Raw genomic sequence first — 60948 nt, 5'->3', positions numbered from 1 at the left:
TGAATTTAGGGATTAATGCCAGAATTATTCGCTATCTCTTTGCGGCAAGATAAAGATATTTTTTTATTTGTTTAATAAATGGCGAGTAACAAATTATGGAAACTTTTAACGAGTTGAGGTTTTAAGTTGTATTTAAAATTAAAAATTTAATATGGTAAAATCTCAAACTTACTTATTAAATTAAAGATTTCCACTCTTTTCCAAATAATTACACTATATTATAATGGAAAATATAAAATAAACATATATTTCATCCAATAATTAAATTTTAAAATTAATGAAATGATTTAGAATTAAATTTTAGAGCCAATTCATGATGAGGGAAGAAAAATTAAATTGTTGTGAGAGATTCGGAAGGTTGTATATGTGACGAGAATAAGGTAATTCCTTTCAATCTTCTTCATAGATATTAAGAGTATACATAATATTTATATTGCAGTAGTAATAAAAAGATATATAATATATGGCTAAAAGATATACAATATATATTTAGATATTTCTAAAAATAATATCCCATAATAATATCCTAACAATATGAAATTATAAGATCACATCTTATATAAATTAGAGGGCGGAAAATGAAGATATCTACAACAACCACACTTTTATTGCTCATGCTCTTTCTTCTTACACCCGGTAACTATATATATATATATATATACATATATTTTTTTTATTACTCATTTATTCAGCAGTTTCATAAATAATGTTTAAGTTTTTTTTTTTTTTTTTTGTATTTTAACTTGTTATTTTCGATAGAAACTATGTGAAGTAATGGTGAATAAGATTCTAGGTGAGGTAGAGGAGGTTATGGCCATGTTTGAATGCATAAGTAATAACGATTGCATGGACAAATGCCCAAATTGTCAAGCATTGTGCACTTGCATCACTCGTCAATGTGTTTGCTTCGATCAAAAGGAATCCATCTTCCCACCCCATCTTCAAACAAAGTCTTAGATTTATTACCTCTTGTAATTGAATTTTAATTTCAAAATAAAAACTAATAATAAATATTTTTCTACTATTTTTCCTTCCTTAATCTTTTTAAAATCAATTCTCTTTGTTAACTTTCCTTTTTTTCCAATTCAGTCCTATTCCATTGAAATATTGAAAATCAACTTGTCTCCCATAAATAATAATTCACCAATCTCTATAAAAAAATTAAGATAAACAGATTTGAGAGACAAAAGACCAGTAGGTGAGCCATTCCAACCAAGGACATCCTTCGATTCATGGAATAAGGATACTAGTGTAGCCATATGGGAAGGGAGATCAAAACTTGTCACCTCAAAAGATCCTCATCACGAGTCAAGGACCCTTAATGAGGTTCCTAATAGAACCAAGACCATTACTAGTTATCCCACCAAATATTTTAAGTGTCGAAACCATTTGAAACGAACCATATAATGCCTTTGGAAAGGAGGTTTAGGATGCTTTTCAGAGCACTCTAAGTAAGAGAGGACTGGGAAGCTAGCAGCGTTTTGAAGGTATTTCAAATGTAAAAAAGCAATTGATATATTTCTTGGGTTATGAATAAGCCGAGAAGGAGTAAAAGAATTAAGGTTGCTACCATTTGTTGCGAAGTGACCATCCATGCAATGGCAAACCCTGAACACAAGTCTGCAAGCTCATCAAATGCACGAGCTCTACAAAACTACGAGCTCATCAAGACTGTGAGCTCAACAAGACTGCGAGCTCACCAAATATTCAAGCTCATCCAGGGTTCAATGTCGTGACACACCCTGCAGTTTCGAAATTTTGGGAAACTATCTTCCCTGTCGCGACACGAAAGAGTGGTGTCACGACGTCAATATGATTTTTGTAATTCCTTACCATTGGACATGGTGTTGTGACATGGGGTGACCGTGTTGCAACCTTGACTCAGTTTTCCCAACTTTCCAATTCTTAAAATGGTTCAAGGGCTTGTTAACTCTGTTTTCGATCTTCCTGTAATATTTATTGGCTAGTGAAATATACAATGTTGTATAGTTAGTTAGAGCTTACATGAAAATGTTAGGTCTTGTTGTCGGACTCATCCGCCATCTCAGTTAGTATGCATTTAGGCGCTCCTTGTAAATTATTTATGTCTGCATTAGTCCAACATCCATCGTGCCATTCTATTCGTTTACGGTTATCTTTCTCTCTGAATTTACCTTTTCGGCCTTCCCTAACTACTGACATTTCTTTTTGCAGATCATAACTATTAATTACTTGTAAGATTACATAACCATGCAACCACATTAATTTCTACTTGACGTCTTTACTCCGTATGAAGGTTGAGAATCGTGATTCATATTTGTTGTTCATTATGTATTTGTTCATCTCATCTATCAGGAATAACTTTGCAAGGATATTCTCTAAAGTCTTGATTAGCAAAGAATTATGTACTACACTACTTGGATTCCAACTCCGAGAGCTTTCGAATTTTTCCACTTGTTAACAGATAACTCTCTTAAGTGGTTCTTGTAGTAATTGAACATTTCATGGTTTCTATAGCTCGATCTCCAAGATTATCAATTGTCCAGCACGATTGATGCCTGTTAGGTGGTCATAAGTCCTATCAAGATATATTTTTTTGGTTCTTGTCAGCATATGGAAAATTCCTAGATCATTGAATTTTTGAGGTGTTTGGTTGTCAAGTTTATCAACTAGAATCGCCGGTTCATTCTTGCTTTTCTCTATAAGCTCTTGAATTTTTGGGGTTTCTTCCACTAGGTTGGCCATGAATATCATTGTCTCCGTTTGTAGGTCCGTATTATACTACTCTAACATTCTGGCCATGTCGGAAGAACCTAAAGTTGTTAGGAAGATAATTTCCATGCCTGCCTAATTCTTCCATCCACTCTCTATTTCCTCAACCGGTTTCATAGCTTCCCTTGTTGCCATTTCATTCGATTCATCTTGATACTTTTCTGTTTGTTGGGATAAATGATAATCCAAGAGTTCATTTTCCTCACAAGTGATTATCATTGAATTCTTCTCCTTGATCAATCCTTGGCTTAATTCATCTTGGTAACGTCCTGAGTGTACACTATTGTTGTTGCTATCATCTTGGGAAGGGGTTGAGGCTTCATATCGAAATTGACTCAATTCAAGCATCAATAATCATTGGTTCTCCTGTATCTCCCAGTTCTCATAGACCATTTTCTTCATAAATATCAGTGTCATAATCTAAGTCTTTGTCTAACCACATATAATCAAAATTATCCATAGTCTCGTTGACTGATCTCCTATAAGTACTATGGAGATAGTTTGTATTAAGAATGTTGATAACTCTTGAAAAGAGTTATAACCCATACTTTTAGACTTATTTAATTGCTTGTACTTAAGTAAAATTAGCTTCATTTTAGGTAATTGCATAATCATTTTTTGTCAATTGAGCACTTCATTTAGTAGCTTGATATGGTGATTACTTTATTGCGTCTCTACTTTTAATTGCTTACGGAAAGATCTTGTTGTAGCTGAATGGTAGGTTTAAAGAAAAAGGATTGTAAAGGATGGAGCTTACCGAGGCATTATGAGAAGTTGCCATGGCAATGCTGGCAAAGAAAATGACAACCACCTAGTCAACAATGAGAGCACTCAACAGCTGGTCCCCCCACATGCACATGTAATGGAAAATATTCACCTCAAAATTAGGAAAAAACAATCATTGGTTGGCGGGTTCTAACATAGAGGAGGACCTAAGTATAAAAGACAAGAGAAAGGACGAGGAAAAGAGAGACGAAAAAGGAAAAAAAAAAGAAAATAATTGGCGGCCACACTTGAGGTCTGCTATTAATGAGAGTTGAAGGTACCACTGAATGTAAATTTTTGAGCTTCGACAGAGATCTCATTGCAGCAAGGAGGGCAAATTGAGCTACTAGGAGCATCGGTGAAGCCAAGCAACAAAATGCTGAGTGGAAAATTTGTGTTTCGAACCTAGATTTCTTTCTCTACATTTGGTTTCCATTCTTCGATTCTAAACTATTAGTTGGGATGTTGACGATACGAACAAACTTGGATTTGTGTAGTCTAGCCATGAGCTAACTTCATATGGCTGAAGATTGCTTTAGATGATGTTTAAAATTTGACTACTATTTTTGGATTAATAAGGTTCACTTTGCTATTTTATTCAATGGTTGTATTTGTTTAAATGTTTGTTATGGTATTGATAAATGCTCGTTAAGCCTTAAAACAGCTTAATACCGACAGGGTTAGGCTACTTGGATCAAAATTGGGTAATATAAGTGAGTGTTGAGTGAAGCACTCGTGTAAACTCTAGACATATAGTCTTACCTTATACGATTTAGAGGGTTATGCTTAGTAGTGGTTGTTACTCCTAAGCCTATAGTCTTATAGTGCCTTATAGGTGAATAACCTTAAGTTTTGCTTTCGACAAAGGTAAACTACATTAGTACCTAATCGAATAGTAAGTTTGCTATAATTTTTCCATGACATTGTTCACAAGTTAGAACCGATCCCTTAGTAATCCCAACCTTTATGATCAATATTTCAATCTTGCTAAAGTTTTTAGTACTATTGTTTGAAGTGTTGCAATTGCAATCTCTGCTAATATACTTCATTACTCTTATTTCTAACTTGTTAATCCCATTTTAATTTTATTTAAATATTATTTAATACAATTATCTTTTCTATTCAATTGTGGTAACTTAGACAAAGAACACTTATCCAATCCTCGTAAGAACGATACTCACTCATCACTTTATTACTTGATTCGACATGTATACTTGCACAATTTAAACATCATATTCACACGAGACAAATGTGCACTAGGGTCCTCCTAAAAAACAAATAAAATCAGTGACGTTAATTAGTCAAACAAAATAATTTGAGAATCGTATCTATAACCTAAAAATTTCTTAATTAGTCTTACTGAAGTGCAAAAATTAAAATTAAACTAGTGACGATGTCTCCTAGGCAACAGTGCCAACAACTTGATCGCCTCTGGATGTCCAGAATGCGAATATTACAACAAAAGATATATAGAAGTGAGGTGGTATCCGTAAGTATAGAGGTCAGGTTGTAATATAATTACAACGGAGTAGGTGAGTACTCTGAGGATCATACCCAAAAGAGGCTAGAACTAGATCAATTTCAACCTAAACACCAAAAGATCTAATTAGTACTTGAAATAGTTTATATTATTCAAATATAAATAAAAGGGACTTGGGGGGTTTTTATAATAATAAAAACATAACAAATAAATAAGTATCAAGAAATTGAAAAGTTGAATTAATCAAATCTAATTATGGGTGATTAGCTCACTTCGATAATCTTCATCAACTACCGCTTCGAGTTCCTCATCAGTCAACTAGTCGATCTCCTAATAGGATCTTCTGATATGCCCATTAGAATAATGAATCATTAAGGACTACTTATCTTCTGACCTCACAGTCCATACCGGTTTGGTGTTAAGGTGTTTACGGATAGGCCATACCAATTTTGGGTTAATTTCCATATTGATAACTTATTAGGGTTGTCAAGCCTAGGGTTTAGGTTCTTCCTTTCCCAAACAGTTGGTCCATTGAGTAACCCTACAAAACAGTTAATAAATCATACCTCCACTCGCTAATCCCCCATGAGGGATTAGTTCCTCATGGCTTCCTTAAACAATGTAGAATCGATATAAAGTGTAAACATGATAAATGAATCGAAAGTATAGAGTTTAAAAAAAAGCCTGATTTGTATTATGAATGAAAGTGAATCCACAAGGTTTGATTGTATCCACCAATTAGATCTCCTGAAATAAAACAAAGAACAAACTGAAAATAAATCTAAAACCTAAGGAAAGAAAAACTTAAACTAAAATTAAAAGAGAGATTCTAAGCTAAGTAATTGGTGTCTATAACCTGTGACAAATGAACCTATTTATAGATTTGAGGTTGCTATCATCCTTAACCTTAGGTTAGCTGATGTTCCTGAGCTTTAAGCTTGATTATGTGGACCAAAACGCCCCTTAGCTCGTATTAATTTCTGTCTAGATTCGATGTCGCAACATCAAAGTTAGTATACTCTTTTTAAGGGACTTTTTAGAGGTACGTCGTGACATCCTTAGGCTGTGTCGCGAAATTGAAGGCAATTTTAGAATTTCTCCATTTTGCTCCCTATGTTGCGACATGGATCCCTCCATGTTGCAACATAGTGGCCAGTATTGGTTTAGCACGCCTTCTAATGGTCTCCTGCACACTTACAAAGTTCATTAGCTCATCCTTAGTCCTCATTCGGCCCCTAAGGTTAATAAAAGACTCAATTTGCATATTTTATTGAATTTAGTTAAACTTACTAAAACATAATTAAATCTTAAGGATAATGCTTATTTTCAAGCTCCTACAGTGCGAAAATTAGTTTAATCTAATACACTGAATTACAACAAATCAAATGCACAACATATTTGTAGATAAAAACCGCTATTGGGTTGTGGATGCACAACATATTTGCAGATAAAAACTGCAACTGGGTTGTGAATGTACAATATATTTGTAGATAAAAACTGCAACTGGGTTGTGAATGTACAACATATTTACAGATAAACTGCCACTGGGTTGTGGATGCACAACATATTTACAAATAAAATTGTCACTGGTTGTGGTTACAAAACATATTTGCAGATAAACTGCCACTCTTCCTCCGTCAATATCGTCCTACCCCATGCAATGCAATATGTCATATTTGTAATAGAACAATTCAACACTAGCAGTGGACATGCTTAACATGTATTCAATTGAACACTAGCAGTGGATATGCTTAACATGTATTCAATTGAACACTAGTAGTAGACATGTTTATCATGTGCTCAATAGGGTGGTAACAATAATAACACTAATAGTTTATCAATATCACTTTGACAGAAGGCATGTAATATCCATTTATCATGCGATGCAACAATAGCACTTTAGTCATAAAATCACATATTCCAGAAATAACACAATATCAGGGATTTATTTGAGCAAATAAAAACTCTAAAAACAATTCAGGGAATATACAAAGGACTAAACTACACCCATCATAAATATTTGGGCAAAATTATAAAACAGGGATCACACGGTCGTGTGGTCAGGCCGTGTGAGGGTTTCGTGGCCGTGCAGAAGGGCTACACGATCGTGTGGCAGGCCGTGTGGAAGATTATTAGAAGTGTGTAAATAGGATACCCTAACATAACAGTGGCACATGGTCGTGTGGTCCACACACCTGTGTGGGAGATCGTGTGACCCTAAACCTGCACATGATTTTCCCCAATTCACTTGGTAAATAATATACACCTTTCACCAGGGATTCGATTGATGTTCCTCACGCCCGATTCTGATCCAATTCACCTAAATTCGATGCTTCAAATGACATTTACATACGAATTAATGGGTGTTTCAATATTTGACAATATTAACAAAAGATTTGGCAAGAACCGTAAAAGATTGATTAATCGAACATAAGATTAGCGTCGGATAGAAATATTACCAAAATTCGGGATCTAAACATCGAAAACGAGATATACTTATCAATTCTTGGCAAAGGTAGGGATGCCATTGATGGCAATTACAAAACCGATAGAAAGAACGATTGAATGGAGGATGATTTGATTTGGGAAAGCAAAATAATTATCAATAATTAGGATGAAAATATGGTGTAAAGAAAAGGGAAAGAAAATAAAAAGAGAAGAAATAGATTGATGGCTGCAAATTCTACTAAAATTTGAAAAGGGGCAATATGAAAATCTAATTAGGAAAAAAAGAGAAAAGGACGGTGAAATTCTAATTCTATTGGAATTTTGAGGAAAGGCAAGAGATGAATTCTAATTAGGAAAGAATTGGTTAAATTCCTAAGGTCTGTAAACCCTAGGGTGGCACATGCAATTTTTCCAAGTTTGGGGTATATTTTTTTACGAAATTATGAAATAAAAAAGGGAAATAAGGGTTGAACTTGAAACCTTATGATAGATGCTCTAACTTTTAACCATTGAACCTCAAGCTCATTTCTTGTTTAATTTATATTCTTGACCGTATATATATATTTCGGGGTGTGACTTTACTCTAGGTTGCCGAAAATAATAAAATAAAAGGGAGCTCAAACCTAAGATCTTTAGGGATAGCTACACTACTTAACCACTAGGTCAAATACTCAAATTTGTTTAAACTCTTACAAAATTTATTCTTAAAATGAGGCATGACACTTGCTAGGGTTTGTAGCAAAATTGCACAAAATAAAACTAATGTGAGGGAAGGATTCGATCTTAGATTTCCAAGACAAATTCACTAACACTTAACCATTAGACCAATAACTTATTTATTTTTAAACGCACAAAGATAACCATTATAAATTAAGGCGTGACCACTCTCGATTTCACAAACTTGACCAAATGTGGTGCCCAAACCTGGTCAGGACAGATCGACCCGAATCTAGAGCATTACATTAGTCAATTACGTGACCTTCGTACAACCACCAATCACACTACACAAATTCATATACATGCATATTCATCAATCATATAGTTCAAGGTAAACATACAACTCTAAAAAAAAATGCTTTTGTAGCACTATTCTTGATCAAACCAACATCAGGGGTGAAATCGTCAATTAACATACGACAAAAGTAACATCTGTTAATCAACAATTAAATCATATGTATAGTATAAAATAATTTAATAAGGACAATAATTGAAGGAAAATACCAGAACTGATAAGTAAAACTCATTTAATTTTTAAATCAAAGTTTAAGGACTAAATCATAATTTTAGTAAAAATTTAGTAAATCATTTTGTAAAATCAAGAGTAAAATGATGAAATTATCCATATAATATTTAATCATGCAAATTTTCAAGTCATTTCATAGCATTTAAGGACTCCAAGTGCATAGCATAAAAATCATGACTCAATTGCAAAGATAACAAAATATGCCTAAAACCTACATATGACACATTGTCACCTATCCACACATACTATTTCGTGTTTTATTTCCAATTTTCCTATTTTAACATATAATATAACATACATAGATCATACAAATCATGCTCAATTACACTAAAACATACTTTAACACTCTAACAAGTTAGCTATACTAGCATGCAAACCTAAAGTCACAATTCATATTACTCAACATGTCAAATTTGAATCTCATACATTACCATTTGGTCATTTTAAGTTTGTCTCAATATTTAGCAAGTCATTCAAGCATCTATAACAATAATTCACTAAGCTCGTGCATATCATCCACCATGCAACCAAAACCTAACAATTATGTGTTTTCAAACTTAAATTCAATCAATCGATCAACCACAAACTCAATTCTTCTAATCCCATTTTTGGAATGTGACACTTGCATATGATTGAATTTGAACATGGCCATTTATATCAATAAAACATTAATTTTACCATTAAACTAAAATTTATTTTAATATAATATTTACATTTTAATTGTATTATGCATAATTTATTACCTCAACCAATGGAATATATATACTATATATAAATATTTTGACTAAGTTGGTGTCACCCATAACAAGACCCAACTTAGTTATTAAATTACAAAATGCCTCTATTTTAACAAAGCAATAAATATTAATTTAAACTATTTTTGTCTTTTATATAAAATGTAAAAAAAAAACTTGTGCTTATGATAAGATTTGAACCCAAAATACCAAATATAATCTCTCCCAATTTGTCATTTCAACTAAAATAACATGTAGTTTTTATGTGAATTCTTAATAAATATATTAGATAATTATTTTCACCCACATCGTGGGTATGCTATAATCTTATTGATAATGTTGTCAATTGAGTTAGTGTCACAAACATGATGGTCGATTCCGCACTAATTCCAATCATACCAATCGGTGCACACCGCTCTAGTGCTAAACCAAAACACCAAACACCCTTTTCCGCACCTGTGAAAATTTCGATCCATATCGATTGCGCCAGCTCTTTCTGGTCAATTTTGGTCACATTGGCCGAAACATAGTGCACCGTTCGGTACATGAATAATATTAAAAAAATATAAAATTTTTAATTGTTTACTATTATGCTAAAGACTTAATTGAAACATGACTAATCTAAAAAGGTTACATCGGAATGTAATGTTTAAGAAAGTTTTTTTTAGACATACTTTCACATTTAAAATATAAAAAATAAAATATAATTAAGAAAAACTCACTCACCCAATTATCAAAGAAAAATATTTGTTTACCTTTCAACTTCTTTTATAATTTTTTGTGAAAAAAGGAAAGGAATTAAATCCTTAAATTTTCATATTGAATGATGAATTTTATTATTAATTTTGGATTTATTTGAATGATAGATTTTTATTTGTTGAGTTTATTAATGAGTAATTTATATAATTGATGAATATTTTATATTTAAATTATTTAATTTAATTAATTTGATATTTATAAATATATTTATATATTTGTATTAAATAATTTTTAAAAATATTGGTAAATTCAAAATGATACAAGGTACAAGCATGTACCAATTTCAGTAAAAAAGATGCATTCACCGTGCAATAGTGACTACCTTGGTCACAAATCTACTCATAACAATTCAAGAAAAATAATAATGATTTAATAAATAATTAAAATACATTTAACATTCTTAATATAATTTATTTTCCTATTTAAATTTTATATTTAAATTAATTTTTATTATAATTTCAAACATATTGCATGTGTTAATGTTAATTTGAAATTTCACATCTCAATATTTATCATATTTTATTTATGAAGGCATTCATATGTTCTAAATACATAATTTCCACACGCATGCATGAGTAATATAATTTTAATATTAATAATATTGTTAATTGAGTTGATGTCATAAATTAACTCAACACTAATTTAAGATCGATACATTCATTTAATATTCTTAATCTAATGTATTTATGTGTTTTACAATTAATATCATGTGTTGTAATCAATTAATTTCAAATCATGTTACCTTTAAATACATGTTAAAAATCGTTGTTTCTATAAGAATGTGGTAGTTTAAATAAAATCAGTGAATTCAATTATCGAAAACATAACTGAATTTACATATTTAAACCCACTCCTTTCAACTGACTTCAAAAAAACCAAACAACTCGAATTCACTAAACTCATTTTCGCAATTTCTTTTAGTCACCACAATTTTAACCCAGTTTTGCTCACCCTAGAGGTCACAATTTATAAATGGTAACTCAATCTCCTAACTCAAAAAATAATAATAATAATAATAATAATAATAATAATAATAATAATAAAACAGCGATTCGCAGCTCTGCTTAAGCCAGAAGCATAGACATAAAATTCATGACAACCGTAGATTCATGTCTCGAAACATTATTCAGTTCAAACATCACATTCTAAGTTTACCAACTGTACCTGCTACGCAATAATTGCTTGTTTCAAGATGCCAAATCGGATTAATAACTGCAAATGAGACATAAACTCTTTAAGAGCTTAGTTTCCTACCTTGTAACTTCAAACTCCCTTGTCATCATGCCTTGAGTGCCGCAATGCATTCAATTTCAATCTTGGCATCCAATGGCAATGCAGCTACCTGATATGTTGAACGAGCCGGTGCCGGTGAAGGAAAGTCTGCAACACAAACCATTTTTAGTGATTGAATTAAAATGTAGTTTCTACAATGATGTCTAGTATGGAAATCTTTTAATCGACATTTTTTATAAGCCATGACTTTCTACAACAGGATTCATCAATCAACAAGTACACTCCACACATAACTCTTGGATTTTATTTCGATGCAATGCTCAGATTAATACGCATGGCCTAGAACAAGCTGGTTGATTGTAAAGCCAGCTGTACCATGTGAGCATTCATGGGTTAAGTCTACGGCACTTTATTAACTAAAATTTGAATACCGAGCTATATAACGATGACCCTGCTTTCTTTCATCAGTTTTGTCTATGATTATGGGGTTTAATACAAATTCGCAAAGCCATATACAAAGCAATGTTTTGAACATAAAACAGACTATTATACTCACATTTAGCATAGATCTCATTTACTTTCTTGAAGTCTTTCAAGTCAGCTAGCCTGCATCAAGAAAACCCAAGAAATAATAAATATCTCATTCATATCAGATAATCAACCCTTATCATCATAAGAAACAAAAACGTAAGAGGAAATTAAAAAAGAATTACATAATTGTCGTCTTAACCACAGAGGAATAGTCAGCACCACTAGCTTTCAGTATTTCTCCCATATTTTTCAGTACCTACAGATTTGCATAGAAAACTTCAATTACCAACATGTCTACAATTGAAATTCCAGAACATGAAGCAGCACATTGACAAAATCATTAGTCCGCATAATAGTGCATTACCTGCTCGGTCTGATCCTCTACACTGTCTGAGATGAACTTTCCAGTCTAGAATAAAAAATCAACACACGATCAGTACCATGGGCATATAACTGACATCTAGGACCTATGTTACCCAAACTTTTCATTTTCCCTAAAACACCCAAATCCAATACATATTAGGACATGGATATGAGGGTATGATTCTCCAAATATGTGTCTAAATGTGTTAAGACACATCAGTATCCAACATTTATTATGAGTCCGGGTAACATAACCCAAGAATAAAATCTTGACATGTAAAGAAAGTTCAGTGAAGACATCACGAACCTCTGGAATAAGGCCGAGAACACCAGAGACAAAGAGAAGATTATTGGCCTTGATGGCCTGAGAATATGGTCCCAATGCTGCTGGAGCTTTGTTAGTTGCCACAGCCTCCTTAATCCCTACAATCAAGTCATAATCACAAACCTTAGATGCATCAAACGAAACCTATGTTGCTCCAACTCTTCATTGTTTGACACATATCTAGAAATGGATATGAAAATAAGGAACCTCCAAATAACACTAACATCCAACTCTTCATTGGGTATAGAATCGAATCATAGCATCTGCAAACCCTTCACCATCGTTCCCCATCCTTAGGCTACTAAATATTTGACTTCCAAGCACAGTGAAGGTCATAAAATTGTAATAAATCAAATATAAATTCCCCAAATTTCTCTTACATAAACGACGAACAAAATAACTATTAATTAACCATCATAAATCCAAGCCAAGATGCTTCATGACCATGTTCTTTCCCTTTCACATTCACTTGATTGAAAGTAACGCTTTTAAGACTGACTTAAAACTAAAATCCAAAGCCAAACAAATTCACCCATTTTTCTAAAGCAACCCATCAAAGGAAACCTAAAATCAAGCAGCAAAAAGAAATCCATTAGCTTACTGATAGTCTTTCTTTTATTACCAGGAGAAGTGGATAGGCTTAAGCAAGCAAAAGGAGAGCCATTTCTGGAGGAAGATCGCAAAAATGAAGAGCCGGCAACGACTCCACCGACAGCGGCTAACGGGGAGCGAGTGCGTAGTAATCCGACATCGACGGTTGGAACGTGAATAGACCTTAAACTACACCAGGCCATTTTCACCCTTAGTTTCTCTCTCTGTCCTGTGTTTCTTTGTCTTCGATTTTTTGGCCCTGTGACTGAACTCAGCTGAAAATACAAGTTAAAAACAAAATGAAGTGAAACTCGAGAGAATATTCCTGCTTTTTTTTTTATATACGTAGACTAGATTGCCCTCCAGTTGGTGAAGCCTAAAATGATTACGTTAGTCCATGAATGTAAATTTCATAATTCCAGTCCCGTGAGGTAAGATTATTTTCGGTAAACTACAAAAATGTCACTAAACTTTGGTGAAATTTTACTTTTAGCCACTGAACTATGATAAGTTCCATTTTCGTCATTAAAGTTATCAACTTCTAACTTTTGGTCACTTGTCCGATAATTGCGGTTAACGGACAAGTGGAGCGGCACATTAATTCAAATGTTAATTTCTAAATTGATCCCTGAATTATAGCTAAAATATGTAGTTTGGTAATTTTACAACATTTTAACAATAATTCTAAAATTGTATTTAAAAATTCTAAAATATAAAAAATCTTAAATTTTTGAAAATTTAATATTTATTTTTGAATTTATGAAAATATTTTTAAAATTATAATTATGTAAAAAAATAAAAAAATCTAAAAATTATATATTTTTAAATTATAATTATGCAGTTCTTGGAGTTGTTTGGCATTTACTCAAGGTATGGTCCTTTTTCCTTGTAATTCAAAATCCATGAATGGGTTTCTTTTGAATTTTCTGATTGTTGTGGCCATTGCCTTCTTCCAGGGGAGTCCTAAGGATTTGATGAAATGGGCATTGGTGGAGGCGGTTGAGGAGGACTCCACCCCTATTCTCTTTAAGGTTTTCCATCAACTCCTGTCAATGTAGGTTAATCCTTTATGCTTTAAAAAGAAGGTTTAATGACAAATTTGGCTACTAATTTTATATGTTTTGTCAAAATAGCCCTAATTGATTTTTGAGTCTTTTTTGCAATCAACCTTTATTCTTTTTTTCAAATTGCTTTTTTAACAGATTTGACGAGGATGATGTGGAATTTCATATATGAAATATTTTAATGAGATATAATCTATACTGAAAATATTAAATGTGTACATTCATTTTGAAACTTTTTTAGATAATTACTTTTATTTTCTTTAAATTAAGAGTTATTTTTTTAACTTCATGAATTATTTATTTATTTTATTATTTCCCACATGTAATTATTTTATTAGGTTACCTAAGTAATAGATTACATCTCATTAAAAATGTTACATATATGAAATTCCACATCATCCCGTTAACTTTTTCAAGATAGATTACATTTCATTAAAAATGTTCCATATATTAAATTCCACATCATCCCGTTAACTTTTTCAATATAGATTACATCTCATTAAAAATGTTCCATACATTAAATTCCATATCATCCCGTTAAATTTTTTAATGGTACTTTCATCAAATCTGTTAAAAAAATAATTTGAAAAAAAAATTAAGGTTGATGGTAAAAAAAAGTTCAAAAATATAATTAAGGTCATTTTGAAAAATATGTATACATTAATAGCTAAATTTATCATTAAGCCTAAAAAGAACCCAAGTACATGTTTTGCAGCTTTTCTCCCTGTTGAGCTTATCAGTGAATATGCTTGGCTTCTATGGAGAGGTGTCGAGGTGCCGGAAAGAAGGTATGAAGCTCTTAAGCATTGCAGAACAAGCCGCTAGTTCCGAGGAGGATTTGGTTTCCTTAAGTGGTGAATTCTATCAAGATTTTGGTGGGATTTTAGACCGGAGAAGCTTTGTTTTTTTCTTCATTTCACATAATTATAATTTGATCAAATTTTTGTTCTAAAAAGTATGAATTTTTTATTTTTATACATAATTATAATTTTTAAAAATATTTTTATAATTTTAAAATTAAATAATGAAATTTCAGAATTTTTAAAGTTTTTATATCTTTAAATTTGTTTTAATATTTTTCAGAATTATTGTTAAAAATGTTGTTAAAGTATTAAATTGAATATTTTAACTATAGTTTAGGAATCAAATTAGATATTAATCCTTAAATTAAAAGCCGTCTTACTTTTTCCTTCAAGCTATAAGGGTATTAATGACGAGTGATCAAAATGTTATAAGTGAATAAGTTTAATGACCCAAATGTAACCCTTTTTTAAATTTAATAGTAAAATGAAAATTCATCAAAGTCTAGTGATAGTTTCGTAATTTTTCTTATGCCGGGTAAGATTTTTTTTTTTCAATAATTTATACCGGGTAAGATTAAATTAGTGTTAATAAGCTAGGGTTTGGTTTAAAATTTTAATTTGATATGTGGTTATTGAATATAGGTTCAGGTTTTGAATTTGGAAATTTTAATGATTAAAATTAAATTAATTAAATTCTTAAATTATTTTTAATTAAATTAATGTCAATTTAGTATTGTTTTTAAAAATATTTTTAGAATAAAAAGTATTTTCGAAATAAAAATATTATTAAATAATATGTTTTGGACTTTTCAAAAGTATTTTTAGACAAAAAAAATACTTTACAAAAGTACTTTCTTAATCAAAAGTAAAAGTAAAATTTTAATTTTTGCTCAAAATAACTTTTACCCAAAAATATTTTTGAGAAATAATAGTAAACTAGACCCTAACTAGTAACAAATACTGATGTAACAAATAGAGACGTTTGATATGTTGACACCTGACATATCCTATAGATTAAAACATTAACATGACATCATTAGGAAATATTAAAATTTTATTTAAAAAACTAAAAGTTATTCAAAATTAGTATAGTTTCCAAATATGAGATAATTATTTATTTTTAATTAAATTATAGTGTAAAGATTTAAAGTTTATAATTTGTTTAAAGTTCTATATATTTAAAATTTAATCTTCATATTTTTATTTTCAAGAATTTAGTCTCTATTTTTAAAATTTAAAATTTTAGATCCTTTTGTTAACATTTTTGTGTTGGTCTAGCATTTTGAAAAAAAAACTTGTTATCCACATAACAAAAAAATAATATTGTAATGAACTTGAATTTAATAAAAATTTTAATGATGCTAACAATTCTTAAAAATTCAAATCATCATTTTAATTAGAATAAAATATTTAAACTAACTAATGACATTATAAAAATTGAGGTATCAAATTATGTCAAAATTAAAGTATATAGACTAAGTCTCAAATTTAACCAAAATATAGGGATCAAATTGAAATTTAATTATTCTTATAATCTAAAACGTATATGGATTATAGTTAAAATTTATCCATAATGTTCTCATGTCAAAAAGAGGAAAGGAAAAAAAATGGACAGGTGTCCATTTTGGGAAGCCTTAGAGCTTTTTTTTCCTTGAATCTAGTACCTTAAGTGTAAAATTCGTCTTTATTCATTTGTATTTTTCAAAAAATATTGGTTTAATAAAATATACATTAATTACATTAATATTTCTTATAAATTGTCTTCAACGATTTTTGCACACAAAATAAAATGGAAACAAATATTCGCTCACTAATTATCTAATGTTTTACTAATACTAGGCAATATTACGTAGTCAGATCATAATACGAAAAGAAGGCTTGTATTAGTAAATAATTGGAAACAAACAAATCGATTGAAAGACTAATATGTTGTCTATCAAGTCTGATAGAAGAGACGTTTTGTCTTGAACATCGGAGTGGATAACTCCTAGAAGATATAGATGTTACTGACTGAACTGACAGTACAGTATATTAGACATGACCCAAGTAAAATATATCCTAAATCCGCTTATGGATTTATTCACTTATGCATTTATAGTGTGGCGTACCTTAATCTTGAATGGATGATGGACTATGTATGTGTGACTCATATACTTTGATGTAAGTAAAAACTTGAGTTCAAATAGATAAAGAACCAAAACCTAGTGCATTGGGTATACACCTTTTACAATATGTAGCATCATTCCATGATAGTGGAGTTCATAGCCCAACTTAAGGGTAAATGATATCTACGGGTCATATGTTATTGTGATAGATGACTTAATTACTATTTGATAGTAATTAGCTTTTCATAAAGAAAGATGTAATGGTTACCATGTGATAAAATATAATCATATTGAGAGAACGAATTTAATCCAAAGAGATTAAGGATATCTTATGAGGGTAACATACTTATGAGGTCATTAGATGAGTACTTATTGACTAACTTTCATAATGTAATATAACTAAGGAGAGCTTAGTCACAATACTATCATGAAATAATTTCGTAACTAAATAAGTTTATAATAACTTTGTAACTAAATAAATTTATAATTAATAGGCTAAAAGTTTGAACTTAATTATAAAGTTTGAACTTAATTATAAATTATATGAACTCTAATTATATATGTTTAATTGATTCCTCTACTAGCTCATTGAAACCGAAATGAATTACATGTAAAATCAAATGGATAGAAATGAACGTAAATGAATGAAAATGATAAAGTAAAAGAAATGGATCACATTTACAAATGAATGTATGTTCTAATTAAGTACAAAAATAACTTGATAATTAAATTAAAGTTTTTGAATTATTTTTGAATTAATTATAATTAAATAATTGAAGTTCGAAAATGAAAAATTAATTGGTCATTGTGAATCTATTAAATAATGAAATTAAATATATTTATTTATGAATTCTTTTACGGTAAAGATGTTATGATTTGAACAAAGTTAGAATTGAGTTGAAAAATTATTTAATTAATAAATTAATCTAGTTAATTCAATTAATTAAATTAATTGAATAAATAATATTTATTTTAGAAAATCGAAAATAAATATTAATTTAGATTAACTTAAAAAGTGTTGGATTAAAAAGTCAAAAAGCTCATATAATATAATTGAATCAAATACGTGAGAGGCCCAAATCCCCGCTCATAAACATGTGAGGGGTGACAACCCTAGTAATATTTATTAGGGTGTGTCACCCCTCCTACCCTAGTTAGAGTATGAGTGTATTTTCTATTAAATATATATTATTTGTCAAGAGTTTGGTCAATCAGGATTTTTATATCCCTCTCTATAAATAGATGATTTCGGTTAACCTAAAATACACACTTCATGAACTATCATTATTCTACTAGAAGTAGTGATAATTTATTTACTTAGAATAAATTATATTTGTTGGAAATTACAATCTTTTACCTGTTTCTATGGAGAGGGATTACTTTCCAACTGAAAGTAATTAATTCATTTCTTTTTTGTTCTTTGGTTCATGTTATTCGATCCCACATTCAACAAAATTCAAAGTACAAGGATAGTGGAGAAGGTCGTCCGGTTGAAAGCCATAATCAACTTGACTCCATCTCTCACAAAGCACATTAAATATTCGATTAAGGTTTATTGTTATAAATATAACAAAGTTGCTCAATTTTGAAAAATTTTAAATTTCCATTAAAAATTTAAAATTATTTTTTAAGAGGATTTTGTGGACACTTTTATAAATAGTTGTATCGATTATAAATAAATTGTTTAAAAATTAAAACCCTATTTAGAATCATAAAAAATTTAATGAAAATTTTTGTAAAAAAATTATAAACCAACTTTAGCTTCCGATCCCAATTATTCTACTAATTCCAACAATCTTCTTCCAAGCCATCTCATTTTAATACCCCAAACCAACTCCATGCCAACGTCGCAATTATAATAACATTATGATCCTAAGATAAACCCCAAGCTAGTTCCAACTCCAATAACAGGTGCAGTTGAGTCATATGAGAAAAGCCAATATAAGAGTGTCAGAAGACAACCTCGTAACTGAAATCACAGAGGATTGAAACTTCTCACACATGTTGGAAAATATGGGTATCGCATATATAATAAGAGTAATTATATGTTATTATTTATTATCATAAAATACTAATCTAAATTAAAAGTAATCTAATTTGATTAAAGTTTATTAGGCTTTAATTATTGATAAATTACGTGCCAAATATTTGTAAATATTCTAATAACTAATTTCTAATTTATGATGAGTTGTTTAGAAATTAGGGTTAATGTGCAAAAGTTATATATTAAGGTTATGGTCCTTAAATTACACGTAGATAACTTTTCTAATATCTCATCTTTAGAAAAGAGATAAACACTTTCTTTAAATTACTTGTGTTAATTTGGAAGATTACAATCGTAAGATACGTAGATTTCAATAAGTTGATGAATTCAGGTACGTTTTCGCATCTAGTTTTGTTTTTATTTATTTTTGATGATTTAACATGATAGATCCTGATTTGCAGTTTTAAAGTTATATCAAATTTTATTTTACGGTTTTAACAAGTGGCATTCAAGTCTCATCATGTTTAATCATTGAGAATTAATTAAGTTTATATTCTTTTTGAATTGATTCATGAAATTTTAGGTTTTGGTTTTGATTATTTATTAAAATAAATATATGTGATTGATTGATTTATGATAGGTTTATTGGCTTGTGGCAATTAGACTTTATTAAATAAATAAAAAATTGTGTAGGTTTGGGTTTCACTAGAAGTACTGTTTATGATATATATTTGATTATATCAATACATGGATTGTTAATTGCTATTTGACTGTTATTTCTTTTAAGTCAAATTTTTTATATGTTGAGATATATAAAGGTTGTGTAATATATATATATATATATATATTTATTGTTTTGGAGACATTTTAGTAATCATGCACAAGATTTTATTCATGTTTTAGCAAATTGTTATGACTTTTGATTAGTGTGTGAATTCTTCGTTAAATTGGTTTGATAGATATATGTTGAAGGTGTTAATTTTATGTTATGAATATTTATTAATTTTTTGGAATTTTGATGTAAACTCATGTTGACCATGATACACATTTAATAAAAAAAAAAATTGATTTGGTCTCTTGCGAATGGTGAAACCACAAGCATCATGCTTTGATTTTTTTTAGAACGTGGTTGATATAATTTTGAGTATGGTCTCTGATTAAGTGAAGTGAAGTAGGTGATTGCTAAGCTTTTTTCAGAGTATGGTTTATGGATTTATGTTATTAATATACATGAAGTGGTTGTTAATATTTACATAGTCAATTATGTATATAAGTGCAATCATGTTTTATGATTTGTAAGTTTTGGTGATTTCATGTTTAAAGATTTTTCTTTAAAAAACAATTAACGATTAAGATTGTTGATTTTTTATTTCGCCATTTCGACAAATCTTATTTTAGTTATTCTAAAATTGTAGTGTATTTAGAAATTTCAATTTTAATCTTTGACTGTTATGAAAATTTTCAATTTGAATATTGGAATGTGTATATATTTTAAAAATAACTTAATCGAAACAATAAGTCGCCAAAGTGATCTTTTTTATGTAAATTATTTTATTTTAAAATATAAAAGGTTGTGTGCATATAAATTAAGTTATGTTAATTTTGATCGGCCCAAAGGAAGGTTAATAATATTACACGTGCAATTATGATAATAAATATGTGACAATTATTCGGTTTTACATGTGAGTAATAAATCGACCCAAAGGAAGATTTATTTTTGACATGTTTTTATTATCGATTTTAATTACTACAATAAGATATCACTTTCAAGTTAATATTTTTGTCCAAAGATGAAATTAAAAGAAATATTTTGAAATAAATAAATTTAGATTTTTGCTTTGGGTTTTAATTAAGGATGTCTAATATTTTAAATAAATTAGTTGAAACAAAATACCATCAAAGTGACCTCTTTTGTGTAGTTTAATTTATTTAAAATATCAAGATGATTATATGTTTTTGTAATTCATGCGTTTATTAATTGACCCAAAGGTAAGTTAATATTTGACAGAATTTCAACGATATCTGTGGTGATACATGTGTGACAATTATAAGATACTTTATGTGAACAATAAGTTAGTCCAAAGATTGATTCATTGTTTGACATAATTTATTGTCAATGTTTGTGTAACGGCCCGATTAATTTATTGTTGTTTTTGTGAAATTTGACATAAATATGTATTTGTTTTAGTGGTTAAGTGTTTTTGGTATGTGTATGAGGTCTTAGGTTCAAGTCTCACTTTCGGCAATTTTGTTATTTTTTATCCTAGCCTTATTCCTGTTGAGTAGGCTTATGTTATATTGCTGGTAAACTTATATTAGAATGAACCTGTTGATTCAAGTGGTAAGGTGTTAGCTTGCCTAAGGTTTTGTGTTTGAATCCTCGCGTGAGCAAAGGTGATATTTTTATTTCCGATTGCCTGTTATAGGTTTAGTGGAGTTAGGAGACTAAAGTGGTTGGATGTACTTAGAGTGGGGAGGATATTATGGGATGTGGTTGTTAGTGGAAAGTTCAGATAGTATCAAAATCTTTATTTTTTTCTAATTTTTCTCTCTCCTCTAAATTTCTGATGTCAATTTTTGTCTTTCTTCTTTGGTTCTTTCGTTTTCATCTTTTTGTCCCTCTTCTGTTTCTTTGTTTTCTTTTTCTTCTGTTTTCCTTCAATTTTGTTCACTTTTTCTATTTTCGCGCGGTTTCAGTAAGTTTTTCGATTCTTTCTCGTCATAGTGGCGTAACGATGATTGTAGAGAATTTGATTTCTGCGAACTGTTATGTAGGAGAAGACGATGAAACGGTAATTTTTACTCCAATGGTTTAATGTATTGCGTGGGGTCATTTTTGCGGTGGTAAGTTTATGAGCGTTGCTCGGTTTAGTTTTGTGAAATCATAAGTTGGTTGCTAATAGGTCGTTGAAATGCTATCTTTAGGTTCTGGTGGGCTCGAGATTACTTTTACATCAAAATCGTACCAAGTGTATACCCCTAACGTGAGAAAACGAGATTCAGCAAAAGCTAAAAATGGGTTCTATTGACACTATACGAGAGTGTGCCCAGTTGCATGGTTGGCCGTGTGTGAGACACGACCGTGTGACTGACGAAGGTGTGGTCGTACGTATGACACGGCTATGTGACAATCTGAGTGTTTTCGTATGGACCACACGGGCTAGGCAAGGTTGGGCCTGTAGGTTTTGGGCCAGGCCGTATGGGCAACACGAGCAAAGTCAATCTCGGCGTCCATGTGGGCCCAAAATTTTAAAATTTTCCCTAGAGTTGCATAGGTCGATCCGATCGACTGTGGGCCTATCATAGGGTTGGTAAGGACTAACCAAACCCTAATTCATGTGATCTGATATTCTAATAGCCTGATCTGAGTAGGACACTATTAATTATGTTTGACTGTTCTGTTTGAGTATATATATGTTATATGTATACGAGCATGTTAAGCATGTTAATTCTATTAATTCTGTATTATGTATCTGTGTTTAGGGTGAGATTTGCATATGTAGAAGAAATGGTATGTACAGTGACCTTTCACCTATATTCTGGCAGCTTGACTACATATTATTCTGTCATGTGTCGCATCAACACTATATGGTGTGTTGGGATGGGTGGGTGTTTAACCCCACATTATGTGATGGGATGGTCGGAGATGATGTGTAGAGGATGGGGATAGGATTCTGTATATATGTTCTGCTTAACCGATTCTGATATTTGTATCTGTTATGAACTTCGGTCCGAATTTGTATATGACTGTATATAAAATTTTGTGTATGGTGCATGACTATTTCTATTGGGTTACACATTGAGTTTACGAAAACTCACATCTGTTTTTCTATTCAGTTTAGGTAATCCACAGATTTAGGCGGGTCGGTGCGACGGAGGCTCAACGGTGACCACTTGACCGGGATATGTTTTTATTTAGTAAATGGTTTTATTTTAAATTTGGTTTTCTTGAGAGTTTGTAATTTTGGGGACTCTCTAGACTGTATGGTTTTAACTTTTGGATTTGGATTTCATTTTGCTTTCTTTTCCGCAACGTCGACAAAAACATTGCGCAAACAAATAGTTTTAACAAATGGTTTTTGGAAACACGAGCTTGGTTTTGTTTTAAACGATTTTCAAACTTTCGCTGCGAAATAAATGATTAACTTTAAAGAACAACTTATAACGGTTTTAGTGATTAATATGTTTATAATACCTAAATGTTTTATCAAATAACTAAATATGGTTTTATCGAACTATCAGTTTCAAAATCCTTCTTCGTAACACTCTCGGATTCAGCCATAACGTCTAAGCCGTGTTTGGGGTGTTATAGTTTGATTGCTACAATAAGAGTATCGCTTACTGTTAATATTACTGTCCAAAGACTTGATAGTAATGTTATGTTTGGTATCTTGAGATGAGATTAACCACTATATTGAATTTATTGAATATTGAGCTTGTTTTTATCTATTTTGTTCTATATTCAACTAGTTTATCTTCTGCTGTCACAATATCTGCTAATATAAATTATATGCTCATGCTTAGTGGGACTAATTTTAAGGAATGGAAAAGACGCTTACTTATACTGCTTGGTTGTATGGACATAGACCTTACGCTAAGGGAAGAACAACCTACACCTCTCATTGCAGTAAGCACCCCTAATGCTAAAAGGGATTTTGAGAGGTGGGATTGTTCAAACCACATGAGTCTAATGATCATAAAGCACAACATTTTAGAAGTATAACATTTTAGAAGCCTTTAGGGGCACAAAATTTGAAAAGATTACTCTGGCCAAGTGTTTCCTTGACGAAATTGAAAAATGTTTTGCCAAAAACTATAAGGTTAAGATGACATCACTTCTGACTTCTTTGATGTTTATGAAACATAAAGGTCAAAGAAACGTGAGGAGGTACATTATGGAGATGTTTCATGTTGCTTCAAGACTTAAGGTACTTAAGATTGAGCTTTTTGAGGAATTTCTTGTTCTTATGGTTTTGGTTTCGCTTCCTACATAGTTTAACCAATTTAAAATTAGTTACAACTATCAAAAGGAGAAATGGACTCTAAATGAGCTCATTTCTTATTGTGTGTAAGAGGAAGAAAGGTTGAAACTTGATAAGTTTGAAAGTACTCATTTGGCCAATTCCTTTAAAGGCAAAGGCAAGAAAAGAAAATATCAGAATGAAACTACTAAGGGTCCAACTCAAAAGAAACAATAACATGTTACAAAGAGTTGTTTCTTTTGTAACGAGCCTGAACACGTGAAGAAAAAATATGTCAAATATCACGCCTGACGTGCAAAGAAAGGTATAATTCTTACTTTGGTTTTTTTTTAGGTTAATTTAGCTTCAGTACCTAGAAATACTTGGTGGACAGATTCTAGTGCTATTACTCACATAAGTGTTTCTATGCAGAGTTGCCTAAGCTACCGAAAGCCAAATGATGGTGAAAGACACATCTTCGTGGGCAATGGAAAATCGGTGGAAATGGAAACAATTTGGCATTTTAGGTTGTTATTAGGAATTGTTTTTTTATTTGGATTTAAAAGACACCTTTGTTGTACTGTCTTTTAGACAAAATTTAGTTTATGTTTCTTTACTAAACAAACTTGGGTATTGTTGTTCATTCGGAAACAATAATTTTAGTTTGTCTTTAAATTCGAATGTTGTTGAAACTAGTTATTTACATACTTATGACAACATTTATTTGCTAGATACAATTGCATCCTATAATGAAACCTTGCATGTGGAATCACGTGGTATTACAATATTTACCAAGTGATTACATCATTTGGTTTCGAGATGGCTTTGGTTAATGATTGTATATATCACAAGTTTAGTAAGAATATTGGTTAATGATTGTATATATCACAAGTTTAGTAAAAGTAAGTATAGTTTCAATAAATGCCCTAAGAATGATTTTGAGATCACGAAAATGCACAAGATTCCTTACATTTTAGCAGTGAGAAGTCTAATGTATGTTCAGGTTTGTACACATTTGAATATTGTGTACATCGTTGGGATGCTAGGTAGATATTTAAGCAACCCTTATATAGACCATTGGATAGCAGCCAAGAGGGTTATAAGGTATTTTTAGAGAATAAAATATTACATGCTCACATATTGGAAGTCTAATTAGTTAGAGATCATCAGGTATATAAACTCTGATTTTGATGAAATATGGATACAAGATTTTGTTACTAAGGTGCAAATTGTGAAAACAAATTGCAATCTTTTATTCCAATGACAATAGGAGCACATCAAAGTCAGAGCATGTAACGACCCGAATTTTACGGTTATCGGAAAAGTGTATTTTCGGGTCTCCGTTTTTAAAAAATGGATTCTTAAATATTTATTAAAATATTTACGAAGTTAATTGAGTGGTTAATTAGAGTTTAATTAAGTGAATTTAGCTTAATTAAGGATAATTGGATAAATGGATTAAATTGAATATAGTGTGAAAGTTTAATTATAGAATAAAGAAAATTGAAGGACTAAATAAATAAATAAGCCAAAATGAGTGTCAAGTGTGTGGTAAAATAAAATACATGTGTAATAAACATTATACATTCATTTGTAATACATGTATGTATTTACTTATTATTTAATTATTGTATTAATGTTATTTTATATTAATTAAATAAAGTAAATGATTAAATAAAAAAGAAGAAGAAAGAAAGACAAATGTATGGTGATGATGATATACAAATGTAATAATATATATGGATACAAATGTAAAATAAATACTTGTTATTAAATAGATATTTATTGTAGTTATTATTATTGTTATTATATTATATATATATATATATATATATATATATATAAAGTAAAAGAAAAAAAAAGAGAAACAAAGAAAACGAAACAGAGAAGAACAGGGGTGAAAGAAAGAAAGGGAGAAAAGGGAGAAAAGGGAGAATTAAGGTTTTGAAGTTTTAAACTTTAATAGGTAAGTCAATCAAGTCCTTTTCTCTCAATTTTGATGTTTTAAAAGCTTTAGAATAAAGTTTTGATAAAATTAAATTGAGGTTTTGGAAGTTTTAAAGTTTTTGAACATAGTTCATGTTGGATAAATTGTTGAATTAGGGATTTAAATTGAATGAATTTCAATTTAAGATTGACAAATGGATTAAATTGTAAAAGAAGTTATAAGTTTTGTGATTGAGGGATTAAATTGAAAGAAAGTTTAAATTAGGGTTTTATCATAAACATTGGATATTTATGTTGAATATGATAGAAAATTGAGTAGAAATAAAGTATGAATTGAGTTAGAAAAGTAAGTGAACTTAATTAGGTTCAAATTGAAAATAAGGTAGAAATTGAATAAAAATTCCATTATTCAATATAAATTAGTTCTGTATTAATAGTATAAATTATCTTAATTTTTCATAGCTAACATCGAACCCGAGGCATCCATGAAGAAAGGAAAAGAAAAAGTGGACGAGGAGTAAACTCGAGAAAAATTCACGGTTTGTATTTCTATAATTCGAACTTAGTTATTGATTGTTATATTTTTATTTAAAGTATATGACAAATGTTAAGGTAAGAATTATTGTGTTTTATGATTGAAATGGATTAATTGGTATATGTTAAATTTATTGAATTTATATGAATATATATATTTGATGTGGTATTGAATGTGAATGTATGTTATATTGAAAATATATTGATTTGAGAAAATGATGAAATTGATATGAAAATATATGATTATTGTGAAATTTGAACATTTGTTAATGTAAAGTGAATTGAAATATATTGAATTGAAAATATATATGATTGACTGAAATATGTACTGTCTAAAACGGAAAGTTTACCGTAAAACCCTATTAATAGTATCGGGCTAGTTGGATATAGTTGGCATGCCATAGGATTGGAAGTGTTCAGGGATATTCCGACTTTGTGTCGATGAGACACTATAAGTGTCGCCTTACTTATACTGTTCCGGATTCATTCCGAAGAGGTGCTCCGTACCTTACTGTTATTGTTACTGTTACTGTTCTGAATTTGTTCCAATAAGGTACTTTGTATACAGCTACTGTTACTGATACTGTTACTATTACCATTACGGTGTATTCTGACTTCGGCCGATGAAAATGCTATCCCGGTGTGTGGGTTGGATCCGTGTATCTGTTCAGGTCCGAGTCATGTTAATAGGGGTAAATAATGGTACTGAATAATTTATTGCTGCTGAATATTTGACTGTTACTGAATTACTGATTATTACTAATGATTGACTAATTACTGAACAATAAAGATCAATTGATTGCTATTGAATGATAATGATAAATTGATTGATATTAAAAAGTACTGTCTGTTACCAAAATAGATAAGTACAGAATACTAATTGAAATGTCATAGTTTAATGTTATTTAATGTTACTGAATAGTGAACTGAAGAATGACTGAAGTATATGAATTAAGTATCTCTGAATTAGATATGAATGGGAAATATTATTGTTCAAGTGATATATGAATTTATTTTGGAAAGCCAATCGGATTAATAGATGATAAAAATTGAATGAGTTATAAAGAATTTACCCATGAAATGAATAATTGAATATTTATGATCAATATATATTTTAAGTGTATGTTATATTATTAAGTGTTTGGATTATAGAAATACCACTGAGTTCATACTCAGCGTACGGTTTGTTTCTGTGCGTAGGTTAGGTTAAGGTCAGACCGTTGAATCAGCATCTTAGGCCAATCCCGTACTCAATAAGGTAAAGCATGTTAATTATTGATAATGGCATTTACCAAGGATGTCTTAAGTGTGTTATTTTGCATTGTGATAGTAATAGTGAACTAAGTAAATTGATATTGATAATGATACATGATAAGTGTTTTAAGTCAAGTATTGGATTGATTTAGTATTGGTATTTGTATTGGTTGTAGTTTGAAATTTGGACCATTTCTCCATTTGTGCGTGTCATCCTTGCATAGGGGCCATGCTAATCTTCTTTGAGAATTTAGCTCAATTAAGGATAATTGGATAAAAGGATTAAATTGAATATAGTGTGAAAGTTTAATTATAGAATAAAGAAAAATATATGTATAATATTTATTACACATGTATTTTATTTTCACCACACACTTGACACTCATTTTGGCTTATTTATTTATTTAGTCCCTTCAATTTTCTTTATTCTATAATTAAACTTTCACACTATATTCAATTTAATATTTTTATCCAATTATCCTTAATTAAGCTAAATTCACTTAATTAAACTCTAATTAACCACTCAATTAACTTTGTAAATATTTTTAATAAATATTTACGAATCCATTTTTCAAAAATGGAGACCCGAAAATACACTTTTTCGATAACCGTAAAATTCGAGTCGTTACAGAGCATATAGACTTTAAATTTTGGTTGTTAAAGTAAAAGTTCAAAGTGATCAGGTGTCTATAAAGTATATTGGGACAAACTCCATGATTGTGGACCCGCTTACTAAAGGACTACCACCCAAGGTTTTTCATGAGCACCTTGCTCATATGGGTGTAATGTCATTTAAGGATATTTTGTTTTAGTGGGAGTTTGTACTTTTAAATATTTTTATGTTATAGACACATTTTCAGTTATTTCAGTTTACAGATATTAAGTTTATTCCCTACAGAAATAAAATTTATTTGATTTATTCGCACTCTGATTTTGGTAAAATTTGATCTCACTAAGGTTAAGGAGGACCAGTTGGAAATAGGCATGTTTAGATCATATTGCATGTAATTTTCATGCTACACATCCATACTTGATCTATTTCATTTTGTTGTGTTAATATACGTGATCAGGGATGGATTTAGTTATGATATATGTAACAAAAGTCACCTTGATTTCATGTTAACATAATTAATGGACGAGATTGTTTAGAATACCTTTCAAATATGATAGTAAAGGTTTTAGGTCATAAGGTTATATCATGACATGTAATTGTAGAGTAATTAGTATATATATGTCGTTCAAGTGGGAAATTGTTGGAAAATATGGACAACACATATATAATAAGAGTAATTACATGTTATTATTTACTATCATAAAATGTTAGCCCAAATTAAAAGTGATCTAATGTGGTTAAGGTTTATTGGGCTTTAGTTATTAATAAAGTACAAGTAAAATATGTGTAGTTACTCTAGTTACTAATTTCTAATTTATGATGGGCTAATTAGAAATTAGGGTTAATGTGCAAAAGTTATATATTAGGGTTATGGTCCCCAAATTACACATAGGTAGCATTACAAATATCTCATCTTTAGAAAAGAGAGAGAGACCTTTTTTAAATTACTTGTGTGCTAATTTGGAAGATCAAAATTGCAAGATCCATAGATTTTAAGAAATCGATGAATTTAGGTACGCTTCCGCATCTAGTTTTGTTCTTGATTTATTCTTAATGATTTGACATGATAGATCACAGTTTACAATTTTAAATTTATATTAGATTTTGTTTTACGGTTCTAACAACACACCCATTCAAGCTGCAAATGAATAAAACTACTTTTAAGATACAATAAAGTAAAAGCCATATTGGATTTTTCTCTTGAAGCTACAAAATCAAATTCTTTAAAGTTAATGCAATTATTTTTTGATAATTATTTTTATTCTTTTGTAGTCTTTGTAATTTTTTAATAATTTTAATAATTTTATAATTTTTAATATTTGTTGACGTGATATACATTATTAGTATTCTAATCCATATTGCATGCCACATATCAACATGCCAAGATTTTCATTTATCATGTCAACATCTGTTACTAATCAAACCAATCAAATACGATTTTCATTAATGGAGGGGATAAATTGCTTTAATTTTGGTCAGCAAAGGTTAATTTAGGTGCAACTTCTTTCTAATATTTAGTTCATAAAAAGTAAGATTACTTATGTTAATAAGATTAATAGGAGAATGCAGTCTAGCTGCCAAATAAGAACATAGATACTAGTGAGTTAACCACTATTTCAGAATAGAATATGATACTAGTGAGTTAACCACTGTTTCAGAACAGAATACTTCCTCCTGATTTAATTCTCAACTGATGCATATGTAGACTTCACATGACAGTTAATACAGAGTTTTATGTGAATACTCAAATACCGCTCACACTCGAATACAGTAAATCAATTCCATTAACATTAATCAAACACAATACACTTTGATAATCAATACTCAAGTTTCAGATCACAAAATATCAATTTATACAGTTTAATTCAGTTCGACGGTCTCACAGAAGGCTTGTATTCAGCTCAAGCTATGCTCGAGATATGGAAAAATTTTGTAAACTAGCCCACACACTCGTGTGGTCTCACACGGCCTAGGTAGCTGGCCCGTGTGACCCCATATGATTTGCACACGCCCGTGTGCTTACCCGTGTCTTTCACTCGTGTAATCTGTAATTTGTAAATAGTGAGCTACAATCGAGACACATGCTCGTGTCTTTGGCCCGTGTGAACCTTGCACCATCAAGGCCACATAGGGTCTGGACACACGCCCATGTCCTTTGCTCGTGTGACTCTTACCTGGTGAACAATGAGTTATACAGCCTACCACACGCCCTAGCACATTGCCGTGTGGATCACATGGCCTGACACATGGCCTTGTGATGTCGACATTCATGTTTTTTGGTATCCAAAATTCATAAAAACTTAGGTTTTCGGTAAGCACCTGAAGTAGTTTCGAAGCTGGAACAACGTAAAGGATTCCTGAACCTAAAACGAACAATCTATAACCAATTAAATAGTAATTCAAAACAACACTAAGATTATCACACAACCAACCCTGTCGAAAAGTTTTGACACAAGAGAATCCTAAATCGCAAAATAATTACCTCTGCACCACCCCAATCACTAATCTAGGACGTTAGAAGGATCGTTATCTTCGAGAACAATAATCAAACTTATAAACAAAGGATTCGAACAGTTTAAGCAATAATTTAATTTTTACCATAGTGTCAACAACCAACAACGATTTCAGATATTGAACAATCGAACTTACAAAATTAACAAAAACGAACTTATCTGATAACAGTAGCAAATAAGAAGTATGAAACTAAGTCGACAGCAAAAATGAAAAGAAAAGAAGAGAAGAAGAATAAAATGAAAAAGAGGAAAATGGAAAAAGAAAGAAAAATGAAAAGAGGAAGGAAAGAAGAATGTTTAATTCCTGTTTTAAAACTACAGATCAGAATTCTAACAATTAGCAAAAATATTTCCATACCACGTGCGTCACAAATCAAACATAGGACCAATAAGGAAACATATACTTAATTATTGAACCAGCAGTCTCATTCTTATTATAAATTTATACAGAATTCAAGTTAAGCCAACAAATCAAGAATAGAGGTTAGTTTAGAATAAAATAGCAAAAACTTTCTTAAAACATGACTCACACATAAATAGAGTATATAACCACAGATGTAGAAACTTAATTACTACTGAATTTCACAATTAAACATTCAAATTTTTTGGGCATTACAAATTAAATATTTAAAAAAAGAGACACATGTCAATTTTTTAAAGTTGCATGTGGAATAAAAAAAATACACTATTAGTGTACCAAATATTCACCCATTAAATATTACCAAATTAACCATTAGTTTTTAAATTTAAGGTTGAAACATTAATTTCAATTTTTTTAATTTTAATATTAAAAACTAGTTTCTTTAACATTTTATATTTAGAATATATTTTCTAATTTAAAGTCAAATAAATTTTGTATTAATTAAAAATAAATTCACATATAATCAAATCAAACTTTATAAATCTTGTTCAAAATTGACTTATCCAACTAGGATGAGATTACTTTAACTTTTTTCTAGTTTTATAATATTTTCTTTTCCTAATGTGAAATGACTCTTTAGATTAGATGGTCTAATTTTATTATAAACAAATATAATAATAAATTAAAGTTTAAATGAAAATTAAAAATAATCAACTTCAAAAAATAATTAAAATAAAAATATATTTATATGAAATTAAAAAGTTTAACTTTCTAAAAATAATTTATTATAAAAATATTTAAGTAATCTAAATCTTCGAATTCTTCTTCAATCCATCATTCTCATCATCGTTATGATAGCATGCTATAAAACAAATACATAGATTACACCAGTACCATGGCAGATATTGATGACAACAGTAAAGACAAGGGTGGATATCAAACCCATAAAAAAAAATTACTCCAAAATAAATTTATAGATTGCAGTGAGTGGGGTCATATTCACCAGAACTGATATGGTTATTTTTCCAATGAAACGAAGTAAAATAAAAAGTAAAAGAGGATTTTCAAATAAAAAAACTAAAATTAAATATAAAGTTTGAAAATTTGATGTAATGAAAGTTTAGTCAATGAAAAAAATCTCAATTTTAATTAATGGGTTTGATAATCAAAACAATAATAAATTAAATATTTTAAATTACCAATGTCGCTTTAAGCAACTAATTTCTTGTTATCTTTTTCATAATCAAGAGAAGTTTGTTAAGAGACCTTATAACAAAGTGCTTAATATTTAATTATTAATAGCATGAGAGGTTAGACTCTAGCCAACAACCTCATTTAGATTAAATTACATACTTACATAACAATAAATTGTATATTTGGACATACACAATTATATTATTCATCAAAATATTAGAATAATTATATGATTTAAAATATTTAAACGACCACACAAATATTCTAATCTATCAAATGCGATATTGTATTCAATAAGTCCAAATATTTATAATTAAAACAAAATATATGTAAATGCCAAATACTAGTTAATATATATTTTGTCTTTGAACTTAGTAGTTACCTCTTTTGGACTTAGTTGACACTTAAATTTGTATTTTATCACTCAAGTTGGTACCTCCGCACTAACACTATTCGTTTGTGCTAACGTGGTACTAATAATCAATCTGGTAGATACATGTGACACCTCTCAACATGTCACGTAACAAATATAAATAAAAAATATTTAAAATATATAATTTAATAAAATATATTTTTATATAAAAATGAATCTGGACAAATAGTTGTTTAAATTCATTCCGGATGTGTTTTATAATAATTTTAAATATTTTTATAAAATATCTTGTAGTATATATTTATATTATTATTTTGAAATAAAAATATAGGTAAGTGGTTGTTTAGGTTCAAATGTATTTGGGCAACTATTTCTCCAAATTCATTATAGATGTTTTTTAATACTTTTAGTAATTTTATATATTTCTATAAATTTATAAATTTACAATTATATATATTTATATGTTTTTATATTCAAAATTTGTTTATAAATTAACATATTATTTATTATATATTTTAAATATTTTTAAAATAAAATAACCTAAAAATTGATGTTTTATAAAGAAAATTAAAAATATATAAAATTACTAAAATAAATCTAAAATGAACTTGGATAAATTGTTGTTCAAATATGTGAAAAAATTATACTTTTTTTTGTTAATTTATATACTTTTAAATAATTTTTGTTTATATTTGACTACTACATGTCACCATTAGATTGGTTATTGGTGTCATGTCAATATAAATTAACAGTCTTAATGCGGTGATACCAACATGTGTGTTGGAATACAAATTTAAATACTAATTAGGTAAAAAAAGAAGATACCAACTAGGTACAAATAGCCAAGTTTAGAGAAAAATATATATTAACCTAATAAAAATAGATTAGTCACAATCTTGAAAAATTAAAAACTTCGACATCTTTTAAGTTTTTTTTACTCAAATAATATTAAAAAATAAGATATATAGTGAAATAGGATAAGGGCCCTAAATCTATCAATCTAGGCAAATTCAACATTGTAAAACCGGTGCCGCCTGACCAATCGATGGCACCCCTCTCCCCTGCTACCGATGACATCACATTTAAAAATAATAATTTTTTTGGGTGAGCAATCGGCGGCATCAGTATTTCAAACCCAAAAATACATGATTTTTTATATTGATAAAACGAAAAAGTATTTTTTTATTGGTGTTGCCGATGCGTCAAACAGCACCCAAATATTTTAAAATAATTTTTTTAAAGTTGAAAGTAAAAAAAGGAATATATTCGGGTATTGAAATCCGGACCCATGAGCGACAGGTCACATTAGTGGCAAGCCGTCAGGCCGGTGCCGCCTGACAGCTCGAGGGAATCGACCTTGCAGCTTGCCATCGATGTGACCTGTCAGTCACGAGTCCGAGTTCCAATACCCGAATATATTCTTTTTTTTTATTACTTTCAGTTTAAAAAAATTAATATTATTATTTCATTAGTTTCATGATTATTATAAAAGAGGGTTGATTTGATCCCCAACCCCACCGAAAATCATAAAAGAAAGGTGTGTTGTATTTTTTAGTATAATTAGTTATATTTTAGTAGTAGTTTATTAAGGTTAATATTAAGGCATATTATTTGTGTTGAAAGGTTAGTATTATTTATAATTAGTATGTTTTATTCTTTTATTTTTTTTATATTACAAACACTTGAATGTTAAAAAATAATTAAATTTGTGTATGCCAATTTTGTAGTGTAAGTATGTTTTATTATTTTGCAGTATATGTTTATTTCATTTTGTAGTGTATGTTTATTAAGATAGGTTTGGTAGTACAAGTTTATTTTAGTGGAATTATTAGAATTGTTAGAATTTTGTATTAAGATAGATTTGTGTTGAAAGTAACATTAAGATTAGTTTGACTATTGTATGTTTTTTAAATAATAATTTGTATATTTTAAGATATAAAAGTGAACTTTATATGTTTGTTTGAGTAATTAGATTTTTTTTATCACAAAAATGGGCTTCGAAAAAAATAATTGTCATTATTTTTATATTGTTTATTTATTAAGTCGATGATTAAAATTTTAATTGTTTGTGTAGATATCAATATGGATTCTTTAATTATTGCAAAAGATTACACAACAAGGACGATCCATTTGCCAAAATGCAATTAGGGCTCCCCGTGGACGGTGATGCGGTAACTAGTTCATACCTCATAGTAGATCTTGTGACGCTCTACTATGACTTGCCTGGATGCTCTCCCGGTGATGGTACTGATAAATTTACGGGTTTAAAATTTTCATGGTTGAAGGTAAAATTTGAAACTTTATCGAATTATGCAACCGAGAGGGAGAAGATAGAGGCTACTCGGACCTATATACTACAACTTATAGGGGGTACTTATGTCGGATTCCAATAATAATGGAGTCTGTCAAAACCATTTTTTAAAATAGGGTTTTGGAAAAATGGGAATCGACTTAAAAAACGAAAACAGGAGTCGCCACCAATCTTTTTAGGTGTGATTGGATCACCTTTAAAACATTTTGTTTTAATATCATTAGTTTTGGTCTACAAAATAAAAGGAACGGGTTCGGGAGTCGGTTACGTACGAGGAAGGATTAGCACCCTCGTAACGCCCAAAAATTGGTACCTAATTAATTATCAAATGTCTTTAAGGTCAGAAATTTTAAAAATTTTAAGATACAATCCTCTTTAAAATATTTTGATTTTGAAAATTGGGATTCACTTGTATCAAAATATTGACATTAAGTTAGCCTTTTTGGAAATCTCTATCTCGAAACGACAAAACGCCACATCCAGTAAGTTAGGACACAACGCTTTGAACTTCCAAGACAGTTGCTCGTATTTTGAAAATCTTAAAAAAAACTTAGAAGGGTACTTGATTATTCGAACTCAACGAGAAAGTTGCAACCCAATAAGTTAGGGCACTACTTTTCTCGAAGCTTCCAAACACCAAGCATTGCCTTTTTATTTTTGAAAACTTTGAAGTCGTTTTTTTTAAAACCGATGCATGAAGGAGCATATTAACATAACATACGAGATAACATGTTATAATAATAGGTAAGTAAAAGCATAACAACATAAATATGATACACTAACCAACATATATAAGAAATAAAACATGACAATTTTAAATAAGAAAAATATACAAAAACACAATACATATTTAAGAAGAATAGGTAAAAATCCTAAACATATAATTCAACATATATTTAAACACAAATGATGGATGATATACAATTTTAACACATATATAAAGAAATGCATTTGAAAATAAATTATAAAAGTTAAGGTATTACATAACATATAAAATACATAACATAGCAATAATACATTAATTCTAAAGTAAAAGCAAATATTGTATAATAATAAAAACATAAGTTTTAAAAAATATATGTATAATACAAATGATTGATAAATAGAATGAGCATATATAAAAATGTGATATAATATATAATAAAATATATATTTATAAGAATAATAATTATATAAAAATATAAAATATAATGGTTTAGAAAAATAATGTATAAAATATCAAATATGAAAGAATTTATATTTATAATAAAATAATTGTATAATATATATAAATATAAGTTTAGAATAATATGAAATAAGTAATTAATGATGAAATATAATTACTACAAATTATTATATTATAATATCTTCAAAATGTGTAATAATAGAATATAAGTAAAGTAATTATTAACATATAAATAAAAATAAGTATATAATACAAGTTAAAACTTTTAATGATAATAATATATTGATAAAAATATATATATAATGGTATAAAAGATGACATAATAATATAAAATAATTATAATATATAATATGAAAGTATATATGTAAAATAATATATAATATATATAAAGAATATAAATAATACGTAATACAAGTAAAAATATAATAATAATATGTAAATAATAATGTAAAATAATAATAGTTTGTAAAAAATAATATATAATAAATAATAATAATATAAAATAATGTATAATAAAATAATTATATAATATATAATATAAAGATATATAAACATTATGTGATAAAATATATTATAATAAATAATAAGTAATGATATATGTTAATTAATATGATAATAGAAAGATATGAAGTAATATAATATAATAAAATATAAGTAAATAATTTAAAGATATATAATACGATATTCATATTAAAATATAATAGTATATGTATAAAGTTTAAAATAAATAGGTCATAAATAGATTAAAAGGGATAAAAAGGATTAAATTGAACATAAATAAAAGTCAGTAGCTAATTTAATAAGAAAATAACTGAGATCAGACCTAATTGAAAAGGCCATTAAAACCCTAGGGACTTATCGGGAAATTTTCCCTTGTCCCTAAACAGCATCGTTTTAATCCAGGACTTAAAACGGTTACTGCAAGGACTAAATTTAAACTGAAACAAAATATCAGGGCCAAATCATAAATAAAATAAAACAAAATTGTAAACATAAAAAAGGTGGAGGGACTAATTGGGTCATTAACCCAATCCTCAAAAACACGCGGATCCTTCCCGGGTAATCGGGTTAACGCGTGGATCCTGGGGTCTTAAAACAATACCGTTTTTAGGCTTATTGACTTAAGCCGAAACGACGTCGTTTCGTCAAGGCTATATAAGCCAAATTCTTAGTTTTAAATCATTTGAAACCTAAATTTAAAAAAAAAAGTTTAAAAACCCTCTGAAAGAGGGGAGAGGAGAGGCCCTCCTAGCTTTGGCCTCCGTAGGCCACGCTCCGGTCATCAGTCCTACACGAGCCCACGCGCCGTCGTACACGATGGTCTGAGGGTCTAAAACCTTCATCCTTCCACAGGTAACTCCTTTTTTCTTTGAACATCAATAGTTTTTGCTAAAACAATTCATATATATATGCACTCAAAGAGAAAGAATGAGATAACGATTAAATCACCTTTTTAGAAAATGTTTGTATTTCTCTGAATGAATATGTGTAAGTATATTTTCTATTCTGTCAAAATTTGCCCCCTTTTACATCGTATTTTACATCTATTTATATTGCTTTACAAATAAATCTAAAAAAGTAAACCCCGATTCTGATTCTTGCTTCTTTCCTTTTCTTGCAAGCAATCGAGCGAGGGAATCTCTAGCCTCTGATTAGTGCGCCGATCACAGATCCTGGAATCAAGGCACTGATGAGGCTACTGGAACGGCATACGTCGAAGGGTCGAGACGCTTGGGATGGCTCGAAGTTTCTAGAACCTCGTTGCGGCGCTGAGGAGAAGGAGAGCTAGGGTTTCTAACCCTATCTGAAAGTCATTTGGGCCCCTGCTATTTGGGCCTTCGGGTTTATTAGTATTAGGTGGGTCTGTTTGGGTCTGGTTTAAGTTGGGCTGGTCTAGTTTAAGTCTGGTTTGCTGGGTAGTTTTTTTAGGCCTGCTGGGTTGTAACCGGTCAGATTGGGTATAACGGGTCTGAGTTATTTGGGCCTATGTTTGGGCTCTTATAAACTGGACTTTATATGGACTATTAAATAAACAATCATTTATTTACTTATTTATTTCATTTGGTTTTAAGGCTCGGTTAAATTTGGGCTATTACAGAGTCCATTTGATGTACCTTCCCTTATTGACTGATTTGCTAGGTGCCCGTTCTTACAGCTGGGGTTCGACAGTACTAGAGATGCTATATCGGAGCTTTGTCGAGGGACAAAGCATAAAACACAAGATATAGGTGGCTTCCTGATACTGCTATAATCTTGGGCGCTATACAAGATGCCATTTCTGGCATCAGTGGGTCACCAAGTACATGTGTTCCCACTTGTGAATAGGTAAAAAAAAAATTTAACTTGGATCAAGATTTTTTTCATGAAAATATGTTTTAACGAGTTTGGTTTCTATTTCTAGATGGTATACTTGTCCGGATATCGGAAAGTCAGAAACAATCATTGTAACACCCCGTACCTATCCTAAACATTAAAACCAAGTCTGGAAACTACATCAAAACGTTAGAAATATCCAACCTTAATTGTCTAAAGTTAACAATCAAAATAATTTATATAAACAAACCCATGTATAACTCCAATTTATAAATTGAAACACAAGCTAAACGCATAAAAGCATAAGTCTAAATAAAACATTAAGTAAAAAGAAAGGAGATGACCAAGCTTCTGCCACGCCGACCCACTAAAGCTTGTGGGTTACCTGAAATTCAGACAAACAATCCAAATGAGTTTATAACTCAGTGTGTGTGTAACTTATATTCAATAGTAATTGGTAATATACAGACGTAATTTCAATTTCCATAGATCAACTATTTCTTAGAAATAGATGCAGAAATAGAGAATATAATATACAGATGCAGAACATATCAGATACAGATGTAGATTCCTACCATCATCCACTACACACCATCTCTGTCCATCCTGATACACTATATAGGACATCAAGTACCCATCCATCCCTACACATCGCATAGTTGTTGTATGTCACGTTTTAGAATAATTATGGTCTACCTGCTAGATTAAAATGCGATAAATCACCAAAATCAAAAATGTTTGTGGCTTAGCCACCAGAGTTGGCAAATTATTAAACTGCTCACACTTCCTTCTTTATTCAGCCCTAATCCAGATGCAGACGTAGATTTAATAGATACAAGATATAAGTACATAATAATACAATTTCAGATCTTGTTCATGTAACGCTATCACACTTATTTATTAGATCACAGAACAAATGTATATATTTATATCAGAATAATAGGTTATTCAATAATAGATTGTAAGATAATAGTTTCAATTTCTAAATTAGATTATACGAACCCTATGATAGGCCTACGTTCGATTCGAACGATGATTATGGTCCTAGGAAAAATTTTGGATTTTTGGTCTATAAGCTCGTGTGGATTCACACGGCTTGAGTGGCTGCCCGTAGCTACAAGGGCCTAGCACACGCCCGTGTAGCCCTCTTAATGTCACACACGGCCTAACACATGGTCATGTAGCTCAAGACAATGAGTTGCACGATCTAGCACACGGTCAAGTGCAAGCCCGTGTGACTCAAAGCTTGAATTATCTCTCACATGGCTTGGACACACGCTCGTGTCTCTAGCCCGTATGTCCCTAAATCCAAAACAGTAAGTTACATGACCTATACAGATGCTCGTGTTACCCTAATTCGTAAACAGTGAGTTACACGGCCTGACATAAGGCCGTGTGGTGTCGACAACCATGTTTTTCGGCATTTGCAAATCACAGAAAATTGGGTTTTCGTTATACACCGGTATAGTTTAGATGTAGGAACACTGTAAAAGAATTTTGGGACCTAAAACGAATTAAACAACCTAATCAACAAAATTCATATCATTTTGCACTTATTTAACTATGTCGAAAGCTTCGACACAAACATCTAACACTTACTGATGAGTCAACAATAATTGCTCAAATTAGTGTGTTGAAGATCATTACCTTCGATATCTACGTCTAAAAGAAAATCAAATGAATGCTTAACAGAGAATTCAAGAAAATCAAATAGAAACCAACTTCGAAAAGAACAGACAAAAGCAAACATTTAACAAAAAAATTATAATAAAACCCACACAATTAATCTTTTCAATCGACAAATGAAATGTGCACTTCCCCGAATACACAGCAGAAAAAATTTAACGGCAAACTTCAACGATTGAGAAAACAAAAAAGAAAAGAAAAGAAAAGAAAGGAAAAGGAAATAAGGGAAAAAAGAGAGAGAAAGAAATAACGTAAAAGAGAAAAAAAATAAAGTTCAAGAAACCATTTAATTTTTTAAAACAAAACTAATTCTGTAGAGTAGCAAAAACATATCCCCATTTCGCTTATGCAGAAACTCGAACACAAGATCAGAAAGTATATAAAAACTTAACCATCGAACCAGCAAGCTCATTCTTGATACAAATTAACACAGAAATAAACTTAAGTCAAATGTTCAATGATAAAGGTCAAGTCAAACAAAGTAACAAAATTTTCAAAAGTGAGGTTTGAACCCCTGACCTTCAACATACAAACAAAGCACTTAGCCATAGATACAGAGATTTAATTATATCAGAAGTTAACAAACAACACTCAAATTTTTGGGGTGTTACACTGATTGTATACTAACAGATGATCGAGGCATACACCGGGGATGGGGTAATTTATTTTCAAAAATTAACTTAAATTAATTTCATGTAATTGCAATTAGTATTTAATTATATTTTTAATTGTGCAATTCGTGTGGATGTCGTATATCACGCTGGATGTTGCTTCCTTTATTCCTCCGTTGACTACAACCCATACACTCGTGTGGTGTGTTAATACACTCGTGATCAATTTTCAAATAGTGGTGTAGTACGTCGGGGATCGGGTGCTTCGTCAATTTAGGTGCCATCAACATATTTCAAACATTCCTATACAATTGGGAATATATGTTCACGGAATTGAGAAGGGAAAATATGCAAATAATTGGGCATTAGAGCATTAACCATACATTGTGTTGTGGAATGCTTGGTTGGAGAGAAGGCATCATCTATAATCATATTTTTATGATTTCACTCTTTCGAAGGACTACCAATAGTGGTAAATGAGAAATAGGTTGCCCTACTTATATGGTAGCCAATTGATAGTTGTCCCTTCACATATAGAATGACGAGGCCCTCTACAAAGTCGACCTCATCAATCATCTCCTCCTCTACCACCCGAGCCTGAACTCGAGCCCAAGCCAATGTCGAAACCTTCATTATCATACACACACTCGACCGCTAGTTCCTATCATCTGAAGATGGGGGTTACAATTTTATCCCGGAATACTCGGTTTACGCAATACATCCGGAGATGGGTTGTTACAATTCCTATCAGCAACCGAGCTCACTAATTATGTTTGACATATTTAGCCCATTGCCACCCTAGTACTACACCCCTCCCAAGCAAACACTTGTGACACATGATTTTTTAAGTTTGCTAGTACACCCCGAGGATCGCCTATGAGTGATGAGAATGTTGGTTCAAGTGAGATTGACATTGACCATGGAGATCACCCACAACGCGAAAGAAGGCCACCACAACGATACACCCCCATAAACAACCCCGTCAAACCATAAATTTTGATGGTTTTAATTCAAATAATTCGACTTATTGTAATGTTCAATTTATTTAAAGTTTGTAATATTATTTCAAGCTAAAATTTGTCCCATGTTAATGAAATGTTTTATATAAGTTCATGAAAATATATCTGCCCATCAAGTTCATTCAAATATGTTACAAGTTCATGAAAATATACGTGACAATCAAGTTCATGTAAACATATGTAAATAATTTAAATTAATACAAAAATGGTAATTCAATACAAAATAGGAGACATAATTCACATTCTAGTCAACCGAGACGACTATCCCGGGTGGTAGTTTCAATAAGGGCATTTGTTTCGATTATGACTTCTTAATCTGTACGCGCCACATTGTTTATTGTTGACCCCGTCCCTTATGTCCATGTCATTTCTTATCCAAGTGATTTGCAGCCGACTTTTGGGCTTCCTACGGAGATTGCAATATTTGACCAACTTGAAAGTCAGTGGAGAAACTTCTTACGTTGACACATCTCATATTGTTGGAAACTCGTTTCCCCAAATACGTAATATGCATTCTAGTGTGTATACCTCATTGATATATTGTTCGACATTGATGGATGCATCAGTACATATTGCAACGATGTGCGCACATGAGTAATGAAGTGTCTGGAATTTCCCACAGTCGCATTGCCTGTTTAGGGAATCAACTCTGTATGACCTAGAAGGGATACTCGACCAAAAATTGACAATCTCTCTCACCCTAAAAGTTTCAAAATATTGAGAATATAATTGAACGTTCATAGTCCTCGCTCTTCGATTATTGACTATTATTGCCTTCCTAACTGCCTCGACATGTACGAACCTAGCATTCATCTAATTTACTTGTCTGAGCCTTATTCTCGGCATCAATGTAGCCATCTGGTAGAAAGTAGCTAATAATACAGATGCAATTCGGAGATGGTGTACGCCACAATACAGCTTAAAAGACCTCTTCCAGGTTGGTGGTTATATAACCATATCGCGAACCGTCATCAAAACTTTGAGCCCATTGCCAAGGCTTCATACTCCCAAACTACTCTTGTAATGTAGTATTCGTTTGAATTTACATATCAGCTTGGAGGTTAGCTAGTCTTCGTTTGAACCGATGTGGTTCCAGCTTGTACTCTGGATAGTTTCAACATCTTACGTATCATTTCACAAACTCTAAACATATAAGGAAAAAATGAAACAGATAATTACCTGTATTCAACACTTGTCTACTCAATCCATATTTTTGAATTTATTGTGGAAGTTTGCTGCAATGTGCCTGATGCAATAGACGGATCTTCATAGAACACCCGAATGCCTAATTGAGACAATTAGCCCTTTGATCTATTGAAAATGATGTAAGCGTTGTCTTTAGTTCCCATTTACCTGCACAAGCGGCTTATAGGAGGAAAGACTCGAATGCATGGATTGAATGTCTAAAAAATCTGGTGAAAAGTTATTTTTCCTAGATGTAGTTGGTTGTCCCGATTGTAATAAGGCAACGTCTCCAACTTAATGATAGTCTCTAGAATGTACTCTCGCATTGCGACTATCCATCCTTAGAGTTTGTTGTAAAACGCATTTCAATCTCTGTATAACTGATCCATGGTCATTTGTTTAGTCAACCATGCCTTCCAGTATACAACTCAGTACTAGAACCATTCTTGCACTTCGACAATCAGCACCAACATAGGAATGGTGAGCATGTCTTTAACTATTTCTAATATGCAGTTGCAGATAGTTTTTGAATCAAGTTTGTGGTGGTCCTGCATCATATGTGCCAAAGTGCATGTATGAGGCCCAACATTTTTCGTATCCCCCACTACTAGAATCTCTAGATAAATGTAACTTGTACCCGTCACTTGCACATTTCTGTCAACTTCCAATACTCATCAACATAGATCATTGGTTTAGAGTCAACCACCTTATAATCCATTGACACCTTCATACTATATCGCTTGATGACATTGACACATTCGTATTTGCTCGTGAATCTTTAACCCATTAACAACTCTTCTGATTCAGGATCTGTTAACATCAGGTGAGTAGGTATTATGTCCAGGTACTCGGGGAACTCGGAAGCATGCGTCGCATTTGGATCGACGACTGACATATAGGCCCTAGGATTTTGTGTATGATGATGCCACAACTTGGGTTTCCAATCAAAAGGGCGTGATCATTTCCATCATCTGGTCTTTCATCGTTGATATCATCTGGGACATTGTCTAAATAGGGATCATTAAAATATTCACCTTTGTGATCAGAAAAACCATCATTATTGCATCCATCTTCACCAAGCGCATTGGTTTCAATAACGACTGGATATATCTGTAATCTACTACTGTACTGATCTGAACATCCAACATTAAGATTAATGTCAAAACCACACACAAATGACCTCCTATTGACAGACGCTCTAGGAACCTCTATATGTGGGTTTTCAACTCCATATTGTTGACTTAATTGAGTTACATTTTCGACAGGCTCCACATTTGCTAACTCAACAAATAACTGAATTGATTCAGTGTTCACCCTTTCTGGTAGACAATACAATGCGGCCATTGTCTCGACATCATCATTGTCTAAAAGTTCCATTTTGGTAAATTTAATAGGATTCGACGAAACTGGAAATTTGTAGAATAGTATTGTCATCCTCCTTCCACAACGTCGGGAAATTTTTTCATTGACCTTTTCTTTAATATCACTGACAGACACATTCATATCAAATATCATTCCTAATTTTTTGCAAGTTTCAAAAATACAACCAACAGTTGTTTCTAAAAAACACCATCGAAATGAATAACTGTAAAAAATTGATTCTCTATTTTTTTCTAAAACTACAAAAATACAACCAGACATTTTAGTACTAATATTAACACTAAATACACTTTTAACACAAATAAACTACTATAAAAAGAAATAACTAATTATACTAATAAAAAATAACCTTAAAACTAACTAAATACACTTAACATTTTCTTTTTTTTTTTCTAATTTTCGGTGAGGGGAGACCTTTAGCTCTGTTTGTTAGAATTTTTTTTCTTTAGGTATCTGTGGGGGGTTGGGGACCAAACCAACCCCCCTTTGCAATATTCATAATATTAATTAATATATATATATATATATAAACAGAAAGTAAAAAAAAACTTATATATAAAATAATCGGGTATTAGAACTCGAACCGTGATCGATAGGTCACATCAGTGGTAGGTCGTTAGGTTTATAATATTATTTTTAAAAAAGAAAGTAAAAAAATTGATATATAAAATAATCGACGGGTCACATCGATGGTAGGCTGTCAGGTCGGTGTCTTTTTTTTTTACTTCCAGCTTTAAAAATTTTATTTTAAAGGGCACCAATAAAAAAAATATTTTTTTCCGTTTTACCAGTATAAAAAAACCGTATATTTTTATGTTTGAAATGCTAGTGTCGTCGATTGCTTAGGCGACACCCCCAAAAAATTAATTTTTTAAATATGATGTCATAGATGGCATGGGAGAGGGGTGTCGCCAATTACTTAGGCAACACTGGTTTTACATTGTTGAGTTTACCTAGATTGGTAAATAATAGGGCCTTATACTATTTTAGTATATATTTTATTTTTTTTATATTATTTAGGTAAAAAACTCCATCTTTTAACTAGAAAAAAGAATTTAACAGTTAATGTTGAAAAGACAACATAATATTAAAATAATATGGCTATATATAATTATGATAGTAAAATCAATGATGGTTGAATGAAATAAGTTGAATAAAGAATCAGTCAAGGTATTGGTTTGGAGAATGGTAACAAACCTGATGAATTGTGACCGGTACAGATTGGTTGAATCGATAGTTAAACTAAAATTTTAATATTTTATTTTTAATAAATTTTTAATTAGATCGACTGAAAAATTGATGATCTAATTTATTTAACTACCGTTTTGGTTTTAAAAATATTTCCTAAAATTATCTATTTATCGAAAATGGATGAATAAGAAATGTGAGAATACAATGGGTAATCGCATCACTAAATTGATTTTTAGCAGGATGTGGGTCTTCGGTTGTTTGTAGAGAATCTATTAAATTTTAATAGTTTAATCTAAGTATTGTATTTGCTGTTGTTTTAACAAAATTTATTTGGGATATTGACATATTTTAACTAAAGACATGAAGGTCAGTTTCGGAACATTTTTAAGCTTTGAATGCTGAAATAGATGGATTAAATCCCTTTGGGCCCGTCTCTGATGGGCGTAAATTGAAATCCTATAACTTAAGATATTATCAAAACTTGAAGCAAAGTTGAAAGGAAAATATCATAAATAAAGTATCTCAGAAGCCCCATTATTGTGCAAATGAAGGCGGTGCTGCTCAGATTTGGAAGTTCATATTGACTGATACATTCACTGCCAATGAGCTGGCATTGTTGCTCAACATTTTGCATTGAAATTTCCAATAAATTATATAAAATAAATAATTTTAACATAATTTTCATCAATGTATTAAAAATATGACCATTCAAATATTTTAAATATATTGAACCAATACTCAAAATTAAGACTTCAATCTAAATCTGAATAATATATAATACGACCGCTACTTTACTGCTTTGAAATATCAAAAAGTTTCTACAAAACCCTTGTGCAATGGTCTATAGCTCTATATATACACCAGATTTCAGAACAAAAAAGAAAAACTCAACTTTTTGTGAATCAAAATTTCCTGATTAACACTTCTTCACCACCACCACCACCATTATCATCATCGTCAAGAACATCCTCTCTACACATGGGACAAGTTCCTTGCCTGCTTAGCCATTCATCTATGCACTTTAAGTGAAAGATGTGCCCACATCTGGGAAGATTTCTTGCCATTTCTCCATCCTTTAATCCCTATAGGAAAATATATATATACATGCAAAATCTCATTTGACTGCTACACAAATCGAAATGAAAAGAAAAAGGATTGCAGATATCGAGATTTGGTTTACCTGTATGCAAATTGAACAATAAGATTCCTCCCTTGATTTGATCCTCTCAATAGAATGAAATTCCTGCATTGGAAGCTTTTGGATGCAACTTCTAGATAAACCCTTTCCTCCATTTACATCATATATGTCTGAGATTTCTCTGTATGTCGATTCAAGTGAATTCATCTGCAATTTTTTTTCATCAACATAAGAGGAACAGTGTAACCAAAACCCAAATATTACTTTGTTTGGCTACTCAGAGAGTTACTTACTTGCCATTGGTATGCTTTTAGCACTGCTGGGCTTACCCATTCAATGAAAACCTTTCCATTTACTAAGCTAACCAATAAGGCTACCTATAAAACAGCAAATCAAATAAGGAAATTTATACTTTATTATTTTTTATTTTTATATTTAAACAAAGGGTTAATTAAAATAGAAAATTTTCCACTTGAATGTATAACTATTAGTGAGGATGAAATTAATGCGAATTGTGACCTTAGACAATGACTCCCCATCAGCCAATGATTCCAGCAACTGAACGGCTGTGATCGCACCTGCAACAGCCCCAATTCCAGCTCCCCTGAAAAACCCAGTTTCTGTTGTTTGCCCTTTCATTGCTCCTACTACAGTTCCCACTATGGCTCCTCCTACAAGCAAATTTGAGTCCAAAGTTCAAACTGATATAGCAGCTATAAACAGGGAGGATCGATCCTCCAAACTATACCCGAATCAGAGTAACATAATATAGGAGTTTAGAAGAGGTAAATATTGCACAAACTTTCTCATTTGTCAGAGACAAAACCAACACAATATATACAAGAAAATGGGATCTGCAGGAAAAGCCAAAATCGATGAAAAAACAAACCCGAGTAGCTAAAAAAGATAACCAAAAAGCGAGAAGTACAAAACTTGAAGCAAAGAAAGCATATTACCTAAAGCAAAAATGCAGATGAAAGCAGCAAAGAGTGATCTTTTGAAGAGTTTAATTAAGAATCCAATCCTAAGATCTGTCATTAGAACAAAAATCCAGAAAGCAAGAGCTTCTCCACATCTAAATGCTAATCCAGGGAAACAGTCCTTTAACATCGGAAGAAAATATCTAAAACAAGGGACAAAAGGAGTGAAGAGAGAGGGAGTGTGAAAGGTTGAATTGAATGTTAGAAGTGAAAGAAGTGGGTTTTTAACGAGTGAGGGTGGGGAAGGTTCTGGTGTAAATACAGAGCATTTATAGCCGGCGGCCCAAAGCTAAAGTAATTAGTTCTCATAGGCAATGAAATGAGATAAAATTTTCATAAGAAAAAGAAAATCAAGTACTAATACATGGGGTTATTTCCGTATTGGCCATTGCATTTTGTTGTTAGTGTTTCAAACGTGTCTAATAAAATGACTAAACAATTCATTTCCTTTATTAATCAATCCATTTTAAGTTTTTATATACCATTCATCACTTAAATTTTATTAAAAATAATATAAAATCTAAAAATAAAGACTTTATTTTTAAAAAATCAGACGATGATATGGCACAATCTATCACTATACTTTAACAGAATTAAAGTTTAGGGACCAAATTAAAAAAATTAAATTATAAAATTAATATAAACCCAAAAAAAAAGTTAAAAACCAAAGTAGAAAAGTTGTGAGGTTTAAGACTAAGAATGGGTAATACATTTACATGTGATTAATATAAAATAATAGTGATGATGAGATTAAATACTGTAATATAGCATAAAAATAAACTAAACACACTTTCAGTCTAAATGTTGTTATATCTTTTAATTAAAGCTTAATAGAAACTAAGTTTGCTTTCACCCAAATCAATTTATTTTCTAAACAAATAAATACATGGACTAGAAAGGGTCATCTTTTAAAATATTATATGTAATTCTTTCACCGACATAATGAATGTCATATAACTTAATATTGTTTATTGAAATAAACGAAGTCCGCTAAACCCATTTTATGAGAGTAAAAGACTCTTCTCTTGTTACTTTCCCTGACAACATAATGAATGTTATATATTATATTATTTGGAGGAAAAGGTATGTGAGTTTATTCAAATAAAAAAAGCTAGTTAATCCCATTTTATGAAAGAGTAATAGACTCCTAATACTACCAAGAGGGGTAGATACTGGCTTCCGCACCCACCATGTCTCCTATATGGTTTGCTGTACACCATGATTTTTTACTTCCCATCATCACTTTGTATATTTCTCTGATGTCTCTTTTTAGTGAGAGGTGGTTGTCGGAATCACTCTTTGGTTGTAGCATCCCAACCCATTCACATTGTCGCTTTCCACTATCACATTATGGTATAACAATTATACTAGTGTAATAGAGCTAGAATGAGCAAATTAACTCGTATTGTATTTCTTTTTTTTACATTTTAATTGTAAGAGATCATCACTTTTTTTTGCTCCCATTGTAACTCGTCTCAATTGAAATCACCTTGATCCTCATACATAGGCTTAAGCATACTTACATTGAATACTGAATTAATCTTGAATATTACCACTAACTTAGGTTTATAAATCCATTGGCTTACCCACTTCAAGACCTTAGAAAGATCTTTGTTTTTGTCAAGCTAACTGTAAATCATAATGTAAAATATTAGAAAAATGTTTGATTGCATTCGCTCAAACATTGTGGCTAAAATAAAGCACATATTTATGTGTATTTATTTGTTGATTTGAACTCCTCTCAAAAGCTTCCTAAAGGTGCTTGATTGCCTCAACTTTCCCCTTCTTATTAAAGATGAATAGGATAATTATCATTGGTAAAAAAAAGACATGGTTCACCTTCGGCCTATTTACCCAGCCTTATTCTTGTGTCTTAATTAATAATGTCGAGATACCCAACATATAGTGTACCTGAATTTGGCGTAAAAGCTAAGAAAATTTACTTTCTCATCCACAACTCAATCAAACAAAAGCCCTGGAAATGGCTTTACTTTCATTTCTTTTTTAATTTTAACTATAAAAACAAAATATACATGTATAAATTATTTTCCCTAACCTTTTTTTTTTTCCTTGCACTTCCATTTTGTTCCTTTCGTGTCTTTTGTAAATATTTACTCAAATGAGAGTAGCATATATATTATACTTAAAAGTCCTAAATCGAGTACCAACTTAGGTAAAACATGACTAAGTTTTTTTTAAAATTATATTATTATAATTGTGTTTTATTCTTTTATATGAAATCAAGAAACACCTATACATTTATCAAACACAAAAGATGCAAGTTATAACTTTTACATTTGAATTTCGAAAATATTTAAAAAGTACTAAATAAGATATTTAAATATTGACATGACATAATTTTAGTGGCAAATTAGGTACTTTTCAACACTTAACGAACTTATTCTTAAGCAGTTTTAGGTTATTTTATTGCATTTTCAGTTTTAGTAATTTAGATTTAATTTATTGTAAATATAAATATTTTTATGCATAATTTTGAGTTAGCTAACATTTTGGGTCAATATAGGCCTTAAAGTAGTCTTAACGAGTTAATTGAGTATGCCGAACACTTATTTTTAAGCCCAAAAGCATCAGGAATGATAGTCAGTCGCAACACGAGCTTCTAGAGTTGCAACACAACAGAACGAGCTCAAGAAGTGTTGTTCAAAGTTATGTATCGCGACATAGGTCTGACGGAGGGCAAAAATTAATCAATGGTGTTTTTGTTCACACAATCCAATATTTAGTGCAATTAAGGCTTGTAATTGACCTAATTGGGCAGCTAACTTTGCCTATAAATTGCAAGGTTATGCTAAGGCATGAAGGGAGCCTTGGAGGCCAACTTATGGTTTTAGTTAGTAGATTTAGTTTTAATTAGATTTTATTTTAGTTTTCTAAATGCACAACAACAAAGCAAGTTTTTAGCGGCGTTTTTTTGGCCCTATATGCAAAGATCAAATGGAATACTTGTATAAATACCTTCGACTTACGCTGTTTCAGGGGACTTTAAAAGATTACAAGTATTGCATTATTTTGAGTACCTACTTTTGGGGAAGATGGTGGCGATAAAAATGTCGTTGAGGATCCAGCACGAAGAGCAGAATAGATAATTGAGAGAACTGTTGTGAGCATCCCAAGAATAATAGTACTAAGTGAAATAGCTGAGGCTTTATTATGGAGACCATTGCATACATAGGGCTAGTTTGGCAATACTTTTGAAAAGTGCTTTTGAAAAGTGTTGTGAAAAAGTATTTTGAAAAGTTTAGTTTAAAATTTGAGTGTTTAGCATTGCTGCCAAAAAGTGCTTTTAAGAAATAAAATGTCTATTTTAGACATGTTATTATTAAGTAACAAATATGCATTTAAATAAAATTTAAATTAATTAATATTATTTTATTTTAGTAAGAATATAAAAATTATTATAACTTGTTAATATTTTAATAAATGAAATATAAATTGTAAATATTTTTAAGTAATAAATATTAATTATTTATAAAATTTAATTAGAATATATAAATTATATTTTAAATATTTAAATATAACCATTAAATATTTGTAATTAGTATTTTAAAAATATTTTTATTTTTAATTAATAATTTTAACACATTTGTAATTAAGTACCAAGAAAAAGAGATGAAAAATACAATGTTATTGGAAGGTTAAAAAGTAATTAAGTACTAAAAATACTTTTGAGAGAGAAAAGTTAAAATTTTAACTTCTCTTTTTCAAAGTCAATAATTCTAGAAAAAGTAACTTGTTTTATACAATTTTTCTTCTAAAAATATTTTTAAAACTAGAAATGTTTTTTTTAAACAAAGAAAAACAGACATTCGCTGGAGAGACCCGTGTAGCACACATAAGCACAGTAAACTGATATCACAGAAGCAGGCAAAAGACTGCCATTCACCTGTTAAAAGATTTTCAATTTCAATCATGTTTTCAGTTGCAAAAATCTAAAATATTTTCATTAATTCAATATCACTAAACACTACAAGCCTACCAAAGCCCAAGGTTAGACTAATTACACTGTTATGTCTTACATGTATATGCAAAATTTCCAACGGAAGATTTATGCAGGAAGCTTTTCGTATTTATGGTGTGAACTGTCCCTTGGAGGCTTGGTATACATAATAACGAATAGCTTTGAAAGTTAAGAAATTTGGGACTTGGTAGTTTTACCAAGAGGATCATAGCTCCAATTTTCTTATTATAAAGTTATAAAAGATAAAAGTTTCAAAAACTGAGTAAACTAGCAGATAGCCTAAGGAGTTAACCAGATAATTTCCAATTTTCTTGTCATTCTACAGTAACCTACTCTTTGAATGATTTACTACATCAAGTTGTTTGCAGCAGGTCAGTTGATCATGTAAAAGCAATAAATAGAAAAACAAGCTTATTCTTACCGCAGGATGCAAAGCTGTAATTCCAAAAGAAAATGCCAAAACCATTGTCATGACAATAAAGAAGACATTGAGACCACAGTCATGACCAGAAGGGTTGAACCATATAAACAAAATGCCAGAGAACGCAAATGTTGCAAGGTAGCAACCAATTGATATAGCAAGTAAAGCAATATACTTGAAGGAACAGAATTTAAACATTAGTAATCAATAACAGAAACAATGGAGAACAATAATGAACCACTGGAATTGAGCCAACCATTTATGTTCATCTTTTTCAACCCAGGCCTCATTCCATGAATGCGTAAAATCAAGTAATATAATCACTTGAACCAATAAAAATATGCCCTCACCAAATTTTGATAGTATTTCTGAAAGTATAGCAAGTTTACCAGGTTAGTTGCGAATTTCAGTATCATATCTGATGAAAATATTTACACACACATAAAAGACTAAAAAGTCAAGAAATTTAATTCAACATAACTTGTCAAGCTTCGAAACAAGAGTCAGATGAGCAGAGGACTGTCGAGCAGTGATTGACGGAGAAGCGTCAACGAAGGAGACGAAGATCGATGACAAATGCACTGTCGACGGTGATGCAGCAGACGGATGACCAGACAAACGACCAGCAGCAGACGGATGGGAAAGGAAATACTAAGTTAGAGATTTGGGAAAAAAATTAAGTTAGGGATTTGGGGAAAATGATTTGGGGGAATAAGAGTTGGGGGGTCAGCTATCAAAATGGCGCCGTTTCAATAAAAATTAAAAAAATTCGCGGCGTTTATGGGCAAAATGCCGTTATTGCTTTACCTTTAGCGGCGTTTATTAGTAAAACACCGCTATCGTTTTTAACCTTTTGCGACGTTTTGCTTTACCTTTTGTGGCGTTTATAGGAAAAACATCGCTATTGTTGTTATACCTTTAGCGGCATTTAGGGAAAAAAAAGCCCCTATTTCTTTACCTTTCATAGCGTTTATGAGAAAAACGCTGATAACACTGCTCCCATTAGGTGTACCTTTGCGGCGTGTAGCATAAAACGCCACTAAATACGTACTATTTGCAACACTATTTTCACAAACCCACTAAAAACGCCGCTAAAAGCTTAATTTGCTGTAGTGATGATTTATTTTTTTATTCTTCAACTTGGATTTGATTTGAATCAAAGACTTCATTTTGAAGTATTTTTATATTTTTCTTTCACTTCTTGTTTGTCAACATTGATATCTTGCTAGGTGTTAAAGAATTTTGCAGAATAGAAAGCATTCAACTTATCAAAGGGATCAATTTCTATCCTTCTCTCGTTTTAGTTTATTTGTGTGTTTGCATGATTAAATTATTGCAGGGAAAATGGTAATTAGATCTATTAGTGGCTAAGTCCTTTAGGGAGATTTATGAATGAATGTGGGAGTGGTTAACGAATTAATGAGGATTTCCATTAGAATTAGTTAACTAAAATTATGCATTTCTTAAACTCTAGGATTGACGACACTAGGAAGTAATCTAGGTAGATAGGCCGAGAGGATAAGTCTACCGAGAAAATCATAATTTATCTCGGTTTAGAAAGCGAAGTCGAGAGATAAGTGAGTATTTATCGATTAATTAATCAGTTAGAGGTCAAGACATAATAATTGGTTAGATTTTAGTTAATTCACTAAAACTCAAATTCTGAAATTAATTACAACCACTGAGGCGAGTTAATCTTCTGCCTGTCAATCGAGGTTTTTTTGTTGGTTAATTTCTTTCTAGTAGTTTTATTTTATTCCACAATATTATTTCTTTTTATTTATTGTAATATGATTTTCAGTGATTACCGTTTAGATCTATTATTGTAGAAACAAATTTAGATTTAATCAATCCTCCCTTAGGTACGATCCTCAGAGTACTTTCGGTATCTCGTTGTACAATATTATATTACAATTTGACTCGTATACTTGCAAACTCCTTTAAAACAAAATATTATGTGCATTGAGTAAGAATAACATCTTAATCAAATAAATATGGAATTTAGAAGTGCTTCTATCAACATGCATGAACAAATTAGAAAGCTACATTTTGGCCTTTTTTATCTCTAAATACATAATTTGAAGAGTATGTCCACCAAACATAAACATTGTCCCAAGGATTTAATTTAATTTGTTTGAGCAGAAAAGTAAAATCTCGTACAAGCAAAGAAACCTCATGAATTTACCCTAGAACTTGTCAGCAACACCTAATGAATTGGAATTGAGGGACATTGGATGCCCAACCATACCCAAATTAATGGGTGAGGAGAGAAAAAAACCTAAGCAAACCAAAACAATGGGCACCCATTTGCAGAATAAGGTAGATTATTAATTCCTATATTTACTAAAAATATTTATTTCACTTGGTCTACCAATTAGATATCAATCTAATCAAGAAATAATGTCAAAAACATCTTTTAAGAAATAATAAATATTGTTTTTGGTTTTATAAATATTTTTATGTAAAATCTTTAAATTAAAACAAATTTATAATTAATAAAGGCTCAATTCATAAACATATTCTTTTATATATATTTATGAAGTATAAATCTTACGGTATATTTATGTATGTACATTTTTATATTTTATTTGTATCCTATGATGGTGTTGAATCTCAAATTTAAAATAAAATTTAAGTGAAATTATTTTTTAAAGTGAATTTATTAATTCATTCAATAAATAGAATCATACAATTTAAAGAAAAAAATAGTAAACACTCGTTGTAGATGGTGAAGGACAAGCTCCGTCAATACAACAAAATTATTAGCCTCAGTATCAATAAAATATTATGACACGTTGACAATTGACTTTATCACAACTCAAGCACAACGTATCAGAAGTGACTGCAAGCACTTAATACGATAGGAAAATCAACCCTAGATGATCCAAAACAATGAGCAAAAATCGACAAAAGAATCGAACATTCACCAAACTAGGAAGGACGACAACAAAATCATCCCTAAAATTACTTGTAAAACTAAGATTACATGCATGAGTAAGACTAAAAATCGTGCTACAGAGTAGACAAGAATTTCCAAAACTGAAGATTTATTAAACAATGAAAAAACAAACAAAAAAATATAAAACTTAAGATAATACGGGTCCAAATCGACACGTGAAATCATTTATAATTCTAAAATACTCTCAAAATAGAAACAGATTAAGAAGTTGAGTTGATGAAAAGTCACCCACTTTCCAAGAAAAACTACTGGTGATTAATGGAATTTTAACAAACGACAAGCACCATCATCTATATATCACAACTTGTGAAGACAAGAAAGATACCCATAAAATAAATCTGTAAACTGAAAAGAAAGAAGACATGTGTAGTGAATAAGAAGAAGAAATAAATAAAGGGTTGATGAGAGAGAAAAAAGACGAATAATAACCAACCAAAAATTAATACTGTTATCGAGCAAAATAAAAAATAAAAAAACAAATGACTTGGAAAAAAAATTTAGACCATTTTTTTTTAAACAAGAAAAACCATGTGCTAGGGTTATGGAGAATATTGATAGAGGCAAGTGGTGAAATTTTAATGGCATTAATTGAATTTAGCCAACTGTTATTACCAAGAAAGGTTTGCTTCATTTATTCTTCCCCCTTGGATATTTTTGGGTGCTTTTAATGATATTCACCAGAATGTATATTATTCTAACTGTTACTTACACTTCTTTGTTTTTTCAAATCAAAATTATACTATTGGTAAATTACTCGTTAATCACTTTAAATTAGAGTTTTTTATTTTGGTCATTTAAAAAATTGTTAATTTAAATTGCTGTTAAAAATTGATTAAATTCATCATTCCATTATTTACTTTAATGGAATGTTTTTATTTCCTTTTGTCATTATTTACACCTAAGTTCTTGTTGTACAAATCTAGTAGATTAGATTTTTATATAAAAATTAATTATAAGTGAATATGGCGTGATGGTTATCACAATAAATCATAATTTTAGATTTTAATGCGTCGAAAAATATAAATTCTATATTCAAGTAAGAAAAAATCTATTCATACTATTATTATTTAAGAATTTTACTTAACTCTATGATGAATTAATCCAACCTCAATTTAATTGTGCATTTATTAAAAAAGATAATTATTTTATATATATTGTTATTGGAGTAAAAAATTCTATCTAGATTGATGTCATTTATTTTAGAGTATAATAAAATAATAATTAAAAAACACTTGGCATTAGTTTAAATCGCTTGTTGAGTTTTTACTCCTTTAATATTGGACAAAATAATTACCTTACTAAAATCTATTATTTATAACAAACAACAAATAATTTTTAAGAATCTTTTTATCTGAAATAAATATTATTTTAAAGATATTTTTATCTTTTGGGCCCCTTTTATCATTAATGAAATAAACATTTTTGGCCCATTTTATCTTTGGGCTTGGGCGGTTGCACCTCAAAATAGCCCCCAGGGCCAGGGCCAGCCCTATTCTTTTGTTAAACCACCAGTAATGAGCGTTTTCCTATCATTAACGACATTGAAGAACATTTTTTCTCCCTATTTTCTATGTTTTCCTTCTTCTTTCTTCTCTTTATGCACAATTGTTGCTTTTCACGTCACTGTTCTGATTGTCCGACATATTCTCTAGCATCTCCAACATCAGATTGTTGATGAAAACCCACCAAAATGAAGCCCAAAGCCTCCTATTCAAATCTATATGATTAGATTTCTCAAAAACAAACTCCTCAAAAATTGTGAGGTCACTCCCAAAGCTTGAGAATTTTCATGCTTCAATCTCCTAATCCTGTTGTTGATATGACCTGATTTTGAAATGTCTTTCTACTTTTGAGCTTGCCAGCGGTGGCCCAATGGAAGCAATGACAACATATTTAAAAGAGGTAGTGGCTAGGGCTTTTGGGTTAGAAGAGAGAAGATGAAGAACAAGAGAAGAGATGGAAAAAAAAATAAGGAAAAAAATAGAATAAGGAATAAGGAATAAGGAAAGGAAGAAAAATTAAATAAAAATAAAAAATGGATTTAACGATAGAAGAGATGGATTTAATTGTTAAGTGATTTGATAAACCATAATATATACATATTTTTACCACATACATTGCATATTTTTGGATGATTTATCATAAGATTTAGTGAATTTGATGCTACTAATCCTTTAAATTCATGTTTTATACTTAGGTGAGCATAGGAAGGTGAAAAGAGCAAGAAACAGGCAAAAACAAACAAAATAGGCTTATCTTAGTATTTCACACGGCCTAGGCACTTTCATACGGGTAAACCACATGCCCGTGTGAGACACACGGGCAGGCCACACGCCCGTGTGTCATGGTCGTGTCGACTAAAACCAACTCAGAATTACACACGGCTTGAGCACCTTCACATGGGCATGGCACACGACCGTGTCCCTGTCGAGCCCAAGTCTAATTCTATTTAGAAAAGGCTAATTTTGGGCAATTTTAGGCATTCCAAAGTCTATAAAAACACCTAAGAAGAGGATCAAAGAGGGGACGCAGGGTAGAAAGTAGAAAATACTCGAAGACAACCATCAGAATCAACTCGGAAATAGGATCTACTTCAAGATTGAAGGTCTCCATTCAATTTCTTTAGAAGTTCTTTAGGTTTCTTTATGTTTTATTCTTTTCCCAATTTTGAGATGTTTTCCCCTGTCATTATGAACAAAACTCCCTAAATACCTAAGGAGGACGAAACCTAAGACAAATCTTATTATTATTTGAATTATATGATAAATACTTTTCTTATTCTTAGTTATGAGTTTTAATCCTTGTTTTAATATTCCAGGATATTAATTCAAGTCTGATGTGCTTATTTAGTGGAGCAAAAGTCATTGTTTAAGAGTAAATCTTCCATAATTAAGCGGAGTTGCATGCAATCCTAGACATAGGATGACATAAATCTGCCAGATTAGAGTCAAATCTAATAAGGGAATCTATAGATCGAATTAATGCGACAATAGAGGTTTTAATTAGAAAGAGATTTCAATTAATCAACCTAGAGTCAGTTGTTTTTAGTCTCGAGAGAGATATTAACATAAATCAGGGATTTCTACGGATTAAGTCAAGTGAATAAATCGTCTAATTCAAAAGTAATAAGTGAAGTCTAGGTGAATTCTTCCTTGGGTATTGTTTTCTTCATCGGTTTTCCAAAAGTATTTTCCAACTTTAATCTTTTTCGTGTTCTTAGTTAATTAGATAGTTTATCTTAGTTTAAAAACATCCCTTTAACTCTTAGGCTAGATAATAAAAAGATAGTAATTACTAGTACTTTTAGTCCTGGTGGATACGATATTTCCGGTCTCACCATAACTATACTACTGTTCGATAGGTGCACTTGCCTTAGTCAAATTTTTAGTTAGTTTAGCGACCATCATGATCAGTTTGATCAATTTCTTTAACAACAGTGATCAAATTAACAAAAAAATTTGGGTGGTCAAACTAAGAGCGGCCTAATTTTAAAATGACTAACTGGGTAATTTACCCTTAAATCAATAAGGAAAAAAAAATTATTTGATATGACACAATAATAAGAATCTAGTTCAAGTTGTTTGACATGAGGGGAACTGAATGGAACAAAGAAAACTCCTATCTTGGCAACCAAGTAACTTGAAATGCAAGAAAAGAATTAGCAAACAAATTTAGTTTTAAGTAGATTAAAAAACAAAAAAAAGAATGGAAAAGATAAAACGAATTAGGAGATCAAGGTTTCTTGAAAAGAAACCCATGGATCTTGAAACCTACAATTAAACAAGAAGGAAGAGCATTATAAAAAAAATTCAAACGAACACAATAAAAATTAATAAAGATAGTAGAGAGATGAAAAAAGATTGGATGAAAGGAGATAAAAAGGCAATAACGTATGAAACCCTATGAAGAAGAATCTTCAGCAAGCTTCACAAATGGTTCTAACCAACCCAAAAAAGAAGAAGAAAATAACTTTTAAAATAAATAAGAGATGTCTTGCAAAAGATAAAATTCAAAGAGTTGTACTGAATCAAGATAATGGATGGTGTCCCTGATGAATAATGAAGATGTCTTTATACATGCTAGTTAATTATATAAAAATGAAACTCTTAAATATAATAAAATCTAATTAATCTAAACAAGAAACAGTTCTAGTGAAATTAAACTTTCTTGTTGACTAAGGAACATAAAAGTTCTAAACAATTGAAGGAATAAATAAATAAATAAATAAATAAAAATATAAAAGCTAATAAATACAATATTGCTATCATATATAATCAAAATTAAGTCTTAAAATCGAAACTAATATGATTTAAACTAGAATTAAAGCCCAAAATTTATAATTTCTCGTAATAAACCTATACAGAATTTTGCTCACGTAGTCTTCACTAAAACGACTATAACTTGAGCTTCAAAACTCGAAACTGGATGATTCAAAGTACATTTTGAAGCTAAGAGATGAATATTGGGTTAATATGAATACATCTCAACCTAGAAATATCTGGATCCCATCCAAAAACTCATCGCAAATAAATTGATCTTATGAGCTTGAAAAACAACTTTCATGAATTTAAGTTAATGAAATTTACTTCATCAACGTATGTATATTTAAAATTGGACTTCAATTTTTGTGATTTTTTAGGCTTGTCAAATAGCCTTGTAAAAGATTAAGGGTGAGTTTGGACGGGCGATGCATTTACCTACGGTTAGTGTAAAAATAACGGTGGAAGTGAGATTAGATATTGTAGTGATATTGTAGCGTGAGACAAAAAGTAAGCTAAACGCAGCTTACCGCACCCAATCGCCCATCCAAACTAAGCCTAAGTTGAACATGTTGTTAGACGGGAATTTGGGTCCCCCATACTCATATAATTATTACCATTGAGTTAAAAAATGACAAGAAGCTTATTAAAAATTGCTTTTGTGAAAGACACATTTGATTAACTTTTCAAATGTGAAAAATGTATTATTAATTAAGTTTTTTATTAATGGTTTTTCATTGTTGATTGTTATTGTACCGACCTGACTATTAATGATCATTGAATCAATTATTATGAAGCTGACATAGTAGTCTATATTAGCAAAAAAATATTAAAAATTCAAACAAGTAACTATTAAAAGAATTCAAGTCCAAAATAAATTTGGATAAATAGTCATCCACATTCATTTGTATATGGACAAGGGCGTAGCTCAGAGGGTTGGCAGGGGTCTCGATCCCCCCTAAAATAGAAAATTTTCCATTTAGGAGTAAAGGGAAAATTACACTTTGCTCCCTTAAAAATGATAAAAATTTGATTTAATCTTTTAAAAATTATAAAGATATAGACTATTAAAATGGTGGAATTGTATTTTTACTATTGTAAAAATTAAATTTAATTTCGCCCCTAAAATATTTCTAGATTTGCCCTATATATGGACATTCGGACATTGTATTTTAAAATATAAAATTATAAACATTAAAAAATTATAAAAAGAAAAATGCTGTTTTTTTTCTTTTCTTATTATCAAGTAAAATATATTTTTAATTATTTTATAGTATTATACAATAATTTTATAAATTTTGTTGTATATTTTAAAAATGTTTTTTTATATAATTTAAGATACTACACTTGAAAAGAACTCGAATAAATGAACATCCAAATTTAAATCAACTTGAAGATCCAATTGTCTAAGTTCATTTTAAA

The 60948-nt window shown here is 30.4% G+C and overlaps 2 protein-coding genes and 1 non-coding gene across 4 annotated transcripts; all 3 read right to left on the bottom strand.

Annotated features, from left to right (window-relative positions):
• Window positions 1–11239: 11239 nt before the first annotated feature.
• On the bottom strand, window positions 11240–13565 carry LOC108461570 (reactive Intermediate Deaminase A, chloroplastic). 2 transcript variants are annotated; one of them, XM_053024649.1, is made up of 6 exons: window positions 13234–13565; window positions 12615–12730; window positions 12309–12353; window positions 12127–12200; window positions 11970–12019; window positions 11240–11560 (listed from the first exon to the last, which is right to left on the bottom strand). In XM_053024649.1, the coding sequence occupies exons 1-6, from the start codon at window positions 13424–13426 to the stop codon at window positions 11460–11462; spliced, it is 579 nt and encodes a 192-aa protein (XP_052880609.1). In that variant the 5' UTR covers window positions 13427–13565; the 3' UTR covers window positions 11240–11459. The 2 variants fall into 2 exon arrangements, with proteins under 2 accessions (XP_052880609.1, XP_017616933.1); XM_017761444.2 differs by having other exon boundaries at window positions 13255–13564.
• Window positions 13566–28053: 14488 nt separating this feature from the next.
• Window positions 28054–28161, bottom strand: LOC128287257 (U6 spliceosomal RNA). The gene has a single exon (XR_008277952.1). It is a non-coding gene; the product is annotated as a U6 spliceosomal RNA (small nuclear RNA).
• An 18296-nt stretch (window positions 28162–46457) lies between these two features.
• LOC108462872 (NEP1-interacting protein 1-like) lies at window positions 46458–48210 on the bottom strand. Its single transcript, XM_017762780.2, has 5 exons — window positions 47885–48210; window positions 47448–47599; window positions 47222–47305; window positions 46971–47135; window positions 46458–46872 (listed from the first exon to the last, which is right to left on the bottom strand). Exons 1-5 carry the CDS (start codon window positions 48036–48038, stop codon window positions 46693–46695), a joined length of 735 nt encoding a protein of 244 aa, XP_017618269.1. The 5' UTR covers window positions 48039–48210; the 3' UTR covers window positions 46458–46692.
• Window positions 48211–60948: the final 12738 nt, after the last annotated feature.

Source organism: Gossypium arboreum, chromosome 13, assembly GCF_025698485.1.
Source record: "Gossypium arboreum isolate Shixiya-1 chromosome 13, ASM2569848v2, whole genome shotgun sequence".
Classification (NCBI taxonomy): domain Eukaryota; kingdom Viridiplantae; phylum Streptophyta; class Magnoliopsida; order Malvales; family Malvaceae; genus Gossypium; species Gossypium arboreum.
The sequence above is the reverse complement of the archived record's forward strand: the minus strand, read 5'-3'. Positions and strand labels throughout refer to the sequence as shown.

Excerpts from the sequence above, each read along its gene's own strand:
- LOC108461570 (XM_053024649.1), bottom strand. The coding sequence starts at position 13,426 with ATGGCCTGGTGTAGTTTAAGGTCTATTCACGTTCCAACCGTCGATGTC. Across the intron at positions 12,731-13,233 it reads TAATAAAAGAAAGACTATCA|GGATTAAGGAGGCTGTGGCA; the intron begins GTAAGCTAATGG and ends ACTTGATTGTAG. Across the intron at positions 12,354-12,614 it reads TTCTCGGCCTTATTCCAGAG|ACTGGAAAGTTCATCTCAGA; the intron begins GTTCGTGATGTC and ends TTTTTATTCTAG.
- LOC108462872 (XM_017762780.2), bottom strand. The coding sequence starts at position 48,038 with ATGTTAAAGGACTGTTTCCCTGGATTAGCATTTAGATGTGGAGAAGCT. Across the intron at positions 47,306-47,447 it reads ATGGGGAGTCATTGTCTAAG|GTAGCCTTATTGGTTAGCTT; the intron begins GTCACAATTCGC and ends GCTGTTTTATAG. Across the intron at positions 46,873-46,970 it reads ATTGTTCAATTTGCATACAG|GGATTAAAGGATGGAGAAAT; the intron begins GTAAACCAAATC and ends ATTTTCCTATAG.